The 52,803-nt window shown below is 31.9% G+C and overlaps 8 protein-coding genes across 14 annotated transcripts; 2 read left to right on the forward strand and 6 right to left on the reverse strand.

Moving 5' to 3' along the window:
* Window positions 1–459: 459 nt before the first annotated feature.
* LOC123894388 (LIM domain-containing protein PLIM2c-like) lies at window positions 460–2,280 on the reverse strand. Its single transcript, XM_045944378.1, has 5 exons — window positions 1,965–2,280; window positions 1,452–1,545; window positions 1,292–1,320; window positions 1,105–1,194; window positions 460–754 (listed from the first exon to the last, which is right to left on the reverse strand). Exons 1-5 carry the CDS (start codon window positions 2,097–2,099, stop codon window positions 464–466), a joined length of 639 nt encoding a protein of 212 aa, XP_045800334.1. The 5' UTR covers window positions 2,100–2,280; the 3' UTR covers window positions 460–463.
* Window positions 2,281–6,526: 4,246 nt separating this feature from the next.
* LOC123896208 (TMV resistance protein N-like) lies at window positions 6,527–7,838 on the forward strand. Its single transcript, XM_045946625.1, has 2 exons — window positions 6,527–7,014; window positions 7,526–7,838. Exons 1-2 carry the CDS (start codon window positions 6,527–6,529, stop codon window positions 7,836–7,838), a joined length of 801 nt encoding a protein of 266 aa, XP_045802581.1.
* A 633-nt stretch (window positions 7,839–8,471) lies between these two features.
* LOC123894389 lies at window positions 8,472–15,693 on the reverse strand. 6 transcript variants are annotated; one of them, XM_045944380.1, is made up of 15 exons: window positions 15,417–15,693; window positions 15,105–15,178; window positions 14,432–14,501; window positions 14,138–14,339; window positions 13,486–13,560; window positions 13,217–13,318; window positions 12,853–12,893; window positions 12,514–12,627; window positions 12,205–12,319; window positions 11,924–12,114; window positions 11,712–11,828; window positions 11,065–11,145; window positions 10,679–10,917; window positions 9,819–9,858; window positions 8,472–9,186 (listed from the first exon to the last, which is right to left on the reverse strand). In XM_045944380.1, exons 3-15 carry the CDS (start codon window positions 14,492–14,494, stop codon window positions 8,611–8,613), a joined length of 1,956 nt encoding a protein of 651 aa, XP_045800336.1. In that variant the 5' UTR covers window positions 14,495–14,501; window positions 15,105–15,178; window positions 15,417–15,693; the 3' UTR covers window positions 8,472–8,610. The 6 variants fall into 6 exon arrangements, with proteins under 6 accessions (XP_045800336.1, XP_045800340.1, XP_045800339.1 ...); XM_045944384.1 differs by lacking the exon at window positions 15,105–15,178 and having other exon boundaries at window positions 14,432–14,504; window positions 15,414–15,653; XM_045944383.1 differs by lacking the exon at window positions 15,105–15,178 and having other exon boundaries at window positions 15,438–15,652.
* A 1,498-nt stretch (window positions 15,694–17,191) lies between these two features.
* Window positions 17,192–21,661, reverse strand: LOC123894392 (protein O-glucosyltransferase 1-like). Of its 2 annotated transcripts, none has more exons than XM_045944387.1 (6): window positions 21,362–21,661; window positions 20,329–20,864; window positions 18,897–19,089; window positions 18,746–18,810; window positions 17,901–18,111; window positions 17,192–17,784 (listed from the first exon to the last, which is right to left on the reverse strand). In XM_045944387.1, the coding sequence occupies exons 1-6, from the start codon at window positions 21,488–21,490 to the stop codon at window positions 17,419–17,421; spliced, it is 1,500 nt and encodes a 499-aa protein (XP_045800343.1). In that variant the 5' UTR covers window positions 21,491–21,661; the 3' UTR covers window positions 17,192–17,418. The 2 variants fall into 2 exon arrangements, with proteins under 2 accessions (XP_045800343.1, XP_045800344.1); XM_045944388.1 differs by having other exon boundaries at window positions 21,339–21,661.
* Window positions 21,662–24,444: 2,783 nt separating this feature from the next.
* On the reverse strand, window positions 24,445–28,490 carry LOC123894391 (O-glucosyltransferase rumi homolog). The gene is made up of 6 exons (XM_045944386.1): window positions 28,103–28,490; window positions 26,599–27,119; window positions 25,904–26,096; window positions 25,751–25,815; window positions 25,453–25,663; window positions 24,445–24,984 (listed from the first exon to the last, which is right to left on the reverse strand). Exons 1-6 carry the CDS (start codon window positions 28,274–28,276, stop codon window positions 24,601–24,603), a joined length of 1,548 nt encoding a protein of 515 aa, XP_045800342.1. The 5' UTR covers window positions 28,277–28,490; the 3' UTR covers window positions 24,445–24,600.
* A 5,071-nt stretch (window positions 28,491–33,561) lies between these two features.
* LOC123894393 (tRNA-specific adenosine deaminase TAD1) lies at window positions 33,562–38,380 on the reverse strand. Its single transcript, XM_045944389.1, has 10 exons — window positions 38,125–38,380; window positions 37,905–38,025; window positions 36,935–37,122; window positions 36,727–36,807; window positions 35,814–35,927; window positions 35,243–35,412; window positions 35,078–35,154; window positions 34,881–35,000; window positions 34,431–34,518; window positions 33,562–34,324 (listed from the first exon to the last, which is right to left on the reverse strand). Exons 1-10 carry the CDS (start codon window positions 38,267–38,269, stop codon window positions 34,214–34,216), a joined length of 1,215 nt encoding a protein of 404 aa, XP_045800345.1. The 5' UTR covers window positions 38,270–38,380; the 3' UTR covers window positions 33,562–34,213.
* Window positions 38,381–39,573: 1,193 nt separating this feature from the next.
* LOC123894394 (GDSL esterase/lipase 1-like) lies at window positions 39,574–44,192 on the reverse strand. The gene is made up of 5 exons (XM_045944390.1): window positions 43,615–44,192; window positions 43,090–43,211; window positions 42,110–42,322; window positions 41,428–41,686; window positions 39,574–39,958 (listed from the first exon to the last, which is right to left on the reverse strand). The coding sequence occupies exons 1-5, from the start codon at window positions 43,883–43,885 to the stop codon at window positions 39,723–39,725; spliced, it is 1,101 nt and encodes a 366-aa protein (XP_045800346.1). The 5' UTR covers window positions 43,886–44,192; the 3' UTR covers window positions 39,574–39,722.
* A 2,210-nt stretch (window positions 44,193–46,402) lies between these two features.
* On the forward strand, window positions 46,403–48,605 carry LOC123896209 (PKS-NRPS hybrid synthetase cheA-like). Its single transcript, XM_045946626.1, has 2 exons — window positions 46,403–47,677; window positions 47,817–48,605. Exons 1-2 carry the CDS (start codon window positions 46,403–46,405, stop codon window positions 48,603–48,605), a joined length of 2,064 nt encoding a protein of 687 aa, XP_045802582.1.
* The last annotated feature ends 4,198 nt before the right edge of the window (window positions 48,606–52,803 follow it).

A 52,803-nucleotide genomic window follows, 5' to 3' on the forward strand; every position in this document is an offset into this window, starting at 1 on the left:
TTTACTTTTCATATTAAAATCTCATTTGGTAACTAGCAAAAATTTATGTTACATTTAAAAAACAAAAAGATATTTCAATTTTTAAAGTAAGACACATAATTTTTAATATGGACAAAATAACATTTTTACTTTGTTTATTGGTAGACATTAATAACATTTTCATTACATATTTGCTAAAACATATCATGAACTAATTTGTGCAAAATTGGCACTTATTGGGCAAAGTTACCACTTTGTAGGATAAAATAAAAATTTGAATGAAAGAATATATTGTATTGCTCAAATAAATTTGTTTGGAACTTTTGATCACAAACAAACTCTCATGTTGTAGCTTACAAATTAAACCCAAAAAACAACTTTTGAACAAATAATTAAATTAACAGTAAACTTCGACTTAAAAAAAAAAAACCTTGCTCCAAATCAAACAGAGCAAGGTTTTTTTTTTTTTTTTTTACTGTTTCATTCAAGAGGTTTCTTCAGCTGGTTGGTCTTCAGGTGCTTCATCAGCTTCTGCTGGTTGTGAAGGCTCTTCAACAACTTCAAGTGTTGTTTCAGAAAGTGGAGAAGAACCATTCCTCTTGTGTGCAGATTTGAGTACATGGCTATAGTTACCTTTCTCCATGAAAAGTTGTGCAAAATGGACCCTACAGTAGAGGACACCATCAAGTGCAGCATAGTTTGAATGTGTGAGAGGGCACCCTGCATGAGCACACCTAAAGCAATTTTTGTGGTAGCATTCACCTTCCATTGTCACCTATATATATTTTTAATAAAACCAACCAAAAAAAAAAAGCGTTAGAATAGCTCGCTACCCCGATTCAAAAGTAAACCGATACGAAAAACATAGTTTTCAACTTCAACTTTGATGTTGATAAAAGTACTTTTGTTACAATTCCGCTATGAAATAATGCTATAGTACCACTATAGCCGCTATTTGATAATATTTTGTATTAAATAACGTATCACAGAACAATAGTGGCTGGTCAAAATACGCTATAGCTGCTATTTAATTAATAATATTGGTTAAAAGCATAGTTTTAAATTGTGGCTCTAATCGTGAGCATTTGATTGCAATTTTTCACAAAATCAAGGATTGAGACAAACCTTTTCGAGTGGGTAGACGGTTTTAGAGCAAGTCGCGCATTTGTCGAGGGTACCGCTGAACATGGAAGATAGTCTACTTGGTGTCCTATTCTGTTGATGATCAATAAATTTGACATATTAGAGGGAGCTTTAAGTAAAACTAATATATAAAATTGCACAAAACATAAAGATAAGATATGGAACATACCAGGTCATTTTGCTTGTCAGAAGACTTTGCTGCAATATTTCAAGTCAAGAAAAAAAATAGCTTAATTAGCCAAATAAAAAATGAAAGTGACATGTGTATCCATTTGTGCTTTTTAAGGTTGAATAAGGAAAGGGAAAAAAAATTATTGATTTAATCATACCGAAGTTCTTGCTAAAATTGCCAGATTCCTTGAATAGCTGTTCAAAATGTGTCTTGCAATAGAGAATTCCATCCATGGAAGAATATGTACTCATCTGGATCAACATTTTAGTTAGTAATTTTATGCATGCCACTTTTATTATGTATTCAAAATGGTTTTGAAATAAATATGCAATATGCATTCTAAATTAATGTTTATATTGAGCTTTATTCAACTTTCGAGCACATGATTTGACGCGAGCTCTGCAATCATTCATAGAAGGTGGGTAGTTGTCGTCAACTATGATATTGGGTTTGAATTTTGTTGGTTGAATGTAAGTAGGGTTGAAATACCCTTTATACACCTTAATAAAAAAATTGCTTATAAAAAATGTAATAAAGGATCAAAAAAATTTGTATGAGTATGATATTGTTGTTTTATATTTGGTGTAGGGGGGGGGGGTGTATATAGTAATAAAATATGAAACATCAAAAGAAACATATGAAGATTTTAACAACAAGACATGAAACATACCGTAAGACATCCCTTGCAATGACTGCATTTGAAGCATTGTTTATGATATGGTATATTTTCAAGAGTTAACAAATCAACCACATAAACAGTCTTGTCACAAGCCTTGCATTTGTCAAGAGTTCCGGTGAAAGACATGTTGTTTTCTTCCCCTTAATTAATTTTCCACACAAGATAATCTTTGTTTCTTGTGAATGTTTCTTTTAAGGAACTTTTTTTTGTCTTTGAATGTCTGAGGATCAAAGATAAAAATTTCAATGAGAGTACAAACCTCAGACAAATGGGGGGATTTGAAACAAAGTCTTGTGTTTGTTTGATCAAAAGTAACTTAATTAGATCAACTTATAATAGAGTTGATATTGTGAAGTAAATGGTTGAGAGAAGTGAGTGGAGACCTAAAAATAATTTGAAGCAAAAATGGAAAAAAATATTCTTGTGATTTGTGGATATAATTTATTTGATTAGAGTGAAAACAGGTTGTTTGTTTGATTATTTCAATGAGGTATATTTTGAGATGTATGTGACAAAAATAACTAATTCCATCTTTTTCTTTTTTGTCATTTGCTATTTTGGTAAAAAAAAAAAAAAAGTACCAAAATAGTTAATGGTAGTAGTTTTAGTTTGATTTCATAATAATTGACAAGTCAAAGATTAATATGTTTGATGGGTAGAGTCCAAATTTATTAGTCATTATTTTTATTATGAAAAAATTCATTATCCATTTTTTTTTTTGCTAAAAATATTCATCCTTTTTAGAATTTTATAATTTTTGTGATTGTATTTTAACATGTTTTAGTTTTGAAATTCTATTAATAGACAAAATCTATAAAAACTCTATGCCCCAACCATGAGTTAAACAACAGTTCGTCCACTGGCTTTGTGACCCCTTGTTTTAAAGGGTCTTTGAAAAAGGGTTAAGGGTATATTTGTAAATTCTTAGCTAATATTAAAAGAGAATAGAAATGTGATCTTGAAAAGAAAAAAATGCAATTAAAGAAAGCATATGTATTTGAAGAAATAAAATAATATAATACATCCACAAATTCTAGTTTAACGCACAAAAATGCAAAAAAAATGGCTCTTTCATTTATCTATATGTTAGGTCAGGTGCCGTAACCAGAGTTCAAATCTTTACTCTTTCATTTACATGTGTGAATTTTTAATGATTATTGTCATTTCATATATCTATCGAAAAAATGTACTAATACATTTACCGACTGTTATAATAAATTGAAAAAAAACATGTATTTGAAAGAAAATATTTATTCTCTTTAAGTTAAAATACCTTAATCATACACAAATATTTATTTTGAAACGTAATCATATACAAATATAAAATAAAATAAATACAAAGAGATGTCAGACTCTTTAAATCGAAACCTTTGGAAGTACATTATGAAGTGAACCAAACCCATCGCTTCAGCCAAAGTAGCATCTTTGAACCCTTGATAACTTTGGTCGCCGAAACTCCAAAGCTTTAGTCATCCTATTTTAGGATCAGCCCTAATCCCCAACAAGGCGTCCCCAACAATAGGGTTTTTGAGTATGCTGGTGATGGATATTGGGGTATTGGTACTCTTGGACATGTATATTAATATCATGTAACACCTTTGTATTTCTTATTACTGGATAGGGTCGTATCTAGGCAGGCGAAAAGGGTGTCTGTCTTAGGTCATAAAAAGTATGTTCAAAATTTAAGCCCCACCATAAAAAATTAGGGGTACATTTAACCAAAAAAGAAAAATTATTTTTGCAAGCCGCTTCTTATTCTTTACGCGTACGTATTATTGTATCTAAGTATTAAATAAAAACTTTGGTATAAAGATAATTGATTTGGATATGAATAGAAGGAGTTGATGCAATGATTTTTTTTTTTTTTTGGTTACAGATGCAATGATACTTAATACAGTTTAATACAGTTTAATACAGTAAAAATAAAAGTTTTGAATCTAGTACGAATATTTGTAAAAAAATCTTGTATTTAAAGTGAGTATAGGGTCGACACTTTTAACAAAGAGTCGTAGTAGCATTAAAAAAAGACAAATATGATATGACGAATAATAATAATGAGGAATTACAATCATCCAAAAAATTAATATGACCTCTGTCCCTAATTATAAGATCCTGTTTGACAAAAATATACTATTTATTTACCTTGTTTTGACCGTATTTTTTTAATAATATATAAATGTAAATATTAGCATATAAGATCTTGTTCAATTTGTTTTGATGAATATTTTCAAAATATTAAGTTTTTATAATTTTTACTAATAGACAATTACAGATATTAGTAATCAAAATTGTACATTGACATACGTGTAGTGGTCAAACAGAATCTTATAATTAGGGACAGAGGTAATGCATTATCTTTTAAGTCAATTACTTTTTTGACTGTTTACCCTCCCGGCATTGCCTTGTGAGTATACGCCAAAGAAGGTTTTTTTGCTTAGGAGGAATATGTAGATTCCAAAGTTTATCCCGCAATGTAACAAATGACATTAAACATTTTACTCCTTTAACAAAAATAAATAAATAAAAAATCTGTTATCTAAAACAAAGGAACGAAGACAAAGCCATCCACGTCAAATTAATATTTTATGTCCTAATTATTTTTTTTGGTTATTATGATATTGATTCGAAGTTTTTACTTTTGTTAATGATGAATAATTTTACTTACCAAAAAATGATGATTAATTTTAGTCGATCTGAAAATTTGTGGGACACACAAAATATGATATGACGAATAATAATAATGAGGAATTACAATCATCCAAAAAATTAATACGACCTCTGTCCCTAATTATAAGATCCTGTTTGACAAAAATATACTATTCATTTACCTTGTTTTGACCGTATTTTTTTAATAATATATAAATGTAAATATTAGCATATAAGATCTTGTTCAATTTGTTTTGATGAGTATTTTCAAAATATTAAGTTTTTATAATTTTTACTAATAGACAATTACAGATATTAGTGATCAAAATTGTGCATTAACATACGTGTAGTGGTCAAACAGAATCTGTGTATCTTTTAAGTCAATTACTTTTTTTGACTGTTTACCCTCCCGGCATTGTCTTGTGAGTATACGCCAAAGAAGGTTTTTTTGCTTAGGAGGAATATGTAGATTCCAAAGTTTATCCCGCATAGAATGTAACAAATGACATTAAACATTTTACTCCTTTAACAAAATTAAATAAATAAAAAATCTGTTATCTAAAACAAAGGAACGAAGACAAAGCCATCCACGTCAAATTAATATTTTATGTCCTAATTATTTTTTGGTTATTATGATATTGATTCGAAGTTTTTACTTTTGTTAATGATGAATAATTTTACTTACCAAAAAAATGATGACTAATTTTAATCGATCTGGAAATTTGTGGGACACACAAAATATATGTTTTTTCTCTCAATTGAATTTTTCATACACATTAATTAAAAATCGAACATCTAACTACATGCTTAATACGACTAAAATCTTTACCACTTAATACGACTAAAATCTTTACCACTTGTTAGTTAAATTTTTATCTTATTACATGTAAAATTTAAATAAAATATTACTATTACACACAAAATATATAATAACATTAATTATATATAAGAAGTTTTCTCTCTCGACCCCCGCATTTCTTTTCTACCCCTGAATTTTCATTTTTGCCTTGGGGTACTGCGGTTTATACGAACCGAATTTTTTTGTCATGCTAAATTGTGTTCCAAATTTTGTTTCCAGATTTCCTGCATAAATTCTGCATATGAGACCCTCAACTTCCACAATTTATTTGAAATACTAAACGATGTCCGATTTGAGTAAACGATCACTCGTCAGAAAGCTTAGGGTGTCAAGAATACAAATATAATTTTTGTTTTGAGGGTTAATTTTCCAATTGGTCCAGTTTGACTAAATAATGGGTACTGGTACAGAAACAGAGCAGAAACTTTTCTCAAACTTGTAGGTTGATTTTCTCATACTATACTTAATGAAATTTAACAATTCCGGTGTCAATCCTGTAGTAAATATTGTCTTCTTTACACTAGATTAAAAATCATTAGCATACGACTTATATTCAGAGAGATATGCTAAATTTATCACAACAGGTATCTCTACAACATTTTGCATAAACTTTTCTCAAACTTGTAGGTAGATTTTATCATACTATACTTCATGAAATTTAACAATTCCGGTGTCAATCTTGTAGTAAATATTGTCTTTTTTACACTAGATTAAAAATCATTAGCATACGACTTATATTCAGAGAGATATGCTAAATTTATCACAACAGGTAGCTCTACACGAATTTTCACATAAATCTTTCTTCTTTTTGGGGGGTAAATTTATGTTATTTTGGTTTATATAAACCGAATTTTTTTCCATGTTTAAAAATTTCGGTTCGTAGAAACCGAAATAAGTTGGCCAAATTTTTTCAAACCACAAGGAGCAAAATGAGATTTTTGGGGTATAAAAGAAAGGCGGGGTCGGGAGAGAAAACTTCTATATATAATACTTGTGTACGCTTATGAAGGTTTATATCACCATTCTCTTTTCAGCATAATATTAAAGAATGGCATCATCTTCATCATCATCTTCTAATAATTCTCAAGAAAAACATGAAGTGTTTCTTAGTTTTAGAGGAGAGGACACAAGAAAAACTTTCACTAGCCATCTTCATGCTGCTTTAAAAAGGGTAGAGATAGCAACTTTCATAGACTACAACCTTGAAAGAGGGGATGAAATTTCAGGGACACTTCTAAGAGCTATTGAAGATTCAAAGCTTTCAGTGATTGTGTTCTCAAAGAACTTTGCAACATCTAAATGGTGTTTAGATGAAGTTAAAAAAATAGTTGATTGTAAAAAACATAGGGGTCAAATTGTAGTGCCTATATTTTATGATATAGAACCTACACATGTGAGGAATCAAACAGGAACCTTTGAAAGTGCATTCAATGGACATCAAGTGAGGTTTTTTGATAGGCCAAATAAGGTACAAAAATGGAGAGATGCGTTGAGAGAAGCAACCAATCTCTCTGGATGGGATTGCTCTGTTGACAGGTACTACTCCAATCTTAAATATATGTAAAATTCGGTCAAAAAGTAAATTGATATACTCGGTCTAAAATTTGTTTTATGTATATTCGTTTTGGCATAAACCGGATATCATCTGCGTGCAACTGTAGTGACTAATCGCTGAAGCCTTGTGGGACATAAATAAGTGGCAAATGATTTTAAGATTGTTGTATGCCAAAGTCAGGATCGAACCAAAAACTTTTGTTAAGTTCGAAGAGATTTGCAACCTTGATTAATCTAGTATAATTTAATCAATATTTCACAATTTCAATCTCAAACACTAAATTTTGATTGGAGGATCGCTAGCAGTTACTGCGTTAAATCTATTTCATAATAGATTAGGGTTCCCTCACACTCACACATTCGGGAAATCAAAGGATCGGACGGCTCAGTATTTTTTTTATTTTAAAACAAATCAGACCGGCCATATAAAATTACTATTTTAATATATTATTACTGATCATCAATATATGTTCATTATATTTGTGATCTATAGGTTGGAATCTGAAATTGTTGAAGAGATTGCAATGGATGTGCTAGGAAAATTAAATCGTGTATATGTTGGTGATTTAGATGAACAAATTAAAAAGTTTGAGCAACTTGCAGAACTTCAAAAGCAATATTTTATAGGTACACCTCATGGAGCACATTGGCAAAGATATCAAGAAACCGTCAAACAAATCAGAAAACTTCAAATGGAAAGACATCAACGTTTGCTCCGCATACCATCCACCATGTCTTCACATGTTGATGATTCCAATGCGAACAATGATTTTTATAATATGTGGTCTAACGTATTCAGGTTCTAGTACTTCATCATACTTTTTATAAGTCACAAATGAATTAATAGAACTTGATCTATTTAGGCTTAATTAGTAAAATGGTCCCTTAAAGATATTTTTGGTTTCACATTGGTCCCTTAAAGAAAAAAAGGTCTGAATAGGTCCCTTAAAGAAAAAAATATCCGAATAGGTCCCTTAAAGAGATGTTCGTTAATCAGTTTGGTCCTATTCGGACATTTTTTTAGGAACCAAACTGATTAACAGAGATGTCTTTAAGGAACCTATTCAGACCTTTTTTTCTTTAATGGACCTATTCAGACATTTTTTTCTTTAAGGGACCAATCTGAAATCAAAAATATCTTTAAGGGACCATTTTACTAATTAAGTCATCTATTTAACTTATATATAGACTAAGGTACTGTTTGGCCTGCTTTTTTTCCTCTTCTTTTGAGCTTATGCAAACGGCACAATTTTTATGTATTATTATAAGTTTTTCAATGTAGTTTATGATAAAATAGCTTATAATCACTAACACTTGATATATTTTTTGTTAAAATTACAAATACAATAGATAATAGATTGTCATTATTGGTTCGATACTAAAGAACACAATGATTATTTCACACCTTAACTATATAATATGAAAGTTTATGGTAGCTACTTCAAATAAAACAGTTCCAAGCTTCAAAATACTTCTTTTTCATTCAAACTTGGCCATGCTTATTGCTCATTTCTTATTTCATTTCCATAATCACCATAACACAAGGTGCAACTCATTAAAACATTGACATAATCATCATCATGGAGGTAAAACAACTTGTTGGCACAATATGAGATCCGAAATGGTCTTTCCATGCCGATCAATTCTTCGCGAACAGTTGACACCGCCGTCTAAGATGTTCCTAACAACAATATTCAATGATTGGATTCCCTTAACTTCATATATCTCCACTTTAACATTTTCACTGACCCATTTATCTCTTTGATCTCTTGCATCTAAATCAGAATAAGGTGACAAATCCAGAAGAGGTGAAACAACCGATTTTATCCATTGAGATGTGATAAATGGTTTCAACCTCTCAATATCAGGAGGAAAATGTGGGATGAGAGAAAAATTTATGTCATTTCCTTTATCTCCAGCTCTGCTATGTGCTACATTGTAAAGTTGAATCTTCTGACCTGATGGAGCCGGAGTGCTACTTCTACAAGGCGAAACAAATTCCGTGGAGGATTTTTCGGTTTCGGCTTGTGACTTTGGTTGCAATGTCGGTATGTGCTTCAGATTGTATTTGTATTCATGATCAACTGCTTCATTTGACTGGCTTTTTGTGTTTCTCTTCAACCCGATTCGCCAGAAAACATCTTCACGCTTAACCTGAAAAAGAAGCTAGCTATCATGAATCTAACTGCACCGTAATGAAACTGGAAGCAAGATCACTAATAAAGCAACATAAACAAATTTTGTATGTCAAGAAATCACATGGTTCATTGTTTGTTTAAGTTAATTATCAGATTTCGACAGTTCAGAACAATATTTTGAAAATCGGACCAAACAACTGGTTCAACCGAGAACTTGAAAATTCACTGGCTGGTTTGAAATTGAATTCATTTGTACCGCAGTCTGGTTGAACCAAACTGAACCGAAATTTAATTAGGCGAACCGGTAAAGCCGCGTATGTTCAACTGATTTATTTTTTGCATTTATTTATTTTACATACTTTTTAATACTCATTAATATGTCATCCAGTTCACCCGTGGTTGAACCGATTAAACCATGACCAGAAGGTTCTTACTGATTCAATTTTCCATTCGGTTGTTAAAATATTGGTGCAGAAGGCATAAAGTTGAGGTAACTAACAAAAAACATCAAACACTATACCATTAAAACAAATATTGCTCTAAATTTTTTTACTGAAAATTTTGGATTTTGATATAGTTCGATGGACAAAGTATCGTCCAAATGCAAGTATGAAACAGGCCAAGAGAGGTAGGAGAAGAAGAGAGTACCAAATGTTTTTCTAGAAGAATCTCTTTCTTATATCCAGTACTGCATTCAAACCAAAAAAATATATCATTAAGTAACATTCTGCATGAGTAATAGAGACCTTCAAATATTACAATATCTACAATAGCAATGAAGAAGTAATATGCATATAATTAGTGGAACATAACTTGCCATGCAAAGTTCAACAACACAGTTTCAATATTTTCGTGGAAACACTTTTTGCAATTGCAGTTTCCAAAGAAACTATTATCAAGTTTATTATAAATAACAATTGAAGGGAAACCTTCAAGAACATTTCCATTTAAATACCAGTACAGAATCTGATAATCCAGAGCAATGTGGAGATCTAGCACTATTAAGTGAAAACTCAAGTAATAGATTTTAGGGTAATATTTGTCACAAATAAAAAAGAGTTTAGAGTAATATATGTTTTTGTTCCCTATTCAATACCATCTTCTAAACTTAGCTCTTGTAAAAAAATTCTCTTAACATGAAATAAGTTGAGGACCAAACTTAGGAGAAAATTTGTGTATGGAAAAAACTTAGATGATGAGTGTTTTGTAGCTTACTTTTGAGCTTATGCAAACAACTTATACAAATAAATAAGCTTTAATGTATTATTTATAAGTTTGTGAGATAATAGTTTATGAAGATACAATTTTTACTAGCGAGAAATTATGAATTAACATAAAAGCTTATTTATTTGCATAAGCTATTTTTCATAAGCTCAAAAATAAGCTAATCCAAACGGGCCCTTAACCCTAGATTAATGATTTCATCAACATTCATCGATTTCCGATAACAATTAACCATTAAGATTTTAATCACACACTTTCATAACTATATTTAGAAGGACATTGACCTGATACCCCCACCACCAGCTGGTCCATTTGTATACAATGCTGTAAATTCTCTAGTAAATTGGACAGCATGTTCCTTGTGCTCAAAAAGTCCATCCATGCGCAACCTAATATCGTCACTAGTTCTCTGTGGTGAAGCATTTCCATTGCTGCTAGTAGCTTTGATGCTATCATACCCAATTATATAAGAAAGTATATGGTGATTAAGACCAGGAAATATTTCTTCCATCCATGATCTAACCTAATAAAGCATACGAATAACATATTACTTGGTAATAAGGTTGATATGTGAAGTCTTATCAAGCATTAGAATCATATAAATTTTAAAAAATAATAACGAAGCAGGAACATGAATCTACAACGGTTGCTATTAGGATATAAAGCTTACCAGATATTCAGCTGCTTTAGCACGTTCAACGCATTCATAGCCTCCATAAGATATCTCTCCCCATCCTTTCCATCCACAATCCTGTGAGAAATATTCAGAGGAAATGAACAAAGGCATATACTATCGTTATCAATCTTAAAAAGAAATCCAATGTAGGAATAATAGAAACAGTTGTATTATTTTGACACAAATTTCGACAAAAATTGGAATGGTTAAAGGAATTAAAATGTGATTAATTACGTTCAGTGGATCGTGAATGAATATGACAAGGTGTTGCAACTCATAACCATCCACAGTCTCGTTAACCATTCACCACAATTTTCAGGTGAATATATGAACACAAACCATGTTTATTTTATTACCTAAAATCCATGCATATTTGAATAAAATTTGGATGATTAATGAATATCATGCATATTTGAACACCACAAAATCATGGTTAATTATGTTCCTTGGATGGTTAATGTGTTGACCTTGACATATTCATTAATGATTCAGAGAACACAATTAACCACATATTTGAATTGCATTAACTATCGATATTGTTGTCAATTGTATCAAAATATCATTTCTGTAATAAAAAGGATACAAGGTGATCACAAACAAATGGATACTAGCAATCTGAAGAGAATGATTGAAAAATGTACCTTTGGAACCAACTGTAAAAGTTTATCAGGTACTGATATAGTAGATGGTTTTGCCCCAAGGCAGAGAACTCTACAGCTTGATAATGGAAGAAAGGAAACATCCTGAAAGTCGATGACCTGTTATTATAGAACACAATGAGTTTATTTGTATATTTTACCCTTTGGTCATAAATCATCGATGTCCGGTGCTTCATAACTAACATATAGCTTACTAGATCAGGAGTCACATAAGCGCTGGGGTCTCCAATCTCATAGAGTAATTGTTCAGCGCATGTATTGAAATTCAAAACTCCACCACTACCTTCAGCCTTTGCTACACAAACTTGTCCATCGAAACGGACTTCGGCATAAGGAAGTGATAAATCCAGTAGTTGCTGGAATGACATATCTCGGTACTTGTCTCCTAAAAAAACAAGACAGAGATTAAGGCGCCATCATCACTTTCACACGACTCATATTATTACAACTCAAACCATATGCAATATTAACAGACCTGGATGCATGAAATATCCCCCTGTGAGTTGACAACCACATTCTAGAAGATGGCCAGCCAGAGATCCTTGAGCTAGATGCTCTAACTTGTCCCAGTTCCAACCTAGTTCATAAACCTACATGTATATCAACATTTATTCAGAACTTTCTCCAACAGATAATCAAGTTGCCGAGAACTAAAGTAAACACTGCACCTCTTATGATCCTATATTTTTCTAAATAGTATTATAGATGAAAACTAATTTCTGTTACTTAAAAAAGCAAGCAAAATACGGAAAATATGAAGTAAAGAGCAGATCAGATTTCATACCATAGGTGCTAAGAATAAAGCGGCATCGGCAATTCTTGATGTAATTATAACATTTGGTTGGTACTTTTCAAGGCAGTGAACAATAGGAGCAGCTCCCAAGTAGGTGCTGATACCCTTCGCATATTACAGCCAAATTTCATATCCAGCTTAACAAAAAAATAAAGTAGAGAAAGCATACATGAATAACAAAAGTTGATCAGATTTTGCATATTTTATTGACAGATTAACAAAAGTTTAATAGAATCATTCATTGACTTGGTTCGATAAGTAAATCCGAATGTAGTCCTAAAATTTGACAACTGAAGGAAAATTACTAGAGACATAAAAATAGATTCTTACACCCTCCATGATATAACTTTGTGTAGGTGAAAATCCTGAACCTGAAAAAATACAAAAAAGGGCCTTTGTAACATAAAGCGAAAACAAATTTCAGATACAAGTAAACAAAATCTGAAGTTGGTTTGTATTCAGACCGCCTACTCAAAACAATTGAAACATTGTCTTAGAATTAGGTTCAACCGGACAAAATCGGCTTGTAAGGCGAGGATGTCTTCCACCACATATAAACCCAATTTCAAGTCATATATCATATGATATAATGTGAAACTTTTTAGTACATTTCTTTTTAGTCAAAACAAAACGCATTGCATTAAAATTTGACGATAAAAAGTTGAAAGGAAAGTTCACATGGAAATCTAAATACCTAAGTTTGTAACAGACAGCTCATGAGCAACAGCGACCGAAACATCAAGCCCTAGTGTGGTAGCTATTTCCAAGACCTTCTGTTGAGCACCCACAGGATCCACTTTTAGAAACGAAAAATGAACAAAGTTAGAAAAACAAATGAAATAAACCATATAGTCGGTTGGCTTAAACCTGACTCATTACAAAGAGTGTCACTAAACTTAAAATATCTTTTGATGATCAACAATTGTTATATGATCCATTAAATGCAGCATTATAAATTCTTACTAGCACCCATATTGGTAATTATGCAAGTTCCTCTTTCCAAAGCCACGGGCAGAAGCACATTCATCCAGTTAGAAACTGCAAATAAAATTTTACAACAATCAGAAACTTAAGATGAGAAAAATGCGTGCAAGAAACAAATCATCAGTACAACCCTTATGGCTACAGTATCAAATAATAAAACTAATGAGAAGAAAAACATTTTTTTCCCAATATATAGGAATTTAAGTTTCTATCTTGAATTGAACCGTAAGATACAAGTGAAATATACATATTCAAAACAACTTCAGAATTTGATAGTAACAACTAACAACAGAAGGTTCAGTTGAGGCATAGGTAACAGATATCACTGTTTGGATTAAAAAAAACTTAATTAAGAGCTTATAACATAAGTGCTTAGATCATATAACAAGTTAATTAAGCTATTTCTATTACAAAAGATAAATAATGTCAAATTGTTTTCATATAGGCTATGAGCTATTTTCATAACCTATTCTGGAGAGCTTATGGAATTAAGCTGAAAACAATTTATGGACATGTCATAAGCTGTTTACATAAGCTCTCCCAAACAATCTCACAAGTACCTATGTCAGTAGATAAGGTCAAAGAAAGCAATTTAAATAGGCCTGTAGACATAAGCGGGATAAACACCTACTTTGAGAATCAAAACCATCACCACCAGACAACATAACTTGATAGCGATCGGCTAGAGTACGTTCCGCAAGGCATTCAAGGACCAGATAATTTAGTTCTTGGACTCTTTGCAGCAACTTAAGAGCAGCCAGAGGCCTGTCACCACCAAATCCTGCTCCACAGCCGATGTAAACCTTATCCCTTCGCCTTTTGGGATTACTTCTCTGTAATGTAATATCAACATAGTCGGTATTGATGCTGCATTTTGAAGACAGTAATTAGAAAAATAACAAAAGGTAGGGAACCGTAAGTTCACCAGCTTGATCAAACAATTATGAATCTCTTCTCCGTCCTGAGGTTCCATCGCTTTAACTTCCATTGTCGCGCTGCTAGCAAAAGAATGACAAGATGAAAAAATAGAATACACGAACCATCCAAATATCTCTATTAGAAATAAACTAGATTAAGGCAAAGCAAAACAAAAGTGCAGGTGTCCCCTGCTGCTAAGAAATTAACCACTAACATTTTCCTATAAAAAAACGTGCAAGTTACTCATCAAAAACATTAGGGCCCTAAAACATCACTAAACATTGGCCGAACTCAGTCCTCTACAGCAGAACGTCATGTGCTCTTTGAAGCACAGACATTCCTCGGATTAGGCGTGTCCCAGTGTCAAACATGTGTGGTGTTCGACAAGGACACAACACCAACATATGATCACATTAAATTATGTCATTTTCTCAAATTATTATCGGTTTCAAAGTGTCGGCGCATATATAGTGTCCGGTTTCCATGTTTCACAGCATGCACTATTTATCCAACCAACTTCAATCCTCCGCAGCCACTCCAACCAAACATCGACCACTGGATTAACCTAACGGAAATTAGATTAATTTAGCGGCCGAGGTTTGACTGGAGAGAGTACAGAGGATGCAGGACAACCAAACCAACTCCTTAAAGACCACATAAATGAAACTGTTTTTACAGACCCTCTTTTTGTTTTTCTTTCTTTATGTTCTGAAAATGATTGAACTATAATGCACTCATGTCCCACTCCAGAAAACTGCATAAAGAATCAAAATTGAACACAACCCATTAATCAAAACTAAAAATTATAATTCACCATATAATAATAGTTAGAGTAAGGTGATAATAACAAAATGGGGTATCCCAAATTCAGATACAATAAGGTCAGCAGAATCATATATACCTAGATGAAAATTAAGCAAATTTCATTTCACACAAAGCAAAAATAATATAAAATGAGAAAATAATAATGAGATTATGGAGAGTATTACCACCTTGATCTTGGTGGGACCAACCTTAGCTTTTATCCTTAATCCCTTTCTAGAATCACTTTTCTTTCTTAACTTAACTAGTCAATAGTCAAAAGTTGTGTAGTTGTTCTATTTCTCCCAGCTTAGCATGAATTAATCGACTGGAAAATCGAATTATTTGATATTTTGCTTATATATTATAACATCAAAAATTTATGGAAAAAATAATCTAAAATTGAAAGAAAGGTAGGTATCGGAAAATACTTTTTGGGATAAGTATTTCTCTTTGTCATAATAAAATAAAAACATTTGTACACAAATTATACCTGATAAAAAATACTTAAATTAGTTCCATAAGTCATAGCTCAACCGGCAAAAATGTCAAAATTGTAATGCCGGATCCGGATATAATAATTACATGTGAGTTTAATTTAATTGGATTATCACTTCATCTAAGACGACAAAAAAAAAATATAATACTGAAATTATTTTGTTAAACATGATGATTATAGTTCGAACTGCGACTCTTCACACGTATTTTTTGACTTTTTGGTACAATGTTTTTTACAAAAGAAAACTTAAATTTTTTATCTTGGTATTTTAAAAAAAAAAAAACAAGATTTTTTTGACCAAATATAATCTTGACATGGTATTGATAATTTAAAAGTTCTAATCTATATATATAATTCCTAGATAGTTCTCCTACTATCCATCTTAACCCTAATCCACATCACCCACTTACATCCAATTAAATCACACAATAATGTCACATCACTTCCTTATATTATATCATTTTCATCTCTATTTTTTTTTATTTCCACATCACTTCCTTATATTATATCATTCTCATCTCTATTTTTTTTTTTATATTATATCAATCTCATAATAAATAATAAAGAATTATGTTTCTCCAATTATCCAAAATTTGATGTCACAAGATGTTACAATTTTCTACATTATTATTGAATTATACCTCTCCAATTATCCAAAAATTGATGTCACAAGATGTTACACTTTTTTACATTATTATAACATTTCTTAGTGACAATGAAGATGAACATAGTTGGATTCTCTTTCAACATTTATCCCATTTAAATGTCAACCGTTTTCATAGAAACAACAAAGAGTTTATAATTTAGTCACACAAAAAAATACGAAGAGTGTATACATTATTGACTTAATTACATTATAATTTTAGAGAAGAGTGAAGGTTATGCAAAAAGTTAGGTTATGGGATTGAAATATATAATAACCATTATCATTATCATATTTCATTCAATTTTAGTGTGTCGCCTATGCGTTGCACTATTGCATTGGCTGGCGCACCCCACAAAAAAAAAAATTCATTCAATTTTGATGGTCCGTACTCATTCTCTATACATATAGGTATATATATTGGTTGGAGGAAGTGATAAGTACATCACTTTTATATTATTATTATTATTATTATTATTATTATTATTATTATTATTATTATTATTTTCATTTTATAATACTTATTGTTACAATTTATACGAATAATTTTTCAACATTATAATATAAAATACCACATAACACATGTGCATCGCACGGGTGTGGGACTAGTTATTTTTAATGATAGATATTATTCTTTAATTTATTAAATGCAACTGCTCAAACACATTTCTACTTCAAATATAGTCTGAAGACTTATGCCATGTGAAAATACAATATACTTTCATTTTTTTTGAAATTTTTATGAAAATGTGTGAGAATTGAAATGTTTAATAAATAATTTTTTTAAATAAAATCATAAAAAGTAGTCGGGGGCAACAAGACTCTCTTTAAAAGATTTGATTTTATATCAAACTGTTGTAACGGTTCAGCTCAGGTAACTGTCCCCATATCATCATCCCTTTAATCTTGTAGCAATTGCATATACATTAATCAGAGTTCATAGAAGAATATGAATGTAAATTTCTACTAAAAAATAGTAAAAGCTATGCTAATATTGTCCAAAAATAAATAAAAACTATGCAATACTGTCCAAAAATAAACAAAACTATGCCTATACTATTGCCCCTTCTTTTATCTGCCAATATTCATCTTCCCAAATTTCTACTTGCTTTGTTGAATTTGCTTTTCTCTCTAAAAATTCTTGTAAACTTAAAGGATCATATGGAGGAGGAATAGTGCATGGATTTGAATCACTAGGAACCTTCACCATTGATTCTTCCATGAACATCCTTTTGTTACCGTTAGTACATGACAATAATTTTTCAGGACAAAATTCCACGGCGCCTCGCGGTATAGTTGGTTTGAACATCAAAAGCTTTGCATATTCATTTAGTAAATGAAACATGTAATTGTATACATTGTTCATGTCTAAATCCTCTTGTATAAATTTGCTACCAGCCTCTCCAATTTCTTGTGCCTATTACATGATTTTAGATAATGTAAGAAATCATGCAACAAAATTATCTTATGACAAATAAAATCATAGTTCTTCCTAGCTCATTTAAATGTGTTAAAATAAAGAATTTTTAGTACCTTATGAGTGTGATTGTTGCCCCATTCCACAGCAAACTTAAGAGAGGTACATTTACTACTGTCTCTAATAGGCCAATAGTGTTGTAATGGCACCATGCCCCTTATGAAAAAATCATGGTAATTTGATCTTACAAATAATGTCATGGAATCACATGCTAAAATGTATTTCTCACTAACTGACCAAGCCCATCCTTCTATGTATATCTTGTACCTATGCCAAGTCAAAAACATATGTATCATGTTATGTCCCAATATATATGTAAGGTAGTTAGTTACAAAGTTAGTTATATACAGGTCGTTAGAATTAGTTGAAAATTGTTTAAGAATGTTACAAGTTAGTTATTATTGGTTGAAATTATCTTAAACGATATTCAACTAATTCTAACATGCATGTCAAATAAGAGGATCTTTTTTACGAGATAGTGAGAAGTTAATTTAATTTTGTTCTTGCATGTATCGTGTTAGGTTAATGCTTGATCTGAGCTCAAGCTTTAGGGTTTGGTTATTACGTAAAACGTGATAGATCTGTTAGGTAATGCCTTACTACTATATGTACGAGCCCCCAACCACTTAGGGCGATAATACCTCCACCGGGTCGAGGGAGTCTGCTTTTTCTCCCATAACGTGTCCCACTGGGGTGTTTTGGACCTGATCAATTGTGATCAATTGGGCCTAGTCTAAATTTCTGGGTCTCGCCCGGTCCAAATTTTATCTTCAAATATACTAAGAATTGTTAAAATAAAAAACAAAAGTCATGTGATTTAATAAAGTTGTGATGTGATCATTAAATAAATTTAAATTCATACTATATATGTATAGTTATATAGTTAAATTTATTCATGTACCTATGAGTGCATTGATCTCCTAAGCTAGATTTCTTGTAACCTTGATTGGATTCTTGTACCCAGTCCTGTGATCCAAATATACACAATACATTAGTTTGCATTTGATGAGAATTTTAGTGGAAATTTATGCATAATTGATGGAAAAAAATACCTGTATGTATAGGAGAGTATTCCAATCATTTTCTAATGTAACATTGCATTGTAGAAGATTTTGCCTAGTTGGAGAAACATAAGGGTTACCCTTCCAATAAGCATAAGGTACTCTATCCTTCCAATTGGTCTTTTTGTTCCCTTCTTTTATATCTTTTAGGGTATTTTCCCATGGCTTTATATTTGTCTCTGCCCTGTTATTATAAGCAAAGAATATTAAGACTAGAAGTGTTGAATAATAGTTAGATTGAAAAGGATATTAATAAAACTTTAGAATTTTGTGGAACTTAATTGGGAGTATCAATGGGCCAAAAAGATATTATGAAATGAAAACATGGGAGCGGGTTACCTCCCGTGACATTATTATATAGTGTTATCCACACCATTCAATTTTTCTATTTTTTTTTGTTTTAATTTTAATTCTTTAATTTTGAATGGTCGAGATCTCACTAGACCTCTCATGTGACTGGAGAGGATCCAGTCCCATGAAAAAATATCTCAATGGACCAGAAAATATAAAATCATAAAATAAATATATGTTTATTGATCTTATATGTTTAGAAGTCTATCTATTTAAAAAAAAAAAAAAAAAAACTTCAAAGTCAAAGACCTACTACATAGTAATAAAAGATAAATATTTATTTAACAAACTATAATTTTCTTTTTCAGAGGTTCCTTCTACCAAAAAAACTAGACACCTATGATACCAATGCTTGTTGGATTAAACTCTGAAGGGAGTATAAGCTAATCTCCATTCGTTAGATTTATTAGATTGTTAATGTATTTAACTTTAATAATAGACCAAATACATTAGTTATTCCAATGATTCTAAAAAGTGAAAAATTATTTATAATTAAGGACGGAGAGAGTAGTTAATAATAGTAACTTTTTGACATGTTCCTTCTAACTTTTATAAAATTTCTTCAAATTTTAACTCATTATCAACCTACTATAAATTATGCTTCATCATTTTTGCAACCTATAATAAAATAGAAACATAAACCAATTCTCAATTCTAAAAAATAAACTTGTAAAATAATAACAAATATTACTAAAATTTAATATTATATAAAGACAAAGAAGTACTTCTTCCGTCCCAAAATATATATAAAAATGAGTCGACAAAAGTTGATGTATTTGGTCTAAATTTCTTTTGACCAGTTTTTGCTTATATTTTGGGACAGAAGGTATATAAATATTATTACTAAGTACTAAATTTTATTTACAATGGAGTCAATGAAAATCAAACCCAAAACCACATGCATTTTACTCAATTTTTTCACCACAAGACGAAACCTATTGGCTTATGGCTTATTACTAAGTAATAACTTTGTTAATTCTCTTATGATTTAGTGAATAGTCCACAGTTATATATAGAGACAAATAAGTATATAAATAGAAAGAAGGAAAAGAGGGTTATATTTAGCACTTACCATCCCCAAAAGGACCAATCTGGAAACACAATATCCAAACTCCATTGATCTGAACAATATCTAAACAAAGGAGGTGGTTTAGCATTTGGGCCATGAAACTTATCCAAAGGAACAACAGGCTTATCTTCACAATCAAACATAAGTTCCAAATCAGGCAATTTCCCAGGATACAACCTTAATATTTGCAAAATACCCCACAAAGTAAAAAAATCTCTTGTTTGAATTGATTTTCTATACTTTTCCACATACACTTTCCCTTTCACAATCACAAGTTTGAAATTTGCTGTCTTTTTTGCCTTTTCCAACATATCCTTTGTGATCCCTTTTTCTTTCCATGGTTTTAGATCTTCATGGATCCATCTAAAATATGAAGGACAAATATTGCTATTTTGATTTGTTGGGTTATGTTTTGTAGGGTAATCTTTTGGACATGTTTTCTTGAAAGATTTTCCTTTTATACATCCGAGAAGATAATCTTCTTGGTTGCGAAGTCTATCTTTGTGGAAGAATGGAATCGAAATGCCTGCAAATACGTACTTCAAAAATAATTCTAATATCAGAAGATACTCTGATGAAGGAGAAAATACTAACATTTTTTATATAAAATAAAAAAATTTAATATGGTAGATTAGCTCCTTCCTAGATCAATTTTATGTCACAACATTGATTAATGCTAATAGTTCTAATTTGATGTCAAGAATGTTAACATAATGATAAAGGGTTTTAACTTGTATAATTCTAATGTTAAATCAACAAATAATGAAAGAAAAAAATGATACATCATTCAATAAATTAATTAGCTAAAAAGTGTAGTTTTTATTTTTAAGTGTCTTTGGTCATGCTTAACATAATTAAACTTGGTCTAAAATTTGTTAAATATACATAACATGATAACATGATGTTTAAAGTTTGAACACTATTTAGTATACAAAAATGGAAACAAAATGGAAAAATGAATAAACAATATATTTATAAATAAATGATATTGATGATGTAAAAAAGAATGGTACTTTATTATGCAGAAGTGACTCACAGTCCAGACAGCAAAAGCACAAAAAGAAGCCGCCACTAAGCATGAAACTTTAGCTTTCTTGGAGAACATAAACCGCTTCTGTTGTTGATTAGAACCGCCATAGAAGAGTTTCTGATAGATTTTGTTCATGCTTGAAGTTGAACTAAGTTAAAAACAGAGTGTGTTTCAGGGGATTGAGGAGTTATGGATGTAGAAAATGAACATGGTCCTTGTTTGTTTTGAGTCTTTTGGTAGGTAGCTACGTTTATTTTTAGAAAATTTATGTGTATTGAATGAATCTATGAATATTAAATTATCTTCAATAATTATTTTAATGTAGTAGTATTATATAGGAGTATTATATTTTTTTATCATGTTATATTTACAAAGTTTTAACCACTTTTGGGGAATTTGTGAGTTCTTTTCTTTTAACCGAACTTTATATATGTAAATACTCAGAAATCGAACACCTGAAGATATATTTTCTTCGTAAATCAGATATGATCTACGCGTAACTGTAGAGACTAATCCATCAAATGGGCGACGAACTCTCCTTAAAAAATTTAAGAGTACTGCATGTCTAAGTTAGAGATTGAATCTAAGCTCTTGATTAATATATAAGATATTTATTTCCTCTCATCTAAGTAATTTTAGTGGATGAATTTATTATTTATAATGTATTATTATTAATTAATGTATTCCCTTCATTGTTGATGGATGATGGATCTACAGCTGGACCACTAGTTAATTTTATATATATGTATAATTATAAAGTTGGAATTGCATATTAAAAAACCTGTGTAGCAGCTCCACTTGTCACTAGAAAATCTCTGTCATTGTATTCAATATTGACCAAGGGTTGAGAAATTTACACTATCATTCATTTGTGGAGAGAATGAAACGCCTTAGAGGGATTTAGATTAGGTTTTTTTTTTTTTTTTGGTAAGGAGACTTAGGTGGTTTGACTAGGAATTAAATTTCAATACAGATTTTTATTTTTTAAAAATTTATTTTTTTAATAAACAAGAACTTAGAGTATATGAGCTTCATATTTTTTTTTTAAAAAAAAAAAAAAATTTTAAGATAATAAACAATCAGAAAATAACTTTAGATTTTTTTTTTAAAAAAATCTATAGATTCTTCAAAATAAAATCATTTTTTTATTCAAAAACTTAAACAAACTCACCCAATATCTCATGTTCAGCGTCTTTCTGTAATTTCCTGTCAAAAGAAATTTTTCCTGCAAAAAAGATATTCATCTCTTTAATTCTTTTAGCCAAAACCAAAATTTAATCACTTATATCTGGCAGCGGGGTGTCATTAGGAATGTTAGTGCTTCTACGTGTGTGTGTGGATTATGGCTTGAGTGAGCTGTACTGCTCACTTATTTGGTTATTGTAATCAAATTTTACCAGGTTGGTATGATATTCTTCGATAGTAATTGGGTGTTGAGCTGGTGCCTCCTTGTATTGTTTTAGGAATTTTTTGAGGCTTTCTTGGGCATGGACATGGGTGAAAAGATAGACTGAGTGGTTGTTAATTTTAGATACTATTGTGTGGACTATTTGGAAATCATGAAGTAACGTCTTCTTTTCTCGCCTTACCTTATATTTAGTTGAGTTCTTGTAGAGAATACTTCTGGTGCTTATTTGTTTTCCTAAACTTTCTCTTTTACACTTTATGTTTTTATATTTATAAAATATATTATATTTGCCATTTAGGATTAGGGTCTCCAAGTCCTTGAGACCACCACTAATAGCGTGTTACCCATTATGAGTGTTTATGTTGTCGCGTTACTTTGAAATAAATGTTCATTCATTGCTTTAATATAACCATTGTCAAAATTCATTTGTGTTCGTGGGATTCAATTTGTGTGGACTTGCACAGTCGGCAAATTCAAAGTTGTCCGATTAAAATCAGATAAATTGTCCAATCTTATTTCGACGATTTCAAGGTATTAACCCTTGTGGCAAGTGTGAGGTGATTTAATTCCACATTGCTTAGAAATATGTAGGTTGAAGACTTTATAAACAAGAAGACCTATAAATTTAATGTCTTAAGGTTTTTGATAAAAGTTCGGTGTCCAACTCACTTAATTATATGGTTGCCCTGAGTCCAGTATGGATGATCTCTCTGGCGACTTCATACTTTTTCATGGCTCTACAATGGCATCAAAGTCGATGGTTCGACGAAGGGTTCAACCGCCTTCTTGTCTTAAAAGTCTTCCTGATAAAGATGGTCGAGCAGTGTGTCTCGTTGAGTGCAGCAACAATGGCAACGACAACAACAGTGCAAGTGTATGGACAAAAACAGCTTCCGTCTGAGAGGGAGCATAAAAAATTGAATGACTCGTACTTAGAAAAATGGAGGTTAAAGACTTTATAACACCCATAAACCTAATACCTTAAAATTTTGGGTAAAAATGTAGTGTCCAACTCACTTATATGATTGTTCTAAGCCCAATATGAAAAATGCCATGTTCGCGCTCTTATGACCCATACTAACTCCACTCAACTAATCTAATTCCATGTTTGAGGGGCTAAATTGTTTTAAATTTTTACAGCATCAGCATTGCTATTTGGTACGATGGCTGTACATAGAAAGGCAAAAATTGCACTTAAAAAGAAAAAGACAAAAGAACAACCACATCAATTTGGCATGCGGCAGAAAACACGGGATGGTTGGAATTAATTTAACGTCATGATGTAGTTCTTGCATTTCATTAGATTTTATGATTTCCATTTTATAGCAATAAATTGCATTTTTGTAGTAGCATATATTTTCTTTCTTTCTTTTTTTAAATTTTTTTTGTCAAGGAAGTCTAGTGGCTAGAAAATTCACCTTAAAGGTGAATAAGTGGAGTGTTCCGGGTTCGAACCCGGGCTCCTGTGCGATGTCCCTACCAATTGAGCTAAGCTCATGGGGACTTTATTTTTTATTTTTTAAATCTGAGAAAATTTAAGCCTCTGATTTATTTTATGATAAATATTTTATTTATTTTTCTTGTTATTTTAAAAATAACTGACTTCAAATTATTTAGGATAAAGCATTAATCATGTAATCTTGGAACCTTTGCAAATACATTAACTAGAAAAACAATAATGTGAATTAATTTCTGTTAAATATGAATATATGAGTATAAAAGAAAATAGCAACCATGATTTTCCCCTCAATTTTTAAGGGAGAGAGTGGTTCTGAAAAAATTGAGGAATATTAATTAATACAACAAAAGCAGCTAAAAAAAAAGTTACAACTTACAATTAAGCTAAAAGTTCATCTTCCCAATTTTTTTGTTCATTGTTTTTATAATATTCATCTTCCCAAATTTCTACTTGTCTTGTTGAATTAGCTTTTCTCTCTAAAAGTTCTTGTAAAGTGAAAGGATCATATGGAGGAGGAATAGTGCATGGATTTGAATCACTAGGAAACTTCACCATTGACTCTTCCATGAACTTCCTTTGTGTACCATTTACATCACATGCCATTGTTTCAGAACAAAATTCCACAGCTCCTTCAGGTATTGTTGGTTTGAATCTCAAGAGTTTTGCATATTCATTTAGTAGATGAAACATGTAATTGTATACATTGTTCATGTCTAAATCCTCTTGTATGAATTTGCTAGCTGCTTCTCCCATTGCTTGTGCCTAGAATGTAAATTTTAGGGAATGTAAGACATGTGATGATGTAACATAAAATTTCTTATATCTAGTTAGCCTTCCACTATTTCTAAAAAACCGATTCCATCTGGATGCACCGTTTTAGATAAAGGAAAAAAAACTCACCTCTGAAAAGACGTATTCAGAGAAAAGTCATAGTTTTTATTTGTTTGAAACGGTGCATCCGGTCAGAATGATTTTTTCATAAAGAGTTGGAAGGGATAAAAACATCTCTCGTGTCATGTTTATTTTATCGTGTAATTACTTTTGCAATAGTGTATCAAGATAATAAAATATGATCGAACGCATGCGTAAAAAAAATGAAGAGACATTACATATTACTATACTCAAATACTAAATATAGTGAGAGAGAGAGAGAGAGAGAGAGAGAGAGAGAGAGAGAGAGAGAGAGAGAGAGAGAGAGAGAGAGAGAGAGAGAGAGAGAGAGAGATTGACCTTATCAGCATGTTTGTTGCCCCATTCAACAGCAAACTTAAGAGAGGTGCATTTACTATTGTCTCTAATAGGCCAATAGTGTTGTAATGGATCCATGCCTCTGATGAAAAAATCATAGAAATTTGGCCTAACATATAATGTCATGGAATCACAAGCCAATATGTATTTTTCACTAACAGACCAAGCCCACCCTTCAATGTATATCTTATACCTATGACAAGCCAACAATGCACATATATCATTAAGTCAAAAAATGTATGTAAAAATTCCACTTTACCAAAGCATATTTTATACATACCTATGGGTGCATTGGTCCCCTAAACTGGATTTCTTGTAACCTTGAGTAGATTCTTTCACCCAATCCTATGACACAAACATATAAACAATGAATTAATCTTCCTTTGATGTGAATTATTGAAAAACTTGATTCAACATTGATTAAAAGAAATACTTGTATATATAGGCGAGTGTTCCATTCATTTTTTGATGTAACATTGCATTGTAGAAGATTTTGCCTAGTTGAAGCAACATGAGGGTTACCCTTCCAATAAGCATAAGGTACTCTATCCTTCCAATTGCTCTTTTTGTTCCCTTCTTTTATATCTTTAAGGGTCTCTTTCCATGGTTTTATATTTGTCTCTGCCCTGTTATAAGTAAAAATGTTGATTAGCTAGATGTTGATCTCCTATAAACTTGTTGGGAGTAAGTCTTGAGTGGACACAAAAATTTGATAACAAAATTTGAATACACACATACTTGTAAAAAGATAGAAATTAAACGGAAAATAATGAAAATTTATGTATGCGCTCAAATAATGTGTCTAAATGATTATTTTCACGTAAGAATTATTCACTTGTTAGAGGAACTAAAATTGCATAATTTAAAATCTAGAAATAAAAAATGTGTGTGTATGTGCGCGCGGGGAGTGGGGGTGGCTGAAATTGTGGATTGACCAAAATAGAAAGATAAAAAGTGCACTCATACAATTAGGATAAATCTGATCGTTCCATCTTAATCTAACGTTTCAGATTGAAAGAAAATTTGATCGAATTGCATGAATGTTTTAAATATGAATCGTTGAAGGATGCATTAGTGCATACAATCCAAATGTATCAAAAACATGATGTAAATGAAGTTAGTACTTACCATCCCCAAAAGGACCAATCAGGAAACACAATATCTAAGCTCCATTGATCAGAACAATATCTAAACAAAGGAGGTGGAGAAGCATTTGGGCCTTGAAAATTATCCAAATGAATAACAGGCCTATCTTCACAATCAAACATAAGTTCCAAATCAGGCAATTTTCCAGGATACAACCTCAATAATTGCAATATACCCCACAATGTAAAAACATCTCTTGTTTGAATTGACTTTCTATACTTTTCCACATACAATTTTCCATCAACAATCACAACCTTAAAATTTGCTGTTCTTTTTGCTCCTTCTAACATTTCTCTTGTAACCCCTTTTTCTTTCCATGGTTTTAGATCTTCATGGATCCATCTAAAGTATGAAGGACAAATATTGCTATTTTGATTTGTTGGGTTATGTTTTGTAGGGTAGTCTCTTGGACATGTTTGTGTCTCATTGTTTTCTCCTTTGATGCATCTAAGTGGAAATTCTTGTTCTTTGTATTTGTTTTGATAACTCCCTGCAATTATGTACTTTAATAAACAAAAAATTTAATATTAGTTTCTTGTTAAAATTATATTTGTATGTGACAAAATTCTTAAAATTAAAAACTAGCCTAACTTAATTTTATAAAACCAGTTTATACTTTATAAGATAAAAATTATTTCTACCTATAAACTTATGTCAGGATACCGCTCATCTGATGTATGAATGTTAATACTTCCAACTTGTTGTTGTGAAGAGTTCTAGTATGATCAAGGGGACTAATGTAATTCTAATGTTAATCAACAATTAATAAAAAAAATATTCTTAGATTATGTGATTGATGACATGTCAATAAAAACTTATGTGTGGGATACAATTAGGCTCCAAACACTAGTTTTATTTTGTCATAAAACAATAGGCTCAAGTCTAAAATTTTCTTTTCCAATACCGCATGCTTAACATATATATATATATATATTTCAATTGATTATATTCTATCCTTTTATGAATTTATTTGAGTTTCCTACTTTTTTATTTTGAAACAGTCAAAGTATATATGTTTTTCTTTCTCCTTGCATTTCTTTAACTCTTTAGCTCAAATCAATTAAAAAGACAAAATTTCTATCATAGTATCTCTTGGAAAAAGATACCATAGTGATATATAAGTCACCAGAGAGACAAATAAAATATAACTATTAAAAATAGTTTCAGCATATTATAACTAATGCTCATGAACAATTTGAGCTCAGCTACTTGAATTTTCTACCATGGTATTGATGATGCATCAATATATAGCACAATTGATGAGGAGAAAAATTTATAAAAAATATATTTGCATATTATATCTATGAGAAAAAGTTGAATTACAAACAAAAATTATCAAAAGAAAAAATGAAACCGTTCTTAATTTTTAGCGACGAAAAAATTGAAGATGAAAATATCAAATTGGTCTCTAATTCCGTTGCTGATTCAAATTTTCTTTCAATGATATAAAGAAAGCTATATATGATTATATGCATAAATAACTCACAGTATTCCAGGCTGCAAAATCACAAAAAGTGGCTACAAAGCAAAACAAGGCAACCACAGTGGTGGTGGTAATTGCTGTAACCTTAGCCTTCTTGGAGAACATACACCTCTTTTGATGATTAGAACCGCCGCCGCCGCCGAAAAGTTTGAGATATGTTTCATTATCCTTGTTCATGTTTGAATTGAATCAAGCTTCTCAAAATCTTGTGTGATGAGGAAATTGTGCACACATGAGAATCTCAAAAAGTATATAAGATGGTGTTGAAAGGGAGAGTGGAACTATGGATGTAAAATGAACATGGTCTTTGAATTCTATTAATCTTAGTTCTAAGTCTAAGTTTGTTTGGTTTAAGTCTAAGTTTGTTTGGGTGAGTCTAGCATATAGAGGTGACTAACTAAAATATATATATTAAAATATATAATGTTAATTACACGTATAAAATATAAAGACTATTCCACGTTTGTGACCTTTATTTACTCCTCAATTTGTGCTACAGTTTTTAAACGTTTGCAAGCATACAAAGTACAAACAAACAAGACTTGAAAGCTCAAAATGCATGGGTATATACTTGGTTGATTTGAGTCCAATCTCATATACAATAATACTCTTACAAGTACTTATGAGCATAGTTCAGTTAAAATGTAGCGATTGAGATTTCGATCCTAAGGTCGGTCCTGAGTATATATCTAGGGTCCAAGTTTTTTTATATATCTATTATATTATAAAAAATAATACTAATTTCAGTTAGTCTAGTCAACTCGCGAACAACAAATTAATCGGTAGAAGTTTTACAATCTCATCCTGTAGAACATTCTCCATTTTCCATTTTTGTTATGCAAATTAGTTAACTTCTATTCGGCAAAGCTATCAATTTTCAGGTGTTAGTTTTTGTACTTTTGTGGTTTATTATTTAAATTTTTTTCTCTTCTATTTTGGAAGGTGTAATAATATTAGCCATCAATTTATATTTTTGTGTTATTACTATTTTTCTATTAAAATATATTATATTAAATGAAATCAATTATTTTTTCATGTTTTGCCTTAGATTTATAAAATGTCAGAAATGTGTATGTCTTGGTACAGCCTTTTTTTTTTGACAAATGGTACAGCCATTTATAATTCTTGCATTATTGTATTAAAAAAATGTGATTGGTTCATGTAAAAAATAGAAATATTTAAAAATAATTGTTCGGTTATATACATGGACTTTGTTTCCTTTGTTCTCAATTAATTAGGCACTATTATGTTACGTGGACGGAAAGGTACCAAAATGTAGACTGAAAATTTTCAGTATTTATTTATATACTACTGGCTAGTCAATTACTTCATATATATGCCAAAATTATTAAGCAAACTTTATTATAATTTTTTTATTAGGTTAAGATTCACCTAGTAGTCTAGCTAAATATATAGTCAGATATATCCACGTGCTTGCTTCTTTTAGGTTTTTTTTGCATGATAACATTTAAGTATGTTTATGTTAACTTTGAACTAGCTAGTTTAGTGATCAAGGATCTTTATAGTGAAAAATATATACAAAAATAAGCCAAAAGAGAAGTAAAATAAAAACTTGATTTGTGGTTGATGCTCCTCTAAGAAATCTTTCCCTATTTTGCTTGCAATTCCAGCTTTTGACATGATTTATTTTGCTGAACTAGATGACTTTGAGTGTACCAAAATTAATTGGAGCTTTATGTGCTTGATTTATAGTTTATATTTAAATGAATGATATGTAGGAAATATAGGATGGTCTATTTTTATTCAATACATATAACAAAATTATATGTATTTGCCGTTAAAAAAATTTAAATTCTAATGACGATATATGTCGTTGTTCCAAAGCATAAGTTAATGATCATATGTGATCATACTCATTTTTACGATAAAAATAATGACTTAATTGATATCAGTTTTATTAAAAACCAAAAATGAATATGTAACTTGTTTGGAACTAACATCAATCATGTCATTGTTTTTAATCGTAAAAATAATGAGAGTCATAAATTTTTATATATTTTGGTAAAAAAAGTCATAAATTTTTACTTCTAAAAAACATTGTCGACGTTTATTAAAATTTTTAATAGTTTTTTTTTTTGGGTTACAAATTTTTTTAATAGTTTTAAACATTAATTTATGGTAAATCACTTATAAATTAGATGGTTCACTTATATATGTAATATGTGGTACAAAGAAAAGTAGCACACAATTAATTATTTGATTAGTTATGAGCAATGAAAAATAGCACACCGTTATTTTATAAAGAAAAGTAGCACACAATTAATTATTCTTAGGTCAATAACCTCAAGGCTTGATAGTCTTCTTTCTCACAAGCCTTGTTTCATTGTGCCTACCCAAAAAAGTTAGGTCCATTGCATTTTGAGCACGCAATTGTTTATTGCCCGATAAATTTGGTTAACTCCTTAATTCAAAGTCAACAAAGTTGCAATTTTTTTATTTTTTACAATGAGTTGGGATCGATCAATCTTATGATTTTTTTTTTTTTTGAAGAAGCCAAAATGGAATATATTAACACAAACAGCCTCCCCAGCACAAGACGTACCGAGGTAGACTAAAAAAGTTTACAATAGAGTCAAAAAGATACAATCACAATCAAATCATACAAGACCCAAACACAACAATGGACTAGACCACCAACTATGGTAGTTCGAAGCTAACGTAATACTCGTCGACTTCAACCACCTAAAAGAGAAAAGCTTGATCTTATCCAACAAGAGATGAGGTGTGCTTGTTGAGCCTTTGAACAAACGATGATTTCTCTCTGTCTATATCACCCAAACACAAACTAGCCAAAGAAGCTGCAGAAAAGACTGTCGCCTAGGAAGCACCGACACCTCTATGATTAGGCGTGTCGCGGTGTCCGACACGTGTCGGTGTCCGACACTCGTATGACACTCGTCCGACACGTGTCGGATAGCTCATATCGGTGTCGGAAAAAATTCAATTTTTTCTTTAGTTTGACACTCCTTTGATCGGTGTCCGACACCTGTAAGACACTCGGATGACACGTGTCGGACAAGTGTCCCGAAAAATAATTATTTTTTCTTTGCTTATATTCTCTTTAGGCACATATTAGACATATCTACCAGAGTTAAAGATGTGTAGAAACAACAATATTGATCAATGAGGGATTGAAGACATTACATTTTGATTACGATATTTTTAGTTTTTTCGATCGTAGATGGATAAATAAAGGTAAAATACTATCATCTCTTGTTTTAAAATTTTTTTTAAAAAATAACTTGCTCAAATTAGATGTACATGTATATATTTTGATTTTCAATTTATATGTTTTATAAATATGTAGCGGTGTCGGTGTCCTATATTTTTTACATTAGCGGTGTCATGGTGTCCGTGTCCGTGTCGTGTCGCGGTGTCCGTGTCGGAGTCCGTGCTTCATAGATCGTCGCGCTCGAGATACACCTGCGGAAGTTGTAAACTGGACAAAATGATCACGCAAAGTAATAAAATCCATCGGTAAAATGCCAACCCACGCACGAACTAAGTCCCAAAGAGAGCCAGCAATGCTACAAGATAAAAATAAGTGATGGGCCGACTCAGTCACTCCACATCCAAATACACAAGAATCAGCGGTAAAAGACAAAACATCCAAATACACAAGAATCAATCCTATGACCTATATCGTACTACCCAAACTTCTCATCATTAGATCAAACCTATTAGAATTGAAGGAGTGTTTGTTAGCAACAAACTCTCTTTTATTAATTAAAATTAGGATATTATGTGGATTTCATATAAATTTAGTGAAATCCATGAAAGATTGTATTGAGTGTACTAGACGTAGTTCAACTGATAATATTGATATTGACAAATTAGACAATTTCATTTAAATTTGAGTTCAAAATTTTACAGTTGTATGTATGTATGTACATTTTTATGGTATTTATCACTTCACGCATAAATGTGTTGAAAAGTGTAATACTTAGCTCACTATTCTCGAAACTAATATAATGTTGACATGTTGTTAGCTCATTTATAAATTGGTTTAAAATAGGCAACAAAGATTGGTTTGGTTAGTTACCGAGTTAATTCGTATCACCCAAAAATTATACTTAACATAAAATATTTGTGAAAATATTGCGTAAGCCTTGAGACTTCTTCTGACTATGGTGAGTCTCTGAGATTCAATCATATAAACTTTTATTAAGAAAACAAAATTAGAAAATAAAATCGGTATAAAAACCATTAATTGAAATGATTATTTTATATTAGCTTTTTCATTTTCAAGTATAGCATTTTTTTTTTATCTATGGATTTATTTTAGTATCCCAATAAAGACAATCAATCCAAACTTTCTCGCTCCTATTTAAAATTTCCTTTTTGTTTTTAGCAAACTTCGGCAGTTGGGCGGCATATCTTGTCATGTCAAAATGGCAAGATTCTCCAACATCAATCACAAGACTTAGACAACAATAATAACTAACAAATGAATTTCCAACAAATATACTCTTGAATATCTCTTTACCACATTCTGCAGGGTTTAATTTGCTTGCACAATTACTTAAATATTTTTCATATGAAGATAATGGCCTTGGAGCAGGATTAATATCAATTGATGGACCTTCAGAAGGTGCTTGAGGAAGATTAATATCAATTGATGGACCTTCAGAAGGTGGTTGAGGAATTTCAGAACACAAAGATGTTTTGAAAAACAAATTAAAACTAATCATAATGGTCAAAACAACATAAAAGCCATTAAATGTTGTCATGGCCATTTAGATGATGAGAGTTTAATTAAAGTCTTGAAAGAATATTTGCTTAGGTGAATGATCATCAACTTTTTATACTCTCATAATTACGTTAAACAATATTTAATATATTGTTTTTAACTGTCATAAAACAATATAAGGTTTGTTTTTAACTTTTCTAGAAACTGAGTTTTATTGTTGATTTTTTGTATAACTTTTCATATTAAAATCTCATTTTGTAACTTGCAAAAATTTATGTTACCTTTTTTAAATAATATTATTTTGATTTATTTAAAGTGAGACAAATATTTTTATTCTAAAAGTTCCAAAATGAAAAATGACATGTCAAAAGTATAAGATACAGTTAGGGACCAAATTGATAGCAAATTGTTAAATTATAAATACTTGCTTCATAATAAGTAGTTAAATATGTCCCCATGAATATAGCTTAATTAGTAAGAACATTCCATGTAAAATGCAAAGACCAAGGTTCAAACTCTGATACTTCCACTAGTTTACCTTTAGGGACATTGCATGTCAAAATGCAGGGACCGAGGTTCAAACATTGATACTCCCAGTATTTTACTTTAAATATGAAATTCTAGCAACCAGACTAGTTGACAAAAAGATAAATGGTTTAATATATGGACTAACTCAACGATATAATAGGGTCCGGAACCTTTTTCAAATTTATAAAGTCAAAGACCTTCATAATATGGTAGTAACTTGTAGTGCAATTAACACAAAAAGGTATTAATAAAGCTAAAAAATGTGAGTTGCATAGATTATACAACGGTCTTGAACAATATTGTCATCTATAGGATCCCAGATAAAGTCCTCTTGATGTTCATTTCAACCATGGTGAATTCAAAGTCAAAGTCTTAGAAAACATTAAGAGTGTGTTTGGTTACAGATCCATCTTATTTTTCTTGTGTCCCATATTTTCTAAGGATAAGACTCAAACAGATTCCACGGATAAATATAAAGTATTATGTGCCGGTGCCATAACACGAATCACACACAAAACAAACAAGGATATGTGTGGTACGCAACTTTTGGATGGCACATTCAACTACCAACTATAAGCTCTCCACTTTAGATAGGTAATTTAGGCTATGTTTGGGAGTTAAGAGGAGAGGAAAGGGGACAGAAAGAGACGAGAATCCCTCGCCTTGTTTAAAAGAGATGATAAACTCTCCAAATTGGGGGAACCGGAAAAAGCAAAAGGTCAAGAGTGCTTTGGAGGGTTTTTTAAGAAATCTCCGAACGCTTTTTCCTCTTTTAAAAACTGACAAACAAGAGGAGAGATTATCAATATCATAAACCCTCCCCCTAGTCCCCTTCCCTCAAAAACCACGCTCTCAAACAAGGCTTAAATGTATTATTATTTTGAAATAGGGAATTTCTCGCAGTCCAAGGGTTTCACGAACCAGTTACTAAAAGGTGGCTTCCCTTTAAAAAGTTTAGAAGCTAAATGATATTCTTCAGCTCCATCCTGCAAAGGATTCATCAAGCAAAAAGGTGAAAAGGCGAAGACAAAAAACATTCATCTCCTCTGTATATAGGGATGACATAAACTAAACTATTATCGCATGAAATACCTTAAGTTCTCGGTAAGTAACCTCGTTGTCCAAGGACCTTGCCGAGCACTCTTTTCTCAATGACAAGAAAACCTCCAACAGTCTCTTTCTGAAAAGCAATTACAGCAAGTGAGTGTTTGACAAGAAAAATATCTCCTAGGAGCCTGTTTCGATATAGGCTTATTTGAGCTTTTCTACTGGCATAAGCACTTGTTGTGATGCTATTTCAAAGAGCTTTTGGAAACAGTTTATGACATATCTATAACATATTTCAGCTTAATTCCACAAGCTCTTCGTAATAGCTTATGAAAACAGCTTTCAGCTTATATGACAACAGTTCAACTTTATTTTATATTTTGTTATAGAAATAGCTTATACAAAAGCACTTATATTATAAATGTTAATGCTATAAGTACTTGATTGAGCTATTTATCCACCAGGTCTAAGTCTAAGTACAAATTGACCGCTTACTTGCATAAAGACGACTCCGTTGATGGATAGAGTGCCCCTTTTGCAGATGTACCTTGCTTTCTTCCAGTAGTTCCAAGGGTGACTTCATGTAAGCCACATTCATTCCAACATATAGAATACCTGCAAATTTTAAGCATTCAGATTCAGCTAAATGCGACAAAAAATATACAGTAATATGAACTTTTTTAAGCAAGTACCCGCATGTCAAAGTGTTAGCAGAACTCTCAGATTGCTGAAAATCCTTTGGTGGTACTGGGGCAGCGAAAAATAATGGCTATATACGAAATGAAAACCACATAAAAATCAGTGTCCTACAATTCATTCTTTATCTCAGTCACAGATAAACTTAATATTCCACAGACCTGGTTCACTAGAAATGGAGATGTTAGCTCGTTCTCCAAGTGTCGAATACGATCATACAATGCACTTTTCAAGTTATCCTCCAAATTAAAATTTTCAGGACTGATATGCGGCAGACCAACAGTAATTGATGAAAGATATACAGGTTGGAGAAAGTACGAAAGCAAAGCTCCTGGTATAACATGAACCGAGTTATTATATTTAACCGAAAAATGTAATCATTCACACTTATTTTACTTCACATTTGAATCCACATATAGTCCAATATTAGATCAACATAAAGCTCGAATTCATGTTTTCAAATATGACTGACTACCTCAAACTTCACATCTATGCTTACATTTAAACTATAAACATTTAAGAACAAGTAAGATTTGTAATAAGTGTTTCATGTATGTCCACAAACACCTACATTCACACAAACACCAGTATGATCCTCAGTGTCAAAAGTGTTTCATGTATGTCCAGTAATAAAACTGTTAGTTTATAGCAGGAACATTTGCAGAATAACTTTGTATATGATTTTGAAACAACTACCGACATACAAACAACCTCGGCTTAAGCATATCTAACCTTGAACACCGACAACGTTCCAACGAGCTATCTTGTCAGAACAACTAACTGAAAGGGTTGTATCACCCCGACCTGGCTTCCTCTGGACCATCCCTATTTGTTTTGAACTATTAACTGGAATGAAAGGCAAACGTATTTCTCTTCAGACCACTAAAAACAACAGTTAATCTTCAAATTAAAAATATACATTGAATATAACATTGGAAAAGGCCACTATGGTATCATATTGCATAGATTTATCATCAAAGAGCATTTGTTGAAGAAGAATAATAATAGGGAAAGAGATACAGCGAAAATATTTGCTATTAAGAAAGCTCTTAGGAATTTAAATATTTTGGTTTAATTGTACGTTTGGTCCCTCTATTATAGATAATGTGTAATCTTGATCTTCCAGTAACTTTTTAGCAAATTTGATGTTTCAATCTTCTAATTGTTGTATTTAAGTCTATCACTTTTATTCTTACTTACAACTCTCACATTCCCATTTTCTACTTTAAATTGATTAAATAGTTTCTCCCCTTCTACAGCTCAAAACTCGCCAATCAAAGCAAAACATTTCACTCTAAATCAAAAGATTTCAAATCCTTCAAATTCTATCAATTGACAAATTACTGTATAGTGTATATACCATAAATCCTTCAAAAAACAAAAAAAGTATATACCATAAATCGATTATAAAACCCTAAAAATTTGTTTAAAAATGAGAAATGAAGGGTTCTAGCCTAGGTGGAAGAAATTTGATAAATTTTGAAAATAGATGTATTTTATTGGATCAAAAATTTGAGGGACAAAAATAACACGTAGTCCAAAAGGAACCAAAAGTACAATCAAATGTTAAATATTTTCTTAATATCAACTATCTAAGCTTTCTCTTGGACTTAATCAATCATGTTATACATAAAATTTAGCTTACTTAATGATGAATGTGAACCATTTTCTCCTAAAGGCACACTTTCCGAAGGAGTGACAAGCGAGCTCAATGAAGCATCTCCACCTGCAAAATGCAACACAAAAATAAGATTACCCTTGAACCTAACTCAGATAGTAACAAACAAAAGAAGGATTTTGATGACTAATTGACTAGAGAAAGAAAAGAGGGGGAAAATGATGAATTAGATTACATGGTAACTGTGATATGTACATATGTAATTTCCAACCACTTCTCAAGGTATATTTCCGTTTGTCAAGACATCCTTGGTCCAACTCAAATGCTAAGTTGTCATCATCAACTTTGAACCGTTTGCATCCATTGCTAGGTCCAGACTTGCTACTAGTTTCAGAAAGATATTGAATCTGTGTATAGAAGAACCTGGTGTAAATAGAAACAAATGAAATAATATCTTCTCACATTACAAGATGTTATGGTAATCGGCAACCACAATTTTAGAGAAAAAATAAAAAAAGGTTTGCAAGTCTGGTATCGGCTGCGACATCAAGTATTTTGACCTCTTCACAACCGTGATCTATGACGCAAGGACACTCCTCAAATTAGGCATGTCCCGGTGTCAAACACCGACGCATGTCCGATCCGACACCGACACATGATTACATTGAATTATGTAACTTTCTCAAATTATTATCCATGCCAAAGTGTCAGTGTCCATGTTTGTGCTTCATATACCGCAATTGAAGCTGCATCGGTCACATTTAACACATCAACTATGACTCTCCTCAATATGAAGAATTCCTAAGCAACCGCGATTGAAAACCTTGTTGAAAACAATGAATTCACTACCTAATTTGTTAAAGAACTATTGAAAATATGCAATATAAAAGTATGTATGTAGCTCCGACATTGCAATTTAAAGGCATGTCCGACACATATTAGTGTCCGACACAGACACATGTGAATGCATTCAATTATTCCATTTTCTAAATTTATTATTGGCGCAGACATGTTAGTGTCTGTGTCGTATTTGGTGTCTATATTGAATTTGGTGTCAATGTCTATGTAAATGATTCATAGGTATATAAGAATACGATACACAAACAAGTCTATACTATGATACTATCAATATTCAACAGAGTAAGAAAAAACATCAAAATATTAAACAGAACAACAGAGAAAAATGAAAAAGAAATGTAAGAAACCTGATCAAAGCTCTTCTAGCAATAACTTCAGCATGAGAATCATGAACAATATCACCATAAGGACGCAAAAGAGAACGTCCAATACATTTTGTTCCAGTTCCAAGTGCAACAACCTTCAATTCTAAAACCCCAAATAAAAAAAAAATTAATTTTTTGATTAAAAATTGAAAATTGGTAAATGGGTATTGAATAAAAAAGAGAAAAAATAAGAAGAGAGTACCATTGGAAGGAGAAGAGAGAAAAAAAGCAGCCAAAACAGTTACTTCACGGCCTTGAGGTTTACCTTTCTTTGGAAGAGAATTGTATAAAGAAATTACCTTTTCTGATACCCTTTGCCCCAAACTGTTTTCCTCTGAAGAAGCCATAGATATGGCTTGGCAGTTGGCAAGTGCAGTGAAGATGGTGAGCGCCAGAATCTCAGAGAGAGAGAGAGAGAGAGAGAGAGAGAGATAGAGAGAGAGGGGTCAGTGGTGACTACTTGATGTTATGGCCCCCAACTATCTTTTATAACCCAAAAAAATTCAATTTTGCTCTCGATAAAAATTAAAAAAAAAAAAACTTTGGTTAATGGAAACTGATTTTCTTTTTAAAGCAAAAAAAATTCGGTTCGTAGAAATCGAAGTTTTTATTGAAGGGCAAAAAAGTAAAATTCAAGGAAAAAGAATCATGTGGGCCTAAAGAGAAAACATCGACTACTCTAGACTTGGGCTTACATTAGAGGCCCAAAATTGATAACTTGCTGAGTTCTTCTTTTCGCACTCCTTGAACTCCTCACGCGCCCCTTAGTTGCCAATTTTATCCCCTCGCTGGTTTGGGGTGAAGGGTGCAAAATCTAGAAAAACAAATTTTGTTATTTAAGTAACGAATTGAGTTCGCACTTTAACCAACAAATCTTATAAAAATATTTTCATAAGGCGTGAAGGAAGGGTGAGAGGGACAAAAATATTAGATTTTATAAAGTTTATTATTTAAGTAGCGAACTCAACTAACTACTTAAGTAGCCAACTGTATTTTTCCAAAAAAAAAAAAAAAAAAAACTTATGGAAACAACCAAGATTTGAGCAAATGTGTGCTAACATCTTGTTCACTCACCAAGATGTACCCGGTCCACGTGTTAGGCTGACATAGATTATGATAGAATATCCTAGCGATCGGCGTTTTCCTATAAGAAAAAGCATTCCCACTTTGATATTTTTGAAACTTTAATAAAGTCTTTCTCGTGAAAATTTATTTTAGTCCCTAAAAAAATTGAAGTTCAATGTGACAGTTATTTTTGAGATGACATAAATTTGATAGACAAATTAGTCTTGATGAATTGACATTGATGTAGTGAGATTAACATTTAACATACAATGTAACATGTCCTGCTAACATGCCACAATTTGAGTGAAACTTTACAATTTTGGTGAGAAAATACAAAGGAGCTATGAGGAGGGAAGGATGAGGATCTTCTAGAAAAACATTTGAGGAAATAATATGTTACATCTATACCCTTGAAATGAAAGAATCTTATAATTTAAAATAAATGAAGAAAGTGGTTTAAGCCTTTAAGGGTTAAGATTAGAGCATTGAGAAAATGTGAGAGGAAAAAAATAGAAAGATCCTTTCTCAAGAAGAGAAAAATTAAAAATATCATTCATGATTTAGTCAACAGCCAAGAAAATGACACTTTGTATAATATTCTTATTCATACATTTACACATCAAAACAACAATACATTTGTTTTGTCTTCTAACTAATACAGACAACTTTATTCTTTAATATGAACATGTATGTTTTTTTTTTACTATGTGAACATATGATATATGGATGGTTGAACTATTCTTCAAATAGTGATTTAAGATTGTATGGGCCACTTATACTCAGATTTCCACTCCACATAAATTGGGAAATAATCCTACTAGCACTTTCAGTAGGATGAACAGCATCAAAGAACACATATTCAGAAGGATTCTTACATAAGTCATAATCTTTCACTTCTCTTTTACCTCCACAACTGTAATATCCTTTATAAGGGCCACTTCCACAGCATGCCACTCCTCCTTCTTTCAAACCTTTTCATCATTAAATCAAATTAAGCCACAAATATTACAACTATACACAACTTAAAATCAAATTAAAGATCTGGTATAACGTTAATTAAAATACAATTATAAGTTCAATAATTTTTAAGGAATACTCTATACTACAAAATTCATCGTTGAATTGAGATGAATTAACAAAATTTGATATATTTGATTCATAATAGACCGAATACATTAATTTTATATTGATGACTGCTTTTCGCCCTCCCCCCTCCCTCTATGCATTGTTCACATTAGGAAAAATGTACCGGAAGATATCTTCCAATAAAATTTACACTACCGAAAAATATCTTTTGATAAATGGGGAGTTTCTGATCAATTTAAGGGGAGTAAAGAGCAGCTGTCTTTTATATTGGGTCCATAATGGACCGAATACATCAATTTCCAGTTTATGCATGTCTCTTATAAACATAACTGAACTATTTAAAAATTTGGCTAAATTGCACTTTTGATCCCCTAACTTTCACAAACATGTGATTTTGGCCTCCTAACTTTAGCCCCTTTGGAAAAAAGCTAAACCCATTGATTTTGACCAAGTCAACGCATGCGTGAACAATGACTCACATGCACATCATCATGTTTTGCCACGTGGATAGCGACTCACATGTCATGTAAGCATATGTGGCAAGATATATATGTTGATGTAGCATGTAAGTCACTGTCCGCGTGTGCATTGACTTGGTCAAAATCAGTGGAGTTGCAAAATGGTCTAAAGTTATAGGACCAAAAGTACTATTTTAAAAGTCAAAGATTACAAATCGCAAGTTTATAAAAATTTGCGACCAAAAATGTAATTTAGCCTAAAAAATACTCCCTCCGGTCCTATATATAAGGAACACTTTGGAAATTTTTTTTGGTCCTTTTTATAAGAAACACTCTTTAAATTTATTCTTTATTAAATCGATAATCCCTTATATACCCTTATTAAATTGTATAAAATGCAACTTATTCCAATGTTATGCATTAATTACACAGACACATTCCCAAAGTTAATTTTGGAATAACACATATCATTTTAGAAGTTTTAATAAAAAAAATAAGCCTCCTTGATATGTGTGTTTTTTCAATGTGTTCCTTATATAGAGGACCAGAGGGAGTATATAATATGCCATTAAAGTATGTTGAGATTTAAGGTGTCTGTACATAAGATTAATATGAAAGTTTATAATTATAATTTATTTAAGGGTAGATAGGTCAATTTCATGATGCATATATATTGGTAAAACTCTTTTTCTAATTGATTGAAAAATCAATGTGAGTCTCTGACTTTGAAAATAGATATCACATGAAGTGTTGAGACCTATCTGAATTTCACTAAATTAAAGAGCGGGTGTTAGAGAAAGTGTTGAAAGTATTGCTATCACTTCTTCTCTTAAAAGTGCTAATAATACCAAATTTGAAGAAGTGCTAGAAAATAGAGATATGATGACATGACCTACCAAATTTGGAAGGGTTGTTTATGACTTCAAACGAGACATCAAAGAAATTGAAATATGAATATTTGAATCCTTTGATCTGTTTCCTTAACTTCTCAAGTTCCTCAAAAAGCACAATGTTATGCACTTTGGCAGGTGCTGAATACTCTTCAATGCAAGAACCTGATTTAGTTCCATTTACAAAAGCCTTGATGAATGGAAAACAACCCTTAGGTGGTTGGTTAAGAATCCCAAATTTCCTCCCTCCTAGATCATATATTCCCTGGTTAAGAAATTTAGAAGATGTTTGGATAAGCTTAATTAAATAATAGTATAAGCGCTTAAAATATAAGTTCATTTATTTCAAAGCTTATAAAAATAAGCTGAAAACAATTTTTAGACATATCTTATAAAAAAAAAAAATTATAGACATGTCGTAAGTTGTTTCATAAACTATTTTCATAGACTATTATTGAGAGCTTATGAAAATAAGTTGAAAAACAATTTATAGACATGTCATAAACTGTTTTCATAAGCTATAATAATGAGAAATTATTGAAAACAATATATAGACGTGTCATAAACTATTTGTGTAAGATTTCTCAAACAGTCTCACAAATAATTATGTCAATACTTAAGTTCTAATAAGTTAATCCAAGCATGCATTTAAACAAAGTGGTGCAGAATAAAAGTAAGATTGACATACTTTGATGACAGTTGTAAGATTACCAACTACCATGGATACATATTTTTCATGAGTGTATAAGCTGGAATTTTCTTGGAAATAATCATTAACTCCAATGTTAATCAAGTAAACAGCTTTGGATAGCAGAGTTGTGGTTTCTTTATTTCCATATCTCTGCCTCAATATCTTCTTCACATTCTTAAAATAAGTCAGTTGAGTCTTTAGATCTATCACCTGAAAATATACCAAAATCTCATTTCATCAAACTCACTTAAACACAAATGACATAGATAATCATTGAATAACCGTATTATTTATATTGCATGGTTTTGGTTTATAGGTCGCTTGTGTAGCAATACTAGTGTAGCTTTCTTTGACGTGTAACAATCCCTTAACTTGCTTTAGTAGTTTATAAGGGGATTGTCTTTTGAATTGTAAGTATTGAGTACCCCTTATACTCCTTATAATTCAAATTTTACTTATAAAAAAAAATTGAATAATTTTTTATCAAATACTTACGCAACTCATTGTTGGATTGATAAAAGTTACTATTTTCTTTTTGTTCTTTAACTCTAATTCTTAGAGAAAGAGAAACATAATAATTCGAAATTTGGTAGTAAGGTTAAAAAATTGACTAATATATACATCATTTAATATATCATTCTTTGTGCATTTAATAAAAGAGATTTACTTCTCGTGCTTCCTCAAAGTCCTCATTTGCTCTCGAAAATTTCAAAAATACCTCTCTTACTACTTAAGTAGCTAACTCAGGGGCGCAAAACATCCTAGAATGCGAACTTATAATATAGGGGACGAAGGAAGAGGGAGATATACAAAAATATTAAATTTTATAACGCATTCTAGGATGCAAACTGCTTTTTTTTAGTTTCTCAATTTTTGCTATTTACACACTCGCATCCTACGTTGCAAGGGGGTAAGATTCGAAGTCTGGATGGCACGAGAAGAAAGACTCTTAATAAAATTAGCAACATAAAACAAACCAATCCTTGATGGGTTTCTACTAAAGCCCCAGCTCCAGCTGATGCAAAATTGATTCCATTAACATATTGTTGATTACCAGGAAATAGATAAGGTTGAATTAATGGCAACTTAGCATACTCAGCTGCAATAAAGTAATTTTATTAGAGTGTTAGTTTGTACATGTAAGTTGAAAACCATTGAAGTAATTAATTAACAAATAATACCGATAAAGGCTCTGTTTTTAAATAAACAACTAAATTAAACATGCATAGTTAAGTGCATATGTTTAAGAAAATTCTATAACAAAAGATATAATCAAACCAAATTATTTTTATATAATTCATAAATTTTCTTGATAAGCTATTATAGAGAGCTTATGAAAATAAACTCAAAACAACTTATGAACGTGTCAGATTATCAAAAAAAAAAAAAACTTATGAACGTGTCATCAGTTACTTCCATATAACATCTTCCAAACAATTTCACAAGTACTCGTGTCAACACATAAATTCAAATAAGTCAATTAAAACAGAAACATATCTTACCTACAAAATCTGGAATTACTCGTCCATCAGAGAATCTACCAGTTGGAAAGTTGAAGAAGGTTTCACCATACGGTGAGTAATTTGCTTGATCATCAGTAGTAGTATTGATGTAATTATTGTTTCCAACATCAAATAATGAATCTCCAAATACAAATAATGCAACATGTTCTTTTGGGAGACATATATTAGCAAGGCACCTTGTTGGAATTAGAATACCATAACTTAGGAAAAAAATTAGGAAACAAAAATGAATTTTTTTTCTGGCCATCATAGTATAATTTCTTAATTCTTAGTAGATTATACTTCTACTTCTAACAGTATATATAATCAAATAAGATAACAATATTTATAACTTTCAAAGTACACATGGAATTAGTATGAGGGTTGAATATTTCCTCTAATTAATGTGTAAAAAGTCTAACTAAAAATAATTAAAATTTATATTGGAAATTTTGTTGTGATTGTTATGAAACTTAAAACATTGCCAGCAAGGATACAAATATTATGGTTCCGACTCCTTTAAAATGTGATTCATTTTAGATTATAATTTTTTTTGAACAGGCAAACTTTACATTAATAAAGTGAATAATATTAAAAGTATATATTATAGATGCATATCATAACAAATTATGAAGTTCTTCATGTCATAACCATTAATTTTCTTAGACACTTTACTAATTTAGAGGATACAAATCAATCGTTAGTTGATTTAATGGTGATTGACGCTGGACTTAGTAGAGAGGATCACGATTTGATCACCCGCAACTGCTATTAAGAGGGGCTGCAACCAATTGATACCAAAACTACTCTCAAAACCAAGCAATCCAGTTAACTAGTGCTGAAAATAAAAAGAAATTAGAGACCAGGGTACAAAATTAGAGCATCTCCAATAAGAGTATCATAGGTTAATGATTCGTATTTTAATTTTTTTATCATTGGAGTTCCATGACGTGACATAGAGAGTATCAAAATCGATGATACGGTATCTTATTTAAAGTACCGTATCATCAATTTAATATCATTAATTTCAGTTAAAAAAATAAATATAAAAGGGACCACTTGTTAATAATGTATGATACCCACATGATATCACACCATTGGAGCAAAATATGTATAAGTTGCATAAGTATTACCTGACATTATATGGACCACTTATTAGTAATGTATGATATCCAAAGTGGTATCACCATCGAAGACATATTATTATTTTTGAATATTATGCATCTTAGAATATTGTTAATGAAGATTTCCATGAAAGCAACTGAACCTTTTGACTTCCTATCTTTCAAGCCAACTTATTTTGAAGCTCTGTTTTTATTGATAACGAAAATGTCGACAAGTATATATATTTTTAATTAATAACTTGCGGTGTAGGTGAATTGTTATTTTTTTGTTTTTTATTTGATTTTTAAAACATAGGTTTTTGTCAAAAGAAAAACATAGGGTTTTTTTTTTTATAAGCAAAGAAAAACATAGGTAGATATCGTTTGAAAATAAGTCGAATGTAAAAGAAATGAAATGATATTTTCTCTCCCCACCCCCCACGTTTCTTTTATACCCCCCTTAAATCTCAGTTTGCCCTTCCAAAATGACCAAATTTTCGGTTAGCAAATTCGGGCTTTACGAATCGAAAGAATAAAAACTTCGAGTTTTAAAAACCACTCGCTTCCTTCTTCGAGTTTTACGAATCGAAGTGTGTTTATATAGAAAGCAACCTCTCACATTCTTCATCACTTTCAATACTTCATCCCCACACTACCAAAAGAGATCCCAAAATCCAATCCGTTTTTCACTCAAATCGCTGCTTAAAATCAAGTTTGGAACGTTTGCTAAGGGTTGGAAGGCGATTTGAAGCACAATATTAAGGTAATCTTCCGTTTAATTTCTTTTATTTTCAACTGTCATATATGCTAGGTTGGTAGGTTTCTGACACAAAATCGTTCGATTTATAGAAATCGAAGGAATCCTTCGGTTAATACGAATCAAAATTACTGGAACTTTTGGTTTTGTGTTGGTTTAAACGTGTTTGCTTGCCAAGCCTAACCGAAGGATTCGTTCGGTTGATACTAACCGAAATTACTGGAACTTTAATTTTTGCACTGTCTTTACTTGCCTTGACTGTCTGTTTTGCTTGCATTGCATTGCCTTAGGTCTATCTGTTTTGCTTGCATTGCCTTGGCTGTTATGGATTATAGAATGTGCTACCAATTTTATATGTATTAAGTATTATATGTGGCTAATTATGTGTTTATCCCTCTTATATTATGTAGTTATGGCGGGCAAACGAGAGCTTGTGCTAGGTATCTGTGCCCCGGGAATTGTTGAGGTTCCGCCTGATAAACCTCCATCTAGACCTGTTGCATATGAGATTGATACATCGGAACATTTTTACACAGAAATGGCAACCCCTGACCGAGATGAGTTGATTAGATGGGCTCGGGACATTGCCTTAAAGCTAAAGTTTGCAATTGTAATTGGCAAATCCGACAACGGCAGCGATAAGAGGAAGCAATATTTCAGGTTGGATTGCGAGCGGGGAGGCCGGTACGTGTCAACAAATAAGAAGCTAAAATCTGATCAAACCGGCACGAGGAAATGCGGCTGTCCATTTCGACTCCGTGGTTATTGTCATGCCGATAAAACATGGCATTTGACCGTTGTAAACGGCAAACATAACCACGAGTTGGACAAGGCAGTTGAAGGCCATCTCATTGTCGGTCGTCTCAAACCGGAAGAAAGGCAATGTATGAAGGAAATGTCAAGGAATCTGGTTCCGCCTAAGAATATAATGTCCACATTGAAAGATAGGGATCCAAACAACAAGACAACGGCAAAGCAACTCTACAATTTAAGTCATCGATTAAAACTTAAAATGAGGGCATCAATGACTGAAATGCAACACCTCTCCAAAAGACTTGTCGAGACCGGGTATTTTTTCAAACATAGAACGGTTGTTGCAGACGGATCCGAACATGTTCAAGACATTTTCTTTGCACATCCTAAATCTATAAGTTTGTTCAATTCTTTTCCTACTGTGCTTTTGATGGATTCGACATACAAAACAAACAAATACAAAATGCCGTTATTTGAGATTGTCGGATTCACATCAACTGGGAGATCTTTCAATGTTGGATTTGCTTGGCTTACCAATGAAAGAGAAGACAACTTCACTTGGGCTCTAGAGCAGTGTGTCAGTCTCTTAAGGAATGAGGATGTTAGACCGAAGGTGATTGTCACCGATAGGGATTTGGCTCTGATGAATGCAGTTTCTGAGGTATTTCCAACATCGGCTGCAATGGTTTGTCGTTTCCATGTAAAAAAGAACGTGAGCTCTAAGATGAAGGAAATTGTGAAAATCAAGAATGGAGAGAATGAGAAGCAGACTGATGTGTGGGATCAAATCACCGATGCTTTTAATGATGTGTTAGAGTCGCCAACGGAAAAAGAATATGCTGAAAATGTTATGGTATTTAGGGAGCTTTGTGCGAGATGGCCAAAGTTTTTGCGTTATGTTGAAGAGACTGTCCTAGACACTGATAAAGAAAGGGTTGTCAATGCTTGGGTAGACCAACATATGCACATGGGGAATCACACCACGAATAGAGCTGAATCATGTCATGGTGTGTTGAAAGGTTACTTGAAGGACGGTAACGGTGACTTGGTGAAAGGATGGGAAGCGATAAATAAGATGTTGATAAGTCAGTTCACCGAAGTACAAGGTGAATTCGGTCGGAGTATGTCTGTTGCGGAACACAGATACGATGATGATCCTCTTTACGCATTCTTGTTTTATAAAATCTCAAGAAAGGTTATGGATCACATTTATGACGAAGCAAACAGGGTCGAAGAATGTGGTATGGATAGCAAAAAGTGTGGCTGTGTTATGAGAAGGACATACGGGTTGCCATGTGCATGCTTGATTGCGAAGAAGATCAAAAATAACAAACCTATCCGACTTGATGAGATTCACCCTCAATGGAAGAAACTGTGTTTCGAAGATGAACCGGCACCGGGCGACGTGGCTGACGATTATGCTTGCTTGGCTGAGTGGAAAGCAATTCAGGTTATTACACCTTTATAAATATAATGGTTACATTTCGTATACTTTTTTATTATGATTTTAATTTTACATTATGTGTATAATGTTACACTTTGTATAAAATTAATTTTAATGAGTTTGATTTTTTTTTCTTTCTTTGTAGGAACGATTAAAAACAGCCGATGTTAGCGTGAAGAATGATATTAGGAATCAACTTCGTCTCATTGCATATCCAGAAACCACCTCTGTGAAACCTCCGCTTCAAAAGGCAAAAACAAAAGGTGCTAGAAAGAAAAAATCAGTTCGTGTCACAAGATCCACGAGCAGGGATAAGTCTCGGTGGGAGCATGTTGATGATTATATTGCAGCTACACAGGCATCTCAGTCGAAACCAACAAAGTCAAAGTCGTCGACTTCACAAACAGTGCCTGAGGTGCCTAAAGAACTCGTCATCAGTACTTTGACTCCAGCACCTCCAGCACCTCCTGAAATTCCTTTTATCAACCATATGCCGAAGTTCATGCACCCATTTATCGAAGATATTATTGACGTTGAAGGTGACGGTTATTGTGGATACCGTGTGGTAGCTTTGCACCAAAAAGGAAATCAGCAAGATTTTGAGTTGATCAGACTGAACATGGAGAGGGAGTTGAGATTGCATAAGGAATCATATGTGGAGTTGTTCGATACTGAGCGTTACAAGTATGTCACGGATGCACTTTTCCCACCACCGAGAAGGAGTAAACATGCTTTTGCAACCAAGGACAAATGGTTTACTTTTCCGGATATGGGTTACGTTGTGGCTACTCATTTTCAGAGGGTTGTTGTTCAACTATCAAATATGGAAAGGTGTGGAGCATCTAGAACTTGTTTCCCATTGCGTGGCAGGCAAACTTCCATCAGACACGTCAGACTTGGATTCCAAGATTATTTGCATCGGCGCGCTCGCTGACCACTTTGTGTTAGTGCGGTTGAAAGTAGGATGTCCGATACCTCCAACGGCTCATCAGTGAAAAAACTCTTGTTCCGAAGAACCTGCAGAATGGGAGCCCATGTTTTTGGATAGAATGCAAAAGTTTGGTATGAGGATTGAATATTTATAACTTTCAAAGTACACATGGAATTAGTATGAGGATTGAATATTTCCTCTAATTAATGTATGTAAACTATCCAATGTCTTCATCACTAAGAAAATGGCCTAGGAATTAATGTGTAAAAAGTCTAACTAAAAATAATTAAAATTTATATTGGAAATTTTGTTGTGATTGTTATGAAACTTAAAACATTGCCAGCAAGGATACAAATATTATGGTTCCGACTCCTTTAAAATGTGATTCATTTTAGATTATAATTTTTTTTGAACAGGCAAACTTTACATTAATAAAGTGAATAATATTAAAAGTATATATTATAGATGCATATCATAACAAATTATGAAGTTGTTCATGTCATAACCATTAATTTTCTTATACACTTTACTAATTTAGAGGATACAAATCGATCGTTAGTTGATATAGTGGTGATTGACGCTGGACTTGATAGAGAGGATCATGATTTGATCACCCGCAACTGCTATTAAGAGGGACTGAAACCAATTGATACCAAAACTACTCTCAAACCAAGCAATCCAGTTAGCTGGTGCTGAAAATAAAAAGAAATTAGAGACCAGGATACAAAACAAGATATTATACATCTCATTAGAGCATTTCCAATAAGAGTATCATATGTTAATGATTCGTACCTTAATTTTTTTATCATTGGAGTTCCATGACGTGACATAGAGAGTATCAAAATTGATGACACGGTATCTTATTTAAGGTGTCGTATCATCAATTTAATACCATTAATTTCAATTAAAAAAATAAATATAAAAGTGACCACTTGTTAATAATGTATGATACCCACATGATAGCACACCATTGGAGCAAAATATGTATAAGTTACATAAATATTACCTGACATTGTATGGACCATTTATTAGTAATGTATGATATTTAAAGTGGTATCACCATCAAAGATATCTTACTGACCATATTATTATTTTTGAATAGTATGCATCTTAGAATATTGTTAATGAAGATTTCCATGAAAGAGACTGAACCTTTTGACTTCCTATCTTTCAAGCCAACCTATTTTGAAGCTCTTTTTTTATTGATAACGAAAATGTCGACAAGTATATATATTTTTAATTAATAACTTGCTGTGTAAGTAAAACATAGGTTGTTATTTTTTTGTTTTTTATTTGCTTTTTAAAACATAGGTTTTTGTCAAAAAGAAAAACATAGGTTTTTTTTTATAAGCAAAGAAAAACATAGGTTGATATCTGTCGTACCCTAATTTTGTCCACTCTTTTTGTCATATAGGGTTTTGTGTCGCGTTTATTGTTGAATATGGGTGCGTTTGATTCGTAAAACAGCAAGAACTGGACAGAACAGTACAGGACAGAACAAGATAATACAGGACAGGATAAAACTGTACCGAAGAGATATAAGGCGATAATATTTTTATATTTGAAAATAAAATGGGTATTTTCGTATTTTTTATAGTTGTACTATGGACAAAAAGTTGTCCTGTGGTTCAGTGAGGGACAAAAAATCTTGTTTTTGTCCTGTCTCTTGCTGCCTAATTTGTCCAGTTCCATAGCCTGTTTCAAATCAAACAGGGTACAACAAAAGTTGTCCAGTCCAGTCCCATATTTTTTAGCAGATCAAACGCATCCTATGTGAATTAGCCAATTTGGTAGGTAAGAAAGTGTTTGAGGAGTGATAAGCGCATGGTCGTGGGTTCTAATCTTGCTAGTGTCCTTTTTTTTTATTTTGTTATTTTTATTATTATTACTATCCTTGTTAAAAAAATAAAAAAAAAAATAAAAAAAAGAAGATAAAGATCAAAGTTGCAGACACGCATGAATTGGCTAGGAAAGGAAAATTCAAATTTTCTCCATAAAGTGCATTGAAGCAGATCAAGCCAAAAGGGAAAATTCTCATTCACTTGCAAATTTGTTCAATCATCATTCATTTCATTCTTAATTCAAATCAATCAGGATTCAATGCTAAAAAAACTTAATCCTTTTGCTACATAAACTCAAGAATTCCACACTAAGGAAGGGGAGAGAACGCAAAAAACAGAGCAAAAATAACAGAAAAAACACAGTGCAGCAGCGCTGCTTCTTTCTCCTCTCACAAACTCCATTTTCCTTCAAACCACTACCACCATTAACAACCTTCTCATAACCACCACATTCAAACCAACTCCGCCACATAAATCATCACAACCTCCCACACCAACAACACTTCCCATCACTGTAACAACGACAACAACCGCCGCCGTTTTCCTATATCCAAACCGTTGCTTCAACCACAACCACCATCATCTCAAAAACCAAAAGAAATAGAAAATTGTTTTCCAACAAATCATCATCAAAGCACAATCACCACTATATCCAATCCACACCAATCCAACAAAACCAAAAGAATCAGATTCGAAGAAAGGGAAGGAGATCGCCGCTGCCGAACACCGCCGCTGTCACAAAACAAAGCACAACCGGAATCGCGCATCGCTGCTGCCATCGCACACACTGCTTCCGGTTCTCTTCCTCGCGCGGTTACGCTCCTTCTCTCTCGCCGGTTATTCTCTCTATCTCTCACGCGTATCTGTTTTCATTCTTTTTACTCTGTTTCTTTTATCAATTATTATTATTATTATTACTAGCGGGCCAGACAGGCGCGTTCCGCGCCTGCCTGTGTCTAACTTATGTCCAAAAAAATATTTTATGTTATGATGATATTTTTAATAAAAAAAAGATTTTTATTGCTAAAAAAATAAGGATATTGTTGGTATTATGAAAAATTGACACCAAAAATATCTGTATTATCTTTTTATATAGTATAGATGTAGTATTAAGTTGATAATCATTCATGTATAGGCAACTCATTTGCCACTTATTCACATTTTTATGATTTGAATTTATTTTTTATTTTTTTAAATTGATTAGTTAATGGAAGTTGTGAAACTAAGTCAAGGGTAAAATAGGTATATTGAAAAGTCCATCCCAAACTCACCTATCCTTTTTATATATAGTTATAGATTATTATTATTATTATTATTGTTGTTGTTTTATCATATCTGTTGGATTGTTTTAGTGGCATGAGTTTCTAAACATGTGATTCACACCCTTAAATATGCTAATAACAACAAAAGACAATTAAAAAAATACTATAATAATAAGTATCATTTTATGAGATCATTTCGAAGTAAAACATTTTTTTTTAATAAATAAAATTGGATCGAAAATGGGACCGGCGGATGTACATCCGCTCATCTCTCAAATGATCGAACGCTGGCCATGCGCCTTGCCTATCGGTTGTTTGTCTTCCACAACTTAAAATCAATCTCAACTCATCAAACTTCACTCTTTTCGCGTTCATACACGCTCAATTTTATTTTTTTTCCTCAAACGGGTACCATCTCCCAGGCACGAGTCTTTCCTTTTTTTTTAGTCAAACAAAGTTTTTTGCCAAAGCGCATTAAAAAGTTTTCATAAATAAAATCAACCAACACACAAGCATTTTCTACCAGAACTACGGGGCTTTGAGTTTCCCATCGCACCAGGGAATACGTAGGAGCAGGATTCAACATCTTGTCGAGCCCACTAATAAAAAACTAACATTTTTCCCCACTTGTAAATAATTCCGATAATTAATAAAAGCAAACAAATAAATTAAAACACTCTTTTAACCCTAAAATTAACCAGAAGGTTCCCGTTGAGTACAACGGATGCGAGGGGTGTTAATAACTTCCCCTCACATAATCGACTCCCGAACTCGGAAATGGTTGCGACGACCATCTTTCTATTCTTCCAAGGTTTTATCGATATTTTCCTTTTCCTTCGTGAATAAATAAAGTTCGGTGGCGACTTTACTGTTTAAGCGAGCGCTTTACGCTCGCGCATTTTTTCCACCTGCTTCAGCTGGCGACTTCACTGGGGACATTTAAAGAGAGTTAAGCCTATCCTTGTTAGTCTTAGGGTTGAGTGTTTTCCGTTTGTTTGCTTGCTTTTCTTGTGTTTCATTATTTTCTATTTGGTCTTGCTTTTATGTTTTATTTGTTTTAATTTGATTTATTTATGTTGTATATATATCAATTGTGGG

The sequence above is a fragment of the Trifolium pratense genome, linkage group LG7, assembly GCF_020283565.1.
Source record: "Trifolium pratense cultivar HEN17-A07 linkage group LG7, ARS_RC_1.1, whole genome shotgun sequence".
Lineage (NCBI taxonomy): Eukaryota > Viridiplantae > Streptophyta > Magnoliopsida > Fabales > Fabaceae > Trifolium > Trifolium pratense.

Excerpts from the sequence above, each read along its gene's own strand:
- LOC123894388 (XM_045944378.1), bottom strand. The coding sequence starts at position 2,099 with ATGTCTTTCACCGGAACTCTTGACAAATGCAAGGCTTGTGACAAGACT. Across the intron at positions 1,546-1,964 it reads ATTGCAAGGGATGTCTTACG|ATGAGTACATATTCTTCCAT; the intron begins GTATGTTTCATG and ends ATGTTGATCCAG. Across the intron at positions 1,195-1,291 it reads CTGACAAGCAAAATGACCTG|AATAGGACACCAAGTAGACT; the intron begins GTATGTTCCATA and ends GATCATCAACAG.
- LOC123896208 (XM_045946625.1), top strand. The coding sequence starts at position 6,527 with ATGGCATCATCTTCATCATCATCTTCTAATAATTCTCAAGAAAAACAT. Across the intron at positions 7,015-7,525 it reads TGGGATTGCTCTGTTGACAG|GTTGGAATCTGAAATTGTTG; the intron begins GTACTACTCCAA and ends TGTGATCTATAG.
- LOC123894389 (XM_045944380.1), bottom strand. The coding sequence starts at position 14,494 with ATGGAAGTTAAAGCGATGGAACCTCAGGACGGAGAAGAGATTCATAAT. Across the intron at positions 12,115-12,204 it reads GGGATATTTCATGCATCCAG|GAGACAAGTACCGAGATATG; the intron begins GTCTGTTAATAT and ends TTGTTTTTTTAG. Across the intron at positions 11,146-11,711 it reads TTTTACAGTTGGTTCCAAAG|GATTGTGGATGGAAAGGATG; the intron begins GTACATTTTTCA and ends TATTTCTCACAG.
- LOC123894392 (XM_045944387.1), bottom strand. The coding sequence starts at position 21,490 with ATGAACAAAATCTATCAGAAACTCTTCTATGGCGGTTCTAATCAACAA. Across the intron at positions 18,811-18,896 it reads ATACTCTCCTATACATACAG|GACTGGGTACAAGAATCCAA; the intron begins GTATTTTTTTCC and ends TTTGGATCACAG. Across the intron at positions 18,112-18,745 it reads GGAGATCAATGCACTCATAG|GTACAAGATATACATAGAAG; the intron begins GTACATGAATAA and ends GACTTGGCATAG.
- LOC123894391 (XM_045944386.1), bottom strand. The coding sequence starts at position 28,276 with ATGAACAAGGATAATGAAACATATCTCAAACTTTTCGGCGGCGGCGGC. Across the intron at positions 27,120-28,102 it reads ATTTTGCAGCCTGGAATACT|TACATAATTGCAGGGAGTTA; the intron begins GTGAGTTATTTA and ends TGTTTATTAAAG. Across the intron at positions 24,985-25,452 it reads GCAACAAACATGCTGATAAG|GCACAAGCAATGGGAGAAGC; the intron begins GTCAATCTCTCT and ends TTTACATTCTAG.
- LOC123894393 (XM_045944389.1), bottom strand. The coding sequence starts at position 38,269 with ATGGCTTCTTCAGAGGAAAACAGTTTGGGGCAAAGGGTATCAGAAAAG. Across the intron at positions 35,413-35,813 it reads GAACGTTGTCGGTGTTCAAG|GAGCTTTGCTTTCGTACTTT; the intron begins GTTAGATATGCT and ends ATGTTATACCAG. Across the intron at positions 34,519-34,880 it reads ACGGAGTCGTCTTTATGCAA|AAAGAGACTGTTGGAGGTTT; the intron begins GTAAGCGGTCAA and ends ATTGCTTTTCAG.
- LOC123894394 (XM_045944390.1), bottom strand. The coding sequence starts at position 43,885 with ATGATGGCCAGAAAAAAAATTCATTTTTGTTTCCTAATTTTTTTCCTA. Across the intron at positions 43,212-43,614 it reads AGTAATTCCAGATTTTGTAG|CTGAGTATGCTAAGTTGCCA; the intron begins GTAAGATATGTT and ends ACTTTATTGCAG. Across the intron at positions 42,323-43,089 it reads TAGAAACCCATCAAGGATTG|GTGATAGATCTAAAGACTCA; the intron begins GTTTGTTTTATG and ends GTATATTTTCAG.
- LOC123896209 (XM_045946626.1), top strand. The coding sequence starts at position 46,403 with ATGTCCACATTGAAAGATAGGGATCCAAACAACAAGACAACGGCAAAG. Across the intron at positions 47,678-47,816 it reads CTGAGTGGAAAGCAATTCAG|GAACGATTAAAAACAGCCGA; the intron begins GTTATTACACCT and ends CTTTCTTTGTAG.